The 72,089-nt window shown below is 37.5% G+C and overlaps 2 protein-coding genes across 2 annotated transcripts; one reads left to right on the top strand and one right to left on the bottom strand.

Annotated features, from left to right (window-relative positions):
• Positions 1-21,135: 21,135 nt before the first annotated feature.
• Positions 21,136-33,483, bottom strand: LOC140157294 (uncharacterized). Its single transcript, XM_072180437.1, has 4 exons — positions 33,418-33,483; positions 30,925-31,089; positions 28,501-28,652; positions 21,136-22,832 (listed from the first exon to the last, which is right to left on the bottom strand). Exons 3-4 carry the CDS (start codon positions 28,640-28,642, stop codon positions 21,136-21,138), a joined length of 1,839 nt encoding a protein of 612 aa, XP_072036538.1. The 5' UTR covers positions 28,643-28,652; positions 30,925-31,089; positions 33,418-33,483.
• Positions 33,484-33,552: 69 nt separating this feature from the next.
• LOC140156396 (kelch-like protein 38) lies at positions 33,553-57,319 on the top strand. Its single transcript, XM_072179353.1, has 4 exons — positions 33,553-33,672; positions 52,715-53,350; positions 54,567-54,854; positions 55,718-57,319. Exons 2-4 carry the CDS (start codon positions 52,727-52,729, stop codon positions 56,684-56,686), a joined length of 1,881 nt encoding a protein of 626 aa, XP_072035454.1. The 5' UTR covers positions 33,553-33,672; positions 52,715-52,726; the 3' UTR covers positions 56,687-57,319.
• The last annotated feature ends 14,770 nt before the right edge of the window (positions 57,320-72,089 follow it).

The following is a 72,089-nucleotide window of genomic DNA, read 5'->3' as shown; positions in this document are numbered from 1 at the left end:
ATTTTTCTCAAATATTAATAACACACTGGTAACGAAAGTTATGTATATTATTGGGGCAAGGAATCCATTTATTACACTGAAATTTCAGTGAATCAAGACAAGCGGTTCAGTTAATATGATAGGAAATGAGGTACATCCTAGTGGTACCTCATTTTCTATCACAAGTATCGAATTGCTTGTCTTGGGTCACTGAAATTCCAGTGTAGTAATTGGATTCCTTGCCCCTATAATATACATAACTTTTGTTACCAGGGTGTTATTAGTTTTGAGAAAAATGCAAAAATAGTCACAAATTTATTGAGGGGTGTAGTACCCCCTTAATACTTGGAAGGGACATTTCAAGTAAGTTTTAAAGAATTTGATTTTCCAAATACAAGGGTCATTCAAAAAGTTCTTCCTCTACCTTCAGTTATAATCTGTTAGCATAATCATAACCCTTGCATATCGAGCAAATCTGGTAGGAGTGATACACGTCTATTTTCATGTAACGCTCATTCTACAAAATCCGGTGCCAATCCACTAAAAAAATAGAAAAAATAAAAGTTGTTCAAAAAGACCTGCTTTTTGTGTTTTTTAAAAGTAAATGTATCACTACTTTCAGATGTAAAAGAATTGCCAACACCACTTGCATATTTTTCTTTCAGGAAGTCATGATGTTTTTTAACACTATAACTCAATGTAATTTGAGCTACGTTACCGACTATAAAATGGGCTGGTTTTACTCAATCCAAGGTCATAAAAAGCAAATTAAAGATCACTTGAGTGAAATGTAAAACAGATTTCACCATTTCATAGAAGTTTTGAAGATGCGTAAATGAGTGTGTAACGTAGATCACAGTAACGTAGTTCACTGGTTTTTAATGCTTTTAATGTGATTTGCGAACGTTAGAACGTTATGTCGGTTAATTCTAATATAAATGGGGTTCGACCACTGGTAGCTTTCACATATTATTAGGAAGTACATGTAATACAAGTGCATACTATAGAATCCTGGTAACGTAGCTCACCAATCTTAACATGGTCGGTCGAAATTTCAATGTTTACAACATTTCTATGCCAAAAATGCTACAGCATCACGATTTTTACTGTGATTTTTAAAACCTATGAGTGTTTCCTTTCAAAACCGCAAATTACATTGATACCTCTGTTTTACTTCTTTCCAATAACGTGTGTTAAAAAGGTAACGAGCTCACAGCGTTTTGGTGGAAAGTGCAATTTATTTTAGAATTACACAAAGACATTTTAATCACTAAAAAATAATGTTGATAAACAATATGATGGTGCGTTATCTAATTAAAAAACAACAAATGTGTAAAGAAATCGCATTTATTCAAAGAAAATATTTAGGGTTAGATGTGACACTTGAGCTGTGGAAACACATTTTTAGCGATTTTTGAGCCTTTGCAAGGGTTAATCAGGCTGAAGAAAGCATTTAAAGTATGGAAAACTATATATGTCCGTGTAGATCTCGTTGAGTTCTACCAGAAAAACAACATATTTGATGCTCTAAATGCTCGACAAAGTTTTTGTGGACCAAAGAACGGAAAAAAGGCTATTGGCACCAGATTTTGTAGAATGAGCGGTAAATGGTTAATCAATTTTTTACCGGACCGGTGTATCAAATCTGATTTGGCTTCTGAGGTCACCTACAAATATCTGGGAAGGGGTATCAATATACATTTGGTCTCATTTGCAGGTGACATTAGGGACTGTTCACAAACACTTGTTGTGGGGGCCTGATGCAAAAAGGGGGCCCTGAAAAAAAAAATTGTAGCTTTGACCCTCCTTATGGGGGAGGGGGGGCTGAAAAAAATTGAGTTTATATGATTTTCTATAATTTTCATGTCAAAAAAAGGGGGGCCTGAAATTTTTAAGATCTGAAAGGGGATGGGCCAAAAAATATTTTTGTGATGAATTTTTTTTGCACCAGGTCCCCTCCTAACAAGTGTTTGTGAATGGTCCCTTACAATGTATAATCTTGCTGAGTTTGAAAAAGTTGCCATTTACAGAACCCAAGTTACAAGAGAGGAGGTAGAACTTATTGAATGACCCTAGTATATGGGGTAACCTACCTTTTAATGCTTAATGTTGAGTTTGGGTCCAGGTTTAGATCCAAAGCATATCAATGTATTGAATTGCTTAATTTTCTTTCAAACTGTCATAAATTGTTTATTGTCAGGATTAAAAGCAAGTGTGTCATGTATCTCGGACCTTTTAGGAGTTAGAGATCACACCACTAAGGGGCTGTGCAATAATTATGAGCCGAGGGGGGGGGGGGTAACATTTCCAAACGGGTCACCAAAAATCGCTTGCCCCCTCTCGGCCTGCCAAAATCGCTTGTCCCCCCTATCGGCCCGCCAAAAATTCTTTGCCCCCTTGAACATGCCAAATTTTTGGGATCCCAAATTGCAAACCTTAAATAGTCTAGATGTATGTTGCGAGCACAGCGAGCAGGAAAATTTGCGTATTTAAGGGTTTCCGTACTGTTTTCTTAAGCCTTTTTAGAGCGTTTTGTTTAAAAGGCACCCCATGAATGCGCGCCAAAAATTGCTTGGCCCCCCCCTCAGCTTGCCAAAAAATTTTGCCCCCCCCCAAGTTTACCCTCCCCCAGGGCTCATAATTATTGCACAGCCCCTAAATCGGGGCCAAACCTGACTGAAGAAATAAGAACTACCGGTGTAGTGTTTAATTTGCTGACCATACATTACCAGGTACATTAAAATGGAAAAAAAAAGGTTTGAAATGAAGGCTGATATGCCAATTTGTTTGGTGATAGTTGTGCTCTGTGAATGTTTTGCAAATTATCTGAGCATAAAAAGATGAAAAATACTACAATTCTGAAATTTTATGAAGGATTTTTGGTTCCATGGACCAACTGATGTCACAACATAGCTGCGCTGAGCTGTAGAGTTTGGTATGGTTTACATCATGTTCGACGCACCACTACGAAAAATCGAGCCGCTCAACTACCAAAAAAATGCTGGTTCTAGGGTAGAATATATCATAAACTTTTGGAAAAATGGTGTTTTGAATGAACGATGATGTTATAACTATGAGAAAATGATGATTTCTATGGTACCTTTTAACACATAAAAGAATAGGAACTTGATTTAGTGGGGGTGATTCCTTAAGGTTCATGGCCTACCTCAATTTGACCCACTCATATGTTAGTCATTTTTGATAACATTTCAATCATACACCATGGGCGCCATCCTTTAATTGTTTCTATACTTTGAGGTGGCAGATCTTGGATCATGGTTAGGATGCTATAAGTGAGGTGTTCTAAAGTGACCCTAAGCTGGACTAAAATAGGAACAATTAAGGGGGTACTACACCCCAGCCCAATTGTGTGCCTATTTTTGCATTTTTCTCAAGAATTATAGCGCATTGGTGACAAGTAAGATATTAATATTATAGGGGCAAGGACTACAACTACTGCGCTGGAAATTTTATTTCAGCACAGACACACAGTTGTGGAGTTACAGTCAAAAATGAGGGAAAACCAATAGTTGATCAATAAATCAATAACTGCTTGCCTTGAGTTGCTGAATTTTCAGTATAGTACGGTAGTTGAAGTCTTTGCCCCTATTATATACCTGTCTTACCTGTTACCAATACGCTATAATTTTTGAGAAAAATGCAAAAATAGGCACAAAAGTGGCCAGGGGTGTAGTACCCCCTTAATCCAAAAGGTCTATGACATCCTATCAAAAAAGGTAATTCTGGCATTCTCATTAGTTACAAAATTCTCAATTCATTATCCAAAACCAAAAATCATGCCTACAAAGTATTGAGCATCAATTTTGAGTGGATGTATCAAAATTGCACCCCAGTATATGCATTAATTCTTGCAAAATGTGGGACCTCACTTGCCCCTCTGACATTTACCCCCTGCCCGAAAAAATGTGGGAATTGAACCAAAACTCACTGTGTGCAGATTTTGCTTGGCTTTTTTTGCGATAATCAATTTTGTTTCTCACAAACCCCATTTAAAGAATCATGAGAAAGTGACGTGTCATGTCAAAAGGAGACACTTTTATACAGGATCGTAAATGGAGAAATAGCCAAAAATCTATGTGGGGTGGTTTTTTAACAAGTTGGGTTTGTTGCGAATTTGTAATGTTATTAATGTTAAAAATATTGTCTGATAGTTTCAGACCGAAATATAATTGGCATCTTGTAATTTTTGAGACAATTTTCAAGGTAATTCCTACTCTCAACATTGTCAATAATATTTTTAAAAGGCCGATATCTCAATTTCCAATTTTTATAATACCATGACTTACAAACTTGGCTTAGGAATATCCGATTTCATTAGGAAAAATGGCGTTGTGTAGCAAAATATCTCTAGATATGTAAAAACCTCAAAATTGATAACCTACTGCCCAAAATTGTCTCCTTTTGACATTACATGTCACATATGTTCTATGAGCGGAGAATGTTTATGTTAAATTTTGTAACATTATTTTGTGTAGCTAAAAAAGTACACACATTTTGTACAGGTAACATACATGTTCAAATTTTTTATTACCTGGAAAATAAAACAAAATTGTTTGAATCATAAAAAGGTGTTTTTGATTTCTATTTTATGTTTGAATATCAAATGAGTTCAGTGAGGGATTAAAATATGGGACAGGATTCAACCTCCCTTTTTTTTTTTTTTTAATGTTATAGGCGATTAATTTTGCAAAATTTCCAAACTCTGAGGGGGGAGGGGCATTTAGACTCCCTCCAACCAGAGTGTCACATGTGGTGGAAAATTTTGGGCAAACTTAAACATTTTTCATTAGTGCCCCACCCCCATCTTTAGAAACCTAGATTCGCTACCAAGTCCTGATCCCAGTGTTCGATTTATACCAGAGAAAAGTTACTTGCATTTGTGCAGGTAACATAGAAAATCTACCTGCACAAAGTGAAAGTAATTTGCACACAATTTAACCATATAAAATAAGAAGTTTGTGCTGTGATACTTATCATCTTTTTTACAAATGAAAAGTAAAAATTGGTGTCATTTTGCTTCTTTGATTTAGTGGCACATTGAAAAGTTAACCGCACAGAATTCAGAATCAAAGTCACCTGCATATGGGTCATTCTTCGGTAAGGTGCCTAATTGCAGTCCCGCCACTTTCAGGAGCCATAACAAAAATACGAAACATGATTTCAAATGTTATTTTTTTGCAGTTGTTGACGTTCCTTTTATATCTTAAAACATCAAAATATTAAAAGAAGTTCTTATTTTCGAGAAAATTGCTTATACAGGGTGTCACAACCCCCAAAACCCTCCCGATTGGAGCCATCAAAACTTTTGATGCTGATATCTTTTAGTGGCGGATAACTTCAGCATCGTAAAAACACCGGGAATGACAAGTTATTTATTGTAGAAAATGTTATTGTAATATCTTTCATAGCCAGGAATAAAAATAATTTCACTCTATATGTCTAAAATTTCCTGTCCCGATGTTTGCGTCATCTACCGTCACAAAAATTTAGAAGCTCCTGGAGAAAAAGACTAATTTTGTAAGGTCATATATTTGACCCAGAGAGCACATCAATTAATATGCAGTAAATTCATTTAGACATTTTCCCTTCATGTTGGTGCAATAAATTCATTAAAACTATAACCATTTCTTCACTCATATACGGATGGGTACCTTTCCCCTTTTTGTACCTTTATTAATCATCATCTCCAAACGCTTCTGATATCTAAAATGTTCGCATTATTTTTTTTTTCAAAATTGCAACAGTTGTGCGTTTATTTATATTGACCTCCTTTATTGACCATGTGTATGTTATAGTTTTATCAATAGGGTTTCGTAATATACCATCACGTCATATCCGTCATAATTTTGTGACGGATATGACTATCGGAGATGATTTCACTATGAGAGAATTTCCATTCATTGACATCATCTCCGTCACTCTAAAGATAATGCCCTGCTTTGACCTTAAAACTGGTCAAATGGAAATGTAATGATATGTTGCATAATCTTGGTTATACTCCCTTCCTCTGTAGGTAAAAAACAAATGTTCAATGTGCGACACATTTTTGGTATCAGTTGAACTTCGTTGCAATTGTGACAGAGATGACGACGGTGACGGAGATTACATTTATAGCTGCAGAAAAAGCCAAAAAAATACATCAAGCTGCTAATAAAGATTGAACCAAACACTGTTTTACTACACTGGAGACATATGTCTCTTTCTTAATCTGTAAAAAAATTAACAGACAAATCATTTTGAAATGTCAATTTTCCAAACCTTCAAATATGCACCTTACCTTACCCATAGGCCTATAACATGCCTGTACGGCAAAGAAAAGACTGTAGTGAGCCCGTTGAAAAAAGCAAAGAAACATTCCACGGGCCCGTAGCCCGGGCACGTACAGAAGAAAAGAAACCTATAAAAATGGGCATGTCAAGAATGTATGACCCATGAAAAAAAGGAACCCCTTAGTGGGCCCGTAAAAAACAAAGAGAAATAAACTTAAAGGAGGATTTCTTGATCCTAGCATATCCTCTTTTTATGACATTTTTCAGTAGATATTCAAGAAAAAGCTTATTCCCAAAATTTCAATTGATTCTGATTCTGCGTTTGCGAGATATGCATGATTAGGCTATGTGTGTTACACTGCTGCTCCATAGACAATTTCGTTCTGGTACATGTATACCCCCGGGTGTACCAGAACGAAATTCAAATTTCACGATATCTTTGCTAAACAAATTAATCTGCAAGAAATATTTTGAATATAAACATTATGTAGCCAGAGATATAAAAATCTCAACTTTTAGTGAAAAGTGTGGGGATGATGCTGTGGATCACGAAATGCTCTTTTAATGGCCCGTAAGAAGAAAGGAGACTTTAGTTGGCCCGTACAATAAGGGAAAGAAAGCCATAATTATATTTATAATGTATATTTTCTTTCACTTTTCTACGGCCCCCTATAGACGAATCTATTTTCACGCATTCCTACACCTCAATGGCAGCCATAGTTTGGTCCCCCTTTTAATAGGTCTATTCCACCTGAAATGTGAAATGATGTGGCCTTGGCAGGGGGCGGGGTATTAAACTGCATTCCATCACCCGTGTTACACGTAGACAAAAGAATGATGAAAGTTTACAACACAATACAATTCTAACACAAAAACTCTTATAAAACACGAGACAAGCTAAAAACAGTAAATCTAAAAGATTACAAATTCATCATACAATATATTTTCTTTCGTTTTGGCTTCAATAATTTTGCAAAAAGGCTACTCCAAATGTATTGGTACAGCAGGAACGATTTTCACTAAAATCTACACATACCGCCGATTGCCCTTGGGGACCGATCTTTATTTACGACAGGGGGCGTTAAAGGGGCACTTCGTGATCCACAGCCTCATCCCCCCACTTTTCTCAAAAAAAGTTGAGATTTTTAAATCACTGGAAACCGCTGGCTACATAATGTTTATGTACAAAATATTTCTTGCAGATTTAAATAATTCGTTTAGCAAAGATATCGTGAAATTTGAATTTCGTTCTGGTGCACCAGATCGAAATTACAACGTAGGCCTATTGTCTATGGAGCAGTGTAATACACATAGGCCCTAATCATGCATAACTCGCAAAGCGCAATATCGGAATCAACTGAAATTTTGGGAATATGCTTTTTCGTGGATATGTACTGAAAAATGTCATAAAAAGAGGATGCTAGGATCACGAAAATACTCCTTTAATTAATGGGCGTTTTGGACAAAATATCGAGAAAAAAAACCGTTCCCCCTCGCATCCGCATAAAATGTTCGTATTCCTCCTGTTTCCCAAATGTCTCCATTTAAAATGTAACAATCTCCCCTCCTGGTTCAACCAAAAATTTCGCGTTCCCCTCAAGACCTCAAAAAAAATTCGGGCTCCCCCGTCAAAATATCCACCCCCTGTCATAAATAACGATCGCTCCCATAAACACTCATCTATTTTGAATAAATTCTGACATAGGCCTATGTGCAGTATGTGGTTAATTCCAATATTACAGAAACAATATATACCGATTGACATAATTTTATTCCGTTGAAATTACTTTTGCAGAATTATAAATCCTGTTACACTCGATTTCATAGTGATCTCCGTCAATATCATAAATCCAGGCAATTGTAAGCTGAATTTAATCACACTCAATTTCAAGAGGAAGAAAACAAAATAAGATCAGCGTTAGCAGGAATAGTAAAGCCCGGTAGTAAAGACAGTGCGGATCGGTGAAAAATCCCTCAAACAACTTATAAGCGGAATTAATGCAAGATTAAGGTGGAATCCCCCCGGTTTGGGTGATCTGGAATCAAAAGCTTGTATAGGTAAACTTAGTGAATGAAACTTCCCATAACTAGGTGGCATGTATACCTTGAATGTATACCTTCAAATCCAATACTCAGATTGTTGGTCATATCACCCGTTGCCATGGTAATGGCCGCCATATTGGATTTCGTGAATTTCAAAGGTAGAGGCCTTTGGTACATGATATCTCAAAAAGTATTTTAGCAATAGAAATGAAATTTTGGGAATGTGTTCTTCATAGGCAGGACTCGAATCTGAACTAGAATTATGATAATCATGTGATGTCTTGGGGGTCTACCGGGAGGTCAAAGGTCAAATTCAAAATTTAATAATTATTGTTGTATGCTATTTTGATGTTGCCATAGCAACAACATAGTTCCCAAGCTTGGAATTAAAAACTTCTAGTCTAATTTATAGCCCTGCATATCAGCAACACTCAGTTTAAATTTGAAGTCCATACCTCAAATACTTTTTGAGATATTGTGTTCCGTGTGGACATGCGTTTGCGAAAAAAAGTTTTCGAGATATCAGCAATTTAGTGAATTTTAGTCTAGAAACACTGTTTTTAGGATTTTCTATATTTTAGAAACACTGTTTTACTTTAATTTTGATTTGGAAAAGACACACTTGAATTATCACAAATAATAATGAAGATTTGAGGTCAAAATCTTGATTATTTTTTGAGATATGAATTTTTAAATGGAAAAACATTAAATATCGCAGCTTGAAAAAACAATAAAATACATAAGAATTAATTTTTTTTAAATTGCCTCACAAAGTTACATTTTTGAATATAACTTTTGAATGGAAGCTTCGATTGTTTCAAAACAAACAGAAAAAGAAAGGTATTTCTTTCCTTAATTCCAATTTGTAAAGTTAATTTTTTTACCACAACCGGGGATTCCACCTTAAACAACATTACCATTTTTTGAGTGTCTGGTTGTTTGATTACACAGAAAACATGCGATCCTATGGGGTAATGGGAGGGGGGGGGTAATTTGGGGGTCTTTTATTGCTTGGCAGACAACAGATTCGAGTTCAGCATACCCAAATTAACTGGTTGCCAACTTTTACGCAAACTTGCCGCTAGGAACGCGATTTTTCCAAAATAGAACCAGTCTAAATGCCTTGTTGGTTTAGATATCAAGTTAAATCGTATGCAACGTATCTTTATTAGAGTCTGGAAGCAACATTTGGACAGTATTTTTTGTGAGAAATGAGAGCACATCAGACATATCGAATTGCATTCTGAATACAAAGAATGTCCTTCTGATATCAAATAATTTTGATATTTTTGAAATTCGCGATATAATACACATTTTATGGCATATTGTTAAAAAATTCTGATATTTAAAGGTGGGTAACCTGATTGACAATCTCATCCCCCACTTTACCCCCATTAAAATGCAGATTTTGGTATCAGCTGAAAGCTCATATTTTTCTCATTAACATATTGAAATTAGGCGTTCCAAATCGGTATTTTTCCGGAGAAATCATCAAATAACTGTCGAATTAGTCTCAAATATAGTATACCACATTTGAGACTAATTCGACAGTTTTTTGATGATTTCTCCGGAAATACACCGAGTTCGAACTTCTAATTTCATGGTACTGAGAAAAATAGGGTATTTCACTTGAAATCAATATATTACGTGATCATGAGGATGATCATTAATAAAAACATTGTAGTCTAGACTACCAATATCACACTGTATAAATATCTGTAATTCCATAATTAATTAGTCATATTTACAAAAAACATTTGCATGTTCTTTCTGCATGAGCGCTTGAAAGGGATGACATTTGATGTTATACGTAAGTGTTAAAGAATTTGATTTTCCAAATTATATCAGGTCACCTTCCTTTTAAACTTTATAAATCTAATGATATGTACTTTAAGTTAAAATGTATGTAGCTGGGATGAAAAGCCAACAATCAATTGAAAATTATGACCTTTCGTATTGAAGATATGGATTTTTGTTCTCCAAAAACGCCAACAATTTTGAGGTCTTTGGGGAAAAAAATGCATATATCTTCAATATGAAAGGTCAAAATTTTCAATTTTCATCCCAGCTACATACGCTTTAAGTACATATCATTAAATTTATAAAGTTTACTTCGAGGATTGTTAAATATCAAAAATTAAAAAATAAATATCAATTTTTAATGGGATAATTTGTCATAAAATTTGTATTATATCACAAATTTCAAAAATTCTATTTGATATCATCAGGACATTCCTCGTATTCAGAATGCAATTCAATATGTCTGTTTGTACTCTTAGCTCCCACAAAAAATACTGTGCAAACGTTAATATCCGATTCCTTAAGTGTATGGATTGAAATCAACGTGTTGAAGTGTTAAAAGGTCATTTATTGATCCACAGCATCATCCCCCCACTTTTCTCATAAAAAGTTGAGACTTATTCCGGGGGGCACTCCAATTTTGTGCCCATTTTGCATTTTTTCTCTCGGGGGGGCACTCAACTTTAGAAGTGACGGGTATGTATTTACCGGCCATGAAGTAGGGGCCTATCGGGTTCAAAGCATTATTTCAAAAAGGGGTCATTGGGTACAAACAAAATAAAAAGGGGGTCATTGGGTATAAAATTTTGAAAAAAGGGGGTCATTGAGTATAAGATTTCAAAAAAAGGGACATCGGGTAGAAAAATTTGAAAAAATGGAACAAAATTTTGAAAATGTTGGCATAATTTTGAAAAAATTGAGCAAAATTTGAAAGTTTCGGCATTATTTTTTGGCATTTTGATGATGCTATTCTAGAAAATCTAGGCAGATACCGTCACTTCCAAAGTTGAGTGCCCCCTCGGATTTTTCTCAAAAATTATAGCGCAATTGGTGACAAGTTAGATATGTATAATTATAGGGGCAAGGACTACAACTACTGCACTGGAAATTTTATTTCAGCAGAGACAACAGTTGTGGAGTTACAGTCAAAAATGAGGGAAAACCAATATTTGATCAATAAATCAATATCTACTTGCCTTGAGTTGCTGAATTTTCAGTGCAGTAGTTGTAGTCTTTGCCCCTATAATATACATATCTTACCTGTCACCAATGCGCTATAATTTTGGAGAAAAATGCAAAAATTGGCACAAAATTGGCCAGGGGTGTAGTACCCCCTTAAGTCCCTCATTGAACTCATATGAAATTCAAACAAATCTTGAATAAAAGCAAAAACATCTTTGTACAATTCCAAAAATAATTTTATTTTCCAGGTAATAAAATATTAAAACATGTGTGTACCCTTACAAATTGCATGTACTTTTTCAGGTACACAAAATAATGTTACCATATACATGTACTTCACCTTATATTCACAGAACATAATTCTTGTAATGATTCTCAAAAAGGGGGTTTGTGAGAAACAAAAGTGATTCTCAAAAAGCCACACAAAATCGGCACACAGCAAGTTTTGGTTCAATTCCCACTTGTGGCAGCACCAGGACTTTTTCACACTCTCCATGTGTAGGTGATATTCTGAAAACCTTTTGATACATAGGTCATTGCAAGAACATTGCTAACAATATTTGGGTGAAATTATGTTATTTGTTTTGAACATTTTGCTTAATTATCTTGACAAAAGATACAACGTTCTTGTGCTAATACAACAATTTTATAATGACAAAAGAGTCCACAATGGTGGGTCGAAGATTTTAAAAGGTTGAATTGCCTTTATTGGAAGATTTTACACCGGAATTGTACAAGGTTCAAGGATCTGTCATTTCTTTGACTTTTATAAAATGAAGAGTAAATAATTTCAGAACCAATTATTAGTGGTTCATGACCCAAATGCACTCACAACTTGCAAGCTCAGAAGTTGGAATCAAAAATAAGGTGGGACAAACAACAATCATGAAATGGATTGAATTGTCTGATTCTCAAGACAATAGCAAAATGTGCAAAACTAAAAGTTTGAGGCTTTATGATCTATACAATAGTAGGGCCTATACCAATGCACATCCTTTGCCAATTTTATTTTATATTTTATATCATACTTTCACACAAGTATCCAAGTACTTAAAACAAAAGCCATTTTTTAAATGCACCATAATTAAACTACAAAATAAAGTAGTCAACATGAAGAATTTTGTTCTGTGTATTTTGATACCTCACTCAGCCCAATACAACTTTATTTCCCGAATTTATAGCAATTTGAATAAAAGAGTCTTTAAAAAGTCTTTCAAAAGTGACAAAAATTTACATTGACTCCAAGCATGCAGTAATGCTACATTTTCAAAGTTGTTAATATGATCAGAAACAAACAAGAAATTGAATACCTGAGTGGAAGAAGGGCCCAACTCCATTTTACAAAAGTGAGTTGATCATATTTTAAAAGACTTGTACCATTGTCATTGCAACATATATCATTTCAAATGTATGTTATAATGTATGTTCATGTACCAGTACTCAATGTCCCCTCAAGATAAAAACAGTTTGTCTCTAAAAACTTTTCCAAATAGGCCTAGTGTGTTTTTTGTTAGTATCTCAAAAAAAGTGTTGATGGAGTTGGGCCCTTCTTCCACTCAGGTATACAATTATGCGCAGCATAAATCAAATGCCCAGGAGATTAACATGTGAGACTTTTCTTCATTATCCTTGGTGTAAGAATATCAAAAACAACACCTTGCCAGCTTGTGTTTATAAACTTTTGACATTTCAACTTGTTTGATTAAAATCAAAACAACAGTGTCTGATCTTTACACAGACACTCACAATGAAGAATCTGACTGACATTTTCATCTTAGTAAGACTGGCCGCCTATATTAATTTACAAGTCAACATTTGCATAGGAACCGCATAGTCGGAGGCAAGGTTCATTATTGATTGGAGATTATATACGTATTTATTAGTAATAGACAAGTAATATATATATATTGTGTGTTTGCGATTTATTCCGTAATCAATAAGTATGATGAACAAACGCATTTCTGGCAGAAGCACTCACAGCGTAGTGGTATTCGATCTCGACTGTTAATCAAAAGGTTGTGGGTTCGAACCCTGGTAGAATTTTAATTGGAATAAATTTGTTTTTCTTTTGTTAAGTAAGAGGTAATAATTATGGCAATAAATCCACCGTATAAAACTGAACACAGCTCAATCCAGCCTCATATAGGCCTATATCATGTAAATGTATTATGTGATGCAAATGTTGACTAGGAAAAAAAAATCGCAGACTGGTCGTAGGGGGGTGTATGGGAAATTTCCTGATAGGCAGTGTTACACTTTGGACTGACTTCAATGTTAGTCAGAATGGTTAAAATGATCTATTGATTGAAATTTCCAAGGCCACAATCATAGAATTATTGTGTTGGGACATGTGGTCAATTTTACTCCTTGTTTCCATCCCCAGTCACATAAATTTTGATGGACGTTTTTCAAATAATGTTCTATGTGTAGCTTCAACCCTCCTGTAAGCTATATCCCTCCCCTTCCCCCACCAATCACGGAGTCCAACACGGAGCCTGATGATAAGACCCCGATCAACATTGTTACAAGGGGAAGGGGGATCAATTTTAGTGCATGATACCAGTGTTCGAATTTAGGAAAAATAAATGGTTGTCCCATGGACAACCAGATTACAATTTCTGGTTGTCCGTCAAAGTTTTTGGTTGTCCGTAGGCCTACAAATGTGACTTTTGGCTAGATTTATGGTTGTCCGGCGGACAACCGAATCAGTATTTTTGGTTGTCCGGCGACTTTTTTAGTTGTCCCGGGCAACCGGACAACCAAAATTTCGATTTTAGCCATTTTAAGCCAGTCTGACCCTGCCAATATTGTCAAGGATTCAAAGACCAATAAAATATCTTTAATTGAACCAAAATGCTTTTGAAATGTCTCACTATACCATATTTGACCACATCAAACCCCTAGCTTCACTCATTATTGCACCCGTCTCTCCCCACGTAACGTAACCTGTAACCATGGGGTTTTTTGTAGTTTTTTTTCAGATGGTGTTTCATTATACATTGTAGATGCAATGTTTATCACATACCAAAACAGCCCTAAAATTTTACTGGGGTAATATGAGTAAAATGTGAGCTATATTCAGATATCAACATCTTGGGGAATGAGGATGAGGTGGTAATAAGGAATGAGGCTGACCATCTGGTCCACCTTCCTGAAAGAACCTTCTTGTACTCTACTTTTTCAAATAAAATTGGGTCAAAACTCATAAAATTACAGAATAAGAATCTGGGTATCATACAAGTCTCATTGGCTGCAAAAGTCTAGCAGCTAGGGTGCTAATTGTGGTAAAATATGGAACAGTGACTTTGCTTTGCTCATTTGAAACATTTTTATCACCATAAAATAATGTTTAATAGCTACAAATAATATTTCTATACATGGGCAATTCCAAGCATCATTCCGCAACGTGAAGTTTTTTAATTACTGGAAATTAGGATGGCTTAATCTTTCACTTACCAAAAATAGTTTCCATTATGCTATTTACCTACATGTTTGGCTGCTGCATTAAAAAGAAATTCATAAGCAAACTTCGCATTGCGGAATGATGTGCTTGGAATTGCCCATATTGCTATCTTCAGTATATAGCTTCTACATCTAATCTCCCTCAGTAACTAGCCCCCCCCCCTTTTTTTTGTATTTCAGTGTATAGGAGCTTTGAGACAAAGAATAACATTTTTCTTGGTTCAATGTAGTTATACAATTCCAGTTAATTCAATTGAATATGATTGGTGACCAAGAGAATTAGTTGTCTCCAATATTGATAGTCCCTTACACTGTCCAATTTTCACCACAAGTGCTTGATTACAGCCCGCTATACTACTGCTCTGACAAGTGGGAACAATTGTTACTACACATACCAATTTTCCTTCATTTTGTTGTTCACACGTACTAATTGTCCCAGTATAATTTGCTGGGTGTTTGAATGTCAGGTAATTTTGGTTATTTATAGTGACTAGTTCTACAAAATGGTCTTTAGTTTTCTCACCCATTATAAGCGAACTTGTGACGGAAGTTTCCTCAGCAGCAAACATAATGTTACCAAGGCCTATCAATCCACCTGGTACGACTTCAAAATGTGTATTGGTAACCAATGAGTTTCTACCTTCAGTAGCAAGTGGCATGGGCTTTAAAGCTACCTTTGGATTCTCCTTAGAATTAACAGGTACATATGATGTTGAGTTTACTTCATTTCTGGTGACAGGTGTTGTTGAGTCCACATCTTTTGTGGTGGTGACAGATGGAGTTGAAATCACATCATTTCTGGTGACAGATTGTGTTGACTTCACATCGTTTCTGGTGACAGATGGTGCTGGTTGGTTTGAGGTGACAGCTAGTGCTGAATTCACTTCTTTTGAGGTGACACAGAGAGTTGGAGTTTGTATAAGTGGCATTGGTTGCACTCCAGAAGTACAAGTAGGAATCAATGTATTTATTCCTTGCACCTTGGTTGCAGTTAACTTTGCTGGAGCCTGATTTGGCTTCAAACCACTTGGTGTGACAGTTGACCCATTTGGTGTACCTGTGTGCATTGGTTCTGGTTGAGTACGCCTTACAAGCTTCAAACCTGCTGATGTAAATTCCACAGTATGCATTGCAGGAACATGTAGCTCTTTAGCCTGAATTATCTTTAACCCAGATAATTTTTCAAGTGTACCTAGTAGCATTTGCCCTTGTTGAGTAAGACGATGAGCCTCGCTTCCTCCTGGTGTTTGTGCAAGAAACAATCTTGTAATAGTTGGCTCCACATGTGCACTTCCCTGTGAAAGAGACTGTGGTTGGCTTCTCACAGTTGGCTCCACATGTACACTTCCCTGTGAAAGAGATTGCAGCTGGCTTCTCACAGTTGGCTCCACATGTGCACTTCCCTGTGATTGTGAAAGAGACTGTGGTTGGCTTCTCACAGTTGGCTCCACATGTACACTTCCCTGTGAAAGAGATTGCAGCTGGCTTCTCACAGTTGGCTCCACATGTGCACTTCCCTGTGAAAGAGACTGTGGTTGGCTTCTCACAGTTGGCTCCACATGTGCACTTCCCTGTGAAAGAGATTGCAGCTGGCTTCTCACAGTTGGCTCCACATGTGCACTTCCCTGTGAAAGAGATTGTGACTGGCTTCTCACAGTTGGCTCCACTTGTACACTTCCTTCTGAAAGAGATTGTAGCTGGTTTCTCACAGTTGGCTCCATATGTACACTTCCCTGTGAAAGAGATTGTAGCTGGTTTCTCACAGTTGGCTCCACATGTGCACTTCCATGTGAAAGTGATTGTGCCTGGCTTCTCACAGTTGGCTCCACATGTGCACTTCCCTGTGAAAGAGATTGTAGCTGGTTTCTCACAGTTGGCTCCACATGTGCACTTCCATGTGAAAGAGATTGTGGCTGGCTTCTCACAGTTGGCTCCACATGTGCACTTCCCTCTGAAAAAGATTGTGACTGGCTTCTTAGAGTTGGCTCCATATGTATACCTCCCTGTGAAAGTGATAGTGGCTGGCTTCTCACAGTTGGCTCCACATGTACACTTCCCTGTGAAAGAGATTGTAGCTGGCTTCTCACAGTTGGCTCCATATGTGCACTTTCCTGTGAAAGAGATTGTAGCTGGCTTCGCACAGTTTGCTCCACATGTATACTTCCCTGTGAAAGAGATTGTAGCTGGCTTCTCACAGTTGGCTCCACATGCACTTCCCTGTGAAAGAGATTGTAGCTGGCTTCTCACAGTTGGCTCTGTGTGTACACTTCCCTGTGAAAGAGACTGTAGCTGGCTACTCACAGTTGGCTCCATGTGTACATTTCCCTGTGAAAGAGACTGTAGATGGCTTTTCATAGTTGGCTCCATGTGTTCACTTTCTTGTGAAAGAGATTGCTCTGAAATAATGTTAGCATCAAGATCAAGAGCTATAACTTTATCTGTTCTTTGTTCAGTCTCTGATACTTGTATCTCTTTATACACTACTTTGTGCCAATTTGTCATATGCAATTCTAAATTCTCAGATTCCAAAATAATTCCACAAAGTATACACCTGCTACAGAAGTGCCCTCTTTTTGCTATGGGCGTGGTCAAATAATGCTTGTAACAAAGTTTTTTAGGACACACATATGGGTGTTTAGTATATTTAGCAAGATGATAGTTGATGTGACATTTGCTGGGCAATTCTAGGTTGCAGTGTAGACATACACATCTCATCCATTTTAGAGACTCGTCATTCCGATAACATGGGAGGTTTCCATACAGTATTTTGTTTTCATAGTACTTTGTCACCTTCAAACAGAACTCACACTTCTTTTCATTTGCCACTGCTTTCTGAGAATAACTAGCTTTTCTTGCCACTTTCCTTGCCCTATTTGATCTTCTTCCTTGATAATTTTGGTGGAACTGTACTGTTTCTTTCCTTGCTTCGATGTCCATCATTTTGACAATTTCTTCTGATGTCCTTCCACTCTCATTGTTCTTTTCAGTTGGTGTGTTATCTTTAGCTGCATTAACTTCATCTAGCCTGGAATAGACAAAAGACTGCTTCTCTTCTACTTCATGCCTAGTAATCTCAATACCTTCCATTTCACATACAGTGTCTTTTCCACCTTCTTCAACTGTCTGCATCATTTCTTCCAGTTCAACATCTTGGAATCTTGATTCTTTTCCGGATGTTACTGAAATATTTCCAACCGTTTCACTTTCTTCTGCCATCGCTTTGCATTGCTGCTCATGATCCACTTTGGTTTCCATTTTGCTAAAATGAATTCCACAATGTTTACACATATGTGCTACATGATGGACCAATCCACACACAACATCAAATGATCTATCACATTTTGTACAGGTGTACAAAAGTCCTTTGGTGTCATTCACCTCACATAAAAGATGGTCTCGGCGTAAATTTCTTTTACGAAATTGTTTTTTGCAATACACACATGGATAATTGAGTGCTTTACCTGGTATACAGTCTTCTTTCACAGATATTTCACTTCTCACTTCCTTCAGATGTGGCTGTACATCCCATGTTGTCTCAGATGTTGCAGAAGAGGTTGTCGCATCAGATAAAGGTCCATCAGGCTTTTGTGGCATCTCACTGCAACTGGACAGTGAATGTTCATCTTGAGAATCATTATCACCTTCTGTTGGGTTGTTGCTTAATACTGAATATACATCAAAACCAATTTGAAATTCCAGAGTAGATCTTTCTAAATGTTGTTCTTTATATTGTTGACTTAGTTCATCACATACAGACTGATTCCAATATACTGTCATAATGTCATCATCCTTTTGTCTTTTCTTCTTAGTACCTTTAGGATCACCCGCCTTCTTGCAATGTTTGTGTTTTCCTTTGGGCCTTGTCATGACATCATGATTCACCTCTTTGAAGTGATGAGTAGCTGCTAATGGAGTCCTGAAATGTTTCATGCATTGAGGACACTCATACTTAAGAATTGATGTGTGCTCAGTTTTGTCTCCTGGTGTGTCTCGACTTTGTCACCACATTGTAAGCAGACATAAATGGTCTCTCCTTTCCTTCAACAACATCCCATTTTGGTTTCTCTACTAAAGTCTCTGAATCTGATAATCTAGAATCATCTGAACCTTTCATAACATTAGCACTGTTGTACTTCACTAAATGCGTAATTAGGCTTTGATGTGTTTCAAAATGTCCGCCACACTTATAGCATACAAACTTATGACGAGTTTCATGGCGTTCCTTCTGACATCCAGACTGAATCTTTATTCCACAGCTGCAAAGATAAACTTTGTTCTGAAACTTCTGATGATTCTTATAATGTTGATTGGGAATGCTTTCTAGGCAATATGCACAATGTTTGCCTTTTATTTTCTCTTCAACATGTTTTCTGTGCTTAGCAACTTGACAGGGTGCAATGGTCTTGTTGCACACACTGCACCTACATATACCTTTCTTGTAATTTGCTGAAAAATATCCTCTCTCGTGGCCTAGTTTGCCTCGATAATCTTTGAATTGAGCTCCACAATGAACACATTGTGATTTTTCATACACCACATTCTTCCCCTTTTTCCCACTCTGTTCTTCTACATGCTTTTTCATGTGCATATCCATTTGACAGGAGTTCCAAAGGTTAACACCACAAGTCCTACAACCCGTCCCTTTGATTTCCCTTCCCAAATGTTTCGTCAAGCTTACTGATCCTTTTAATCTTGGGAACTCCATACGGCAAAACCGGCATGATACTATTGGCCGTTGCTTATGTCTCGTTTTATGGATATCCATCTGACATGTTGTTTCTAGCATTTCACTGCAGTCTTCACATGGTAATGGAAATTTGGTGGTTTGGTAAGCTTTCTCATATGCCATTTGGGATTCATGTTTTTTCCTATCTACTACTGTATCAAAATTGTGATCACAATACTTGCACTTTATAAACTGAGGTATGGTGCAAGTCTCCTTGCCAGCATTTTGTCGAAGAATATGTTCCTGCCGATGACAACTTAACTCAGATTTGGCTTGAAAATGCTCATGACACATGTCACATTCATACCTCCATATAGATGTATGCAGCTTGTAATCGGAAAGCTTTGAAAAAGTCATTCCACAACGTAAACAAGTTGAGTTTTTATGCCCCCATGAGCATAAAAGGCTTTCTGAAAATTCTTCTTCCAATACACTCTTCACATGGGCTGAAAGTAGGCTGGCTTTCTTAAAGAACGTATCACAATGCTTGCACCAGTACCCTGGAAGCTCTTTTGATGGTTTTTCTGTAATTACATTGTGATACAACATTCTATGTGTCTCTTGCGTGCTAAAGCAATTAAAATGCTGATAACAAATATCACACCTATTCTTGCGTACCTTACTAGCATGCTTGTCTAAAGCTTCCACACTATCAAATACTTTCCCGCATGACAAACATTTGTGGTTTAAGCGCCCTACTTCCTTTCTATTGTACTCAATATGCTGCTGGTACTCTTGCAGGCCAAAGATTCGATGACACTCAGGACATTCTTTCTTGTTTTCATAGCCATGAAATTGGTTTATATGTTTCCTCAGACCTTTATTATTCTCAAAGTGCATTCCACAAAACTGACACAGGAACTTCCATTGCTTTTTATGTTGTAAATAGGCACATGCACTTACCATCAATGGCCTACGTCTATATACACGAGGGCAAATTGGACATTCAAAAGGGTACTTTGATCCAGTCAATGACACACGTTTCTGGTGTTCCTTCAAGGCTGCTGTAGAAGTGAACTCCACATTGCAACTGCTACAGATTTTGACTGACGTCTTAATGTCAGCTGGAATGTCTTCAGCTATTTGTCCACTTTTGGCATCAAATATTGCTTTGGTGGTTTCTTCTAGACTCTCCTCCTCCATCTCTTCAGATATATCATCTATAATTTCTGTTGAATCCTGCTTTAACTTTGCTTTACTTTGATTTGCTATGACATGCACAACATGGACCATTTCATGTACACTTAAAAGTACTGAATCTTCAAATTTTGCTGAACAAATCCTGCATACATAATCATATTGACGACACCAATACTTCATGTGATGACTTAAGCGATCTTTATCCTTGTAGCGTTTAAGACACTGTGGACACTTAAACTGGCCTGTCTCAGTTTGATGAAGTTGGTCTTCTTTATGTGAGATCTGATGTTTGTTCAATGTATCTTTGGACACTTCCCTGTTGCATATTTTGCAGATAAAAACATGTCCATTGTCCATTTCTTCACAGCTTCTTTCTACATTAAGATGACATAACCACCGTGTGTGCCGACTTAAATACATTTTTTGTATCAAAGCGTTTCAAACAATGTGGACATTGAAATTGGCCAGTCTCTGTTTGCGCCTCCTGGTCAGCCTTATGCTGCGATTTCATGTCTAGTTCCCCGTAGTTTCCTTAAAATTCCTACCACATATTTTACAGACATCTGGTTGTTCAACAGGTGCTTTGTTCCTTTTGTAATAGCCAATTTCCTCTGCTATTCCAGATACACTTGGCACAATATCTCTTGGATTCTCATTTGATAATAGTTTGTACCTCTCAGGGCATTCAAGCAGTACATGCATCTCTAGTGTCTCCTCATCTGGGACAATTTCATCACAATCTTTACAAACCACCCATGTGTGCTCTGTCTCATGTGTACGTAAGTTCAGCATACTGCTGAAAACATTGTTGCATGTTTCACATGTAAAAACGTTGTTCTCTGTTTGGATCTCATCGTCAGCTTCATGACGACTATTATTGTCCATTTTGTCTGCCAGTTGACAAGTTCTCTTATGTACAACATAATTTTGTCTGTTCTCAAATGATATGCGACACTTCTTGCACTCGTAACCTTTTGGTAATGTAGAGGGCGGTGTAATTACAGATTCCACCTGTTGTACAGATTCCACCTGTTGTACAGATTCCACCTGATGGCAGTTTGATAGTGATTCAGCATTATCCCTGGTTTCCTTACTGCTAGATGCAGTAGCATCTGCAGGGAGTTTCTTCTTTGATGGCTTAGGCTTATTTTTGTTTAAACAACCTCCATTCTTATGCGCCAATCCTGAGGGCTTATGCTGCCGTACTAATTTCCCGCAGTATTCACACACATGCTTTTCCGCATGGACATCTCTTTCATGACACTTTAATAGCTTCTTTGCTGGAAAAATCTTAACACAATAATGACATTTAAATGCATTCTCTCCATGTCTGTTCTTCTTGTGGTCTGACAGTCGTTGTTTGTGAGCGAACCCTTGATGGCAAATATCGCATTTGTATACACCCAACCCTTTGTTAACATGAACAATTGTATTATGCATTTCTAGTCCTGTAAAAGTAGCAAATACTGACTTGCAGGTTGGACACTTAAAAGATTGTTTCTTTTTGTAGTACCCCGATTTGTAATGACTGTGTGCTTCCAAACTTGAGAAACTTTCAAATTGAGCATCACAGGTGTCACATTGGAACCCCATTGCGCTGTTGCTTTGCTGTACACCTTCAAAAGCTCCCTCAACTGCGATGTCGGCATCCTTTTCACCTACAGCATCAAGTGGACAATAATATTTTCGATGCCTGGACAACTTTATAATATCATTGTAGCATTTCAAGCAATTCATACACTTTAATCCACCAGTTGCAGTTTGATAGTTTTCATCTTGCGTATGGCCATCTTGATGCGCTTGAAATTGACACTCGTTGAGAACCCTCTTGCATTTGCCACAAGTCTTCTTTTTTGGTCTCCACTTTTTGTTATAATGCACAGAACTGTGGCTTCTTACATGTCCCTTTAAATTGCCCATATTTCCTTTTATTTCCTTCTGACAAATATGACAGATAAGTGCTTTCATTTTATGAGAATCACTCTCCTCCCTCTTTATTCTTACAGCAGTTTTTACCTCCTTCTTATGTTTTCTTTTCTTTTTCCTTTTCTTTTCCTTTTTCACCTTTATACCTGCTCTCTTTGTAGAACCACTGCCAATTGCTTCATTTTTGTCATCCTCATCCTCTGAAGACAAACACTTTGATTTTGTTTCTGTAATCCAATCAGGATCATTATCAGCATCATCTTGGAAGTCTGAATCACTCTCTTCTGTAGATACAACAAAATAATAAGACCATTGATTATTATGCATTTTAAATGTATTATGAACATGCTACGTTAAAGGCCCTTTCAGTGATCCCAGCGAAAGTGCAAAAAAAATGTTTATAAATTACCTAAAAGTGAAGGATAAGTCATTGAACTTTAAAGTTTGGCAAAAAATCAAGAAAATAGCAGTATGATTAAGTTCAGGCCCCATTCAAATACATGTACCAGGGAAGCTAATTAATCTACTGTATATACCGTCGGTATATATATTACAGATTTATTTGTACAATTATACGGCTTTCGACTGAACAACTAGCAAGCTATGTTAGCACTCCTATGACGATGACAAAGGTACCATACCGTACCAAATCCAAATTTGGATGATTTTTATGGTCAACCAGCTGAGCAATTCACTGAATGGGGCCTATTCAGTGATATGCTCATCCGAAAGATCGTAAAAAAATGATCAAAATTACATTTTGGTACCTTGGTTAGTTAGTGTCATAGCTATGGTAACATACATGTATATAGCTTGCTACAAGTGGTTAAACTGATATTTTTAATTTCCAAAATAATGACAATTTTAAGGGATCTAAAATGAGCGTTTATTGTGTTTCGACAGTATTTTTTGTGGGACATGAGAGCACCTCAGACCTATCGAATTGCAATACGAAGCATGTCTTTCTGATATAAAATAATTTTCATTTTTGAAAATCACAATATAATACAAATTTTATGACAAATTATAAAAATTGATATTTTCAAATTTTGATATAACAGTCCTCAAGTAAATTTTATAAATCTAATGATGTAGCAGGGAGGAAAAGCCGACGGTCAATTGAAAATTTTGACCTTTCATATTGAAGATATGGATTTTTTACCCAAAAAGACCTAATTTTTTTGGTGTTTTGGGGAAAAAAATCCATATCTTCAATACTGAAAGGTCAAAATTTTCAATTGATCGTCGGGTTTTCATCCCACCTACATACACTTTAAGTATAAATCATCAGATTTATAAAGTTTACTTCAAGTACTGTTAAATATCAAAAATATCAATTTTAATGATTTGCCATAAAATGTGCATTAAATTGCGAATTTCAAAAAATCGAAATTATTTGATATCAGAAGGACATTCTTCGTATTCAGAATTCAATTCGATATGTCTGATGTGCTCGAATGTACCACAATAAATACTGTCCAAACGCTCATATCCCAGCCCTTAATGACTTATCCTTCACTTTTAGGAAATTTAGAACACAATTTAATTATTTTACTTTTTTAATGGGATCACTGAATAAGCCTCTAAGAATATGGAGCATAGGAAAACCAATGAAATCAACAAATAGGTAGGATTAAACCCGGGGGCACTCCCTATCTGAAATGGCATGGATGTGCCTCGCCATGTTAAAAGTAGGGGCATTCAGGTCAAATGTACAATTACAAAAATATGGGGTCATTCAGTACACAACCTGAATAAAAATGGGGTCATTCGGTATGAAACTTTGAAAAAAGGATGGTCATTGGGGTAACAAAAAGTAAAATGGGAGTCATTGAGTACAGGATTGCCAAAAGAGTATCATTAAGTACACATAAATAAGTGCCAAACTGCGTAAAAACAACTTGGCCACCTTGGAAATGTGAAAAATCTCATTACTTCTGGAGGAGAACACAAATACCACCTAAATTTGGGAATTAAAAGGGGGGTCATTGGGTATAGCAGGAAATAGAAAAAGGGGGTCATTGGGTAATAGGTAGGACCATAACACAAAAAAGGGGGTCATTGGGTACAAGCCGGTTTGAAAAAGGGGATCATTCCCGAGGCACATGATGCGTATCCACTATGGAAGTGCCCCCCCCCCCCGGATTAAACATAAAATATATGATTAAAATCACACTATATAGCTTAAAGGAGTATTTCGTGATCCTAGCATCCTCTTTGTATGACATATTTCAGTAGATATCCACGAAAAAAGCTTATTCCCAAAATTTAAGTTGATTCTGATTTTGCGTTTAACATAACATAACATAACAGAACGAAATTCAAAATTCATGATATCTTTGCTAAACGAATTTATCTGCAAGAAATTTTTTGTACATAAACATGTAGCCAGAGGTTTCCAGTGATATAAAAATCTCAACTTTTTTTGAGAAAAGTGGGGGATGATACTGTGGATCACGAAATGCCCTTTTAAGTGAGGTACAAGTTTGGTTTTGGTAGGGAGGTGCCGCTGAGAATTTGAAAGTGGACCCATAAATATACCAATTTTTAAAGAAATTTGGACCCATTGATATACCAAAAGTCAAAATTTTTAGCCGAATTTAACCAAAATTGTCTTAGCTTTTACAAATTTGGAAAATGTTGGCTAGATTAAGGAAAAATTGGGCTATTTCCGGAAAAAATTGAGAAAATTTTAAAAAAAGTACCCATTCATATACCAAAATAGGCTTTGAAAAAGGGGTCATTGATATACCAAAAGGCCGAAATGCTACCCATATTTGCGGCACGTCCCAGTATGGTCATTTGTACTGAGTACCCTCCCCCCTAAAAACTTTCAACTGATTAGCTGTATTATTAATGACATTTATCATGTTTAAATAAACCAAAGTTGTTCTTGAACTAAACATGACTAGAGCACCAATATTGGTATAATTTAGATGAGATGTTGTTAGCTACCATATGTGCCCATCCACCACAAACTGGTCGTAAAGTCGGCATTTTCCATTTTGAGATACAATCAAAAACAGTAATTGGATTTCTATGTTGAATATACTAGGAATTTGACCTTTGATGAACTATAACTTCACTTCCAGCTGTTTATATCCTCCGTTTGGCTGGTCCTTTTTTATGTGTGTGTGTATTTATGGCTGGGTCGTTTTTTCTTGGTTGAGCATGTTACGCGTGTGACGCGTTAACGCGGCTGTGTACTCTAGCCATTGTTTCTTTCTCAAAATTGAGTTTTTATGATATGTTTGTACCTTGTTATGTTTTTTATAAATGCAAGGAATGAAAATCCAGATTTGTAAACTCCAACTGCAATATTTTATGGATTTTATTTCACTATTCCACTCGTGTTTGAAATTGAAAAGGAAAGAAAATCTTTGTTGTACCAGCAAGGTACACGCCACGCAACAACTCATCGCGTTGCGTGTCGCGCAATTTGTTAACGCACAAATACGCTGACGACACGCTGACGATATCTACATGCGCGGCGCATCTTATGGAAACACCACGGAAGCACTGATTTCACAAAAACCTAGTGGTCAAATGGCTCCGTTTAGCTGATAAAATGTGGGTTTTTTCAAGTTCTTTCCCCATCAAGTTATGAATGGATTTCGCTCAAACTTCTCAAGGGGCTGTGGATTTACCCGATGTTCACGTAATATAAGTTTCAAAAAGCGAAAACTGTCGCATTCTCCTGTGAGATTCGATGAAAGTGCAAAATGTGACCACTTTAAACTTCAACGGCCATTATTTCAATGTTCATTTTCTCGGTAAAATGACGATTTAGGTACACGATAACTCAATAAATACAGCATCTATAGGTAAGCAAATATGATCATCGTAAAAAGCATGATCGACTCAAGAAACGGTTTTCTCATTTTTTATATTTTGGTCTATTTCCGATTTTGGGCATCATTTTGTGCAAATAGGCGTTTTGAATTTTAAAAAGTTCATTTTGATGCCTTATATGGTCAATATCTCGTTTTTGGAATGGAGCCTCAAGATTGAGCTAAAAACAAAATAAAATATTTTGGAAAGAGTGTTTTTTTGTTATGATGTACCTAACAAATATTGCCAAAAACTCACTTTTTTGTGATTTTCTTCAAAATTGTTGTTTTTACCCCAAATCTATATTTATATTAAGATTTATTGATGTCGATCTTGCCTTCATAAAAATGTATACTTTTATATGTTTTGCGCGAATAATTACAAAGTTATTGCACTTTTACTACATGCATGTCTGAGAGTACACAGCCACCTTAAGGGGGTAAAAAACAGTGATTTTCATGAAAAGGGGTAGTTTAAAATGTGTAGCTTCCACCTTCTGCCTTTGAAATTTTCCTGACTGGCACCCTCTATTTTGCATGCATCTCACTGGAGCGAGAGAATGCAGTAAAATCATGGATGAAAGTTATCATGGGATTGTTTGATTAGCTCGGAGAAAATACCTTTTTTCTTCCGTAATTCGATTCTGTAACAATTTCAGATCGGATCTAGTGGATGAATAAGATATGTTTGTGCCAGGACTCAGGAGGAAGGAAATAAATCACTTGTATTTTGTGAAAGGACAAGAATGGATAAGTATCGTTTGTTGTTTTATAGTACAAGTACTCCTGTCATATCATCAGCTAATCTTGCGTGTAATTGGGAAATATGGGTAATCCAAACTTGTCAGGCCAAATCGATGTGATCAAGAATAGAACCAGGGTTCGCTAAATGCTTGGCGATCAACTCAAGATCGAGTCAAAATCAGACCCTATAAAATGGTTTGTAACGCATTTAGGGTACCGTTTTAATCCGCTTTTCAAATCTGCTGAAAAGGTTTATTCCAGTGCCAGAATTCCCTGTTCATAGAAATGTTTACAGCACACTCCAAACCTAAAGTGTCACTCTGTTATGCAAATATATTTCATGACGTGTTACATGTTATTTAACCATGGCCTCATACTTCTATGTAAAATACCATTTAGATTAAAAAACATGCATATTAATTAATGACGTCATATAAACATGGGTATATAGTTCAGTAAATAGACGGGAAAAAAAAAATATCATGTATTTCATAAAGATTTTCAGGACTTTATATATTCCTCACATTATAACTCCTGCTGGTAGATTTGTGAGTTTCCCTTTCTCTAGATTACTTTAGGAAATTATATTTGTGGTAGAAAGCGTGAAAAGGACATGCAATACTGGGACACGATAATCAACTTTAGGTGCCGAATTCAGAACCAAATACGATGTGAATAATGCTTGACGTTGCCTCTGGATAAATTACGCTGTATTTTACATTCTCGCAAAACTACTTTACGAGAATCCAATTAGATTCATGTAACAATCTACTAATCTGAAGGCCTCATGGTACACTCTGAATTCATCGTAAAAGTGATCCGGGGGGTGGGGGGGGGGGCAGATCCGGGGAGGGTAGACTTTTAGTGTTCAATGACAAGTTGAAAACGCCTACAAAAAGTTGTCAAAATTCATCAAAACTTGTAAAGTGGGTCAAATTTAGACAAAAATTGGTTTAGGGGGTCAAAATTAGACAAAAACTTGTTTAAGGGGTCAACTTTTGGTGTAAATCGTGCTAAAAACTTGCTTTGGGGGTTGTTTTGCTGACAGAGGAAAACTTGTTTAGGGGGTATTTCAAAAAAATTTGGTCACGCATGTGTACACTCTCATATTTGAGTGCCCCCCGAGCTAAGGGGGGAGAAGTCTTGCCCCCCACCACCACCAACCAATCATAGAATGTATACTATGCATGAGTAATTATATACAATTATATCAACTGAACTAAAATTGTCAAAATATAATCATGAAATGAAAGGCGTATTTTTCCATGGACACTTCCCGCCTCCCGCTTGTTGCGGGATCAATTTTTGTTCACTTTATGATTATATTTCAACCATTATACTCATGAGCAGATAGTATAACATACTAACAAATACTTACCACTGCTATTCTTAGTAGTTTCAAACAAACTTCTGGGTCTTTTACAGGCCTTTGAAGTCGAGATCTTCGTCTTCTTCTTTTTGGATGAGGAAGCACCTTTTTCAGGATCATTAGAACACCGCTTTCTTTTGCCAGAAGACATCTTGAAAATTCTGGAAAACATTGACACAATGTATTAGGTTCACTCAGATTATAGAGCAAACCAAAAGGTTGACGAAGTCCCTTCAACTTAAGGGTGTACTAGACCCCTGGCCAATTTTGTGCCTATTTTTGCATTTTTCTCAAAAATTATAGCGCATTGGTGACAGGTAAGATATATGTATATTATAGGGGCAAAGACTACAACCACTGCACTGAAATTTCAGCAACTCAAGGCAAATAGTTATTGATTTATTGATCAAATATTGGTTTTCCCTCATTTTTGACTGTAACTCCACAACTGTTGTCTGTGCTGAAATAAAATTTCCAGTGCAGTAGTTGTAGTCCTTGCCCCTATAATATAAATATCTTACTTGTCATCAATGCTTTATAATTTTTGAGAAAAATGCAAAAATAGGCACAAAATTGGGTAGGGGTGTAGTACCCCTTAAAGCCATAATCATAATATGAAATTGGTTAATTTTTTTCAAACCTGATTTTCTTGCATATTTGTAATGTTTACACATGTCCCAACTTGCACCTAAATGGAATCGGCCAAATTTCTTGGGTTTGTAGGTCAACAGAGCAAAGTTCGACATATTATCATAATTTAAAAATTTAAAAATTTAAAAAATGTCCTCCAATAGAACTGCATGTGGGGTTTCTTTCACTTTACATTGTTATTTCAACTTAAAATGGACAGCAACCCTTCTCGGCAGTTATTATTATTATTGTTTTATAAATAACATTCGGCCGAAGCCAGGCTAATCCCAATAGTGCTCAGAAGCTACTAAATCACTAATATTATTTCAACATTTTGAATAAAAAATAACAAAATTAAAATTTGCCGGAAATCATACATTAATTTTACAGTTCACTCATGGACTAAAGATCAAGATACAGACAAATTCCGAACAGTTAGAGTCTCAGCATCACCCGATGAGGGCCGATCGTTTCATGTAATGCAGACTGCTACACAAGTACTGTGTATTTCTATAGTGTATCACATAAGCGTGAAGACAAAATATAGCAACACTCTATAGCATATATGAGAAGGCACGCACCGCTGGCGTACGTGATTAGACACGGCACGATCGAACAATAGCACTCATGAATATGTGACAATTCACAGCATACAATATACGGGAACTTTGACTGTTGGAAAATAGCCTGTCTGTGAGTTCACTCCTCTCTCACCGTATTTTTTACTAAAAGTTAAGTGACCAGATTATGATCAAATTGTAACACATTGTGTTTTCTATCACATTGAGGGCCATCACATAAACGCTAAAATAAATCTTAAAATATGCGCATTGTTTGGGCATGTAGCACTAAGTGTGTGTTATAGCTAAACACGTTTACAAATTATGTAATATGCAGGTCACACAAACATAAAATAAAAGTAAATTAAAGTTAGGATAGGGCAAGGACAAGGAGTATATGGGCCTGCTGATCACATCACACATGTACATGTACACCCCCGCACAGTACATACACGACGTACGGGATGGTACACACACATCAAAGGCCCGTGCCGTTGAACAACCGACAAAAGTCATGCATTTGGCGACATCTGCGCTGGTAAATTCAAGTTTTCTTTGCTTTACCTCAGTTGTCCGCTTCAAAATTAAATGAGGTCATATCTGACAGTAAAAGCTAACATTTCATGGAAAAGAAATACTTATCTATTTTTTATGGAAATGTTACAACATGGCTTTAAGGGATCTGGAATGAGCGTTTTGTGCGTTTCGACAGTATTTTTTGTGGGACATGAGAGCACATCAGAAATATTGAATTGCATTCTGAATACGACAATTTTATGTCAAATTATTAAAATCTGATATTTTTCACATTTTTGATATATAAACAGTCCTTGAAGTAAATTTTCTAAATCTAATGATCTAAAAGACCTAATTTTTTCTGGTGTTTTGGGGAAAAAATCCATATCTTCAATACGAAAAGTCAAAATTTTCAATTGATCGTCAGCTTTTCATCCCACCTACATACACTTTAAGCATAATTCATCAGATTTATAAAGTTTACTTCTAGTGCTGTTAACTATCAAAAATATCAATTTTTAATAATTTGCCATAAAATGTGTATTACATTGCGAATTTAAAAAAATCAAAATTATTTGATATCGGAAGGACATTCTTCGTATTCAGAATGCAATTCGATATGTCTGATGTGCTCCAATGTCCCACAATAAATACCGGTACTGTCCAAACGTTCATACCCCTTCCCTTAATAGGCAAACAAATTAAATATATTATTTTTGATACCCACCAGGATAGTGTAGTTAGTTTCTGTCCTTTTAGAGTGAAGTAGTACATAGTACATGTATGTATAACAACTGAGTATTCAGACAAGGCTTCTTAGTTGTAAGTAGTCCTGGTCGAGTCAGTAGCATGGCAAAGTAAACTGCAGATTACTCACTGGATTAGAACTTATCTGAAATGATCAATTCAAATAGCACATGGTTAGCACATGTACATATGTAATTCGTACCATGCTTGTTGTACACACAGTCACACTGAGTAGGCCTACAGCTAATGTTCAATCTCACTCCAATAAGATGCAGACACTCGATAATACGCTGCACAAAAAGCAAAAATAGTTTTCACTCTACCAGCACCTAATTGCAACCATTCTTAGTTTCCATTATTCTGAAATGTTTTAAAAGTAATACATGAGGGAGAGAAACAGGGCTTGGGGCTACATATGGAAAAGTATATATACGTCGAACAACTGAATACATGCACAACGTGTGGACCAATATATTTTTGTAAACATTTTAGGCCTATAACAAAATGTATATTTTCGCATACAATTGTACAACTATCGCTTCTACCCTATGACCTATAAAAGTTACCTGTTATCAAAGTGTCCGCAAAAAAACTGGTCATCGCAAGTATCTTTGATGCTGAAAACTAACAATATTCACGCAGGGACATCCAGCCGATGCATGTCATAAATAATTCATTATACCATTGTGTAAATGTCAGTGATTGTGTCCATGTATTATTTGTTATTGCACCTGCGATCTCGCGCGAGAGCAGTTGTCAACCTGAATTTATACTCGATCACTGGATCATACCACGTGAATTCGCCTCTTAAAAAAAAGAAAACCTCTACGACCAGGTTGTTAAGCATCGAGCACGCTGACTGGCTTAGCAATTATCAAAGTAGTTTTGTAAACCAATCAGGTTAGACGTACTTTAGGCCTACTGGCGGGTCACATTAATTCATACCGTAAAAGGCCGTCGCGTTCATTGATTGGCTTACGATTGCGATGAATGGTTTTTGCAACCAGGCCTTATATTAAGTATGCCTGGACCAGGAGCTAAAATGAGCTCCTGGTCCCAAAGATGGCTCCTGGTCCTATAGTTTGTAGTGTAAAATATTGGATACACCAGGAGCCAAAACTGAGCAACCATGGGGTAAAAAAAGCCTGGGTGCCTGGTTAATATAAGCCTTGTTTGCAACTAATCACAAAACGGGTTATAAATACATGTAAATAAGGCGCCCGTCGGAAATTTTGTTCACGTCCATGATGACGTCATGCCCAGTGCCACAAGGTAGCCGGAGGCTTTGCTTTTCTGTGAAAGCGAGCGAGTGGTATAAAGTCAGTTTCACACCTGTGATTTATGGAGCATATCATAAAATCTCTGAGCACATCCATAGCGCATTTGACAGATAAAAATGACATTTGCAATTCTGAGCAACGGGATTCCATGAAATTGAAGATAATGCAAGTTATTCTACAGGATCGGTAATAATTAACAGCTGGTCTGCTGTATTTGAAGTTTGTGACTTCGTAGGTATGTTATGTGCAATAGATATTGTAACAGGAAGCTTAAATTGGCACGTGCGCTTTACTGCAATTTGTCTGTCGCTTACGAAAGTTATTTGGAGTTCAGGGCATGTCACACCGAGTGTGACGTGACCTCGCTGGGCATAGGAAAAGTATATAGTCTTCTGCTTCTGCTCTATACTGTGCAAAAACTAGGTATGCTAGGTGAATTCAAATTTGCCATCAAACTGCACCATTTTACATATCAAATTAAAGCCCTTGAGTAAAGAAAGCCAAAACTGAAAACATTTTTGTCATAGCACTTTCCGTAACAAAGTTACATCTTGTCAAAGATTGACTTTCATCATTTAGGGGTGTTTCTAGATCTTAGTCTCATGGCGATAGCAGCTTTTTTTAATGGAACTGCTATCAAAATCCCTCTAAAATTCCATGTGCGACTTGATTATCACCATACAAAAATCATATATTTGGGTCAAGTGAAGTATAAAAAACATATTTATGTAGGTTTCCTTCACCGACCTATTCTCGAAAAAAATTCAAATTTCTATGTAAAAATGCATTGTGTTTGGGTCCCGGTCTCGGCAAATTTCGCTGACTAGCAAATGTGTTAACTAAGGTTTGCCTGGGATACCTACATCTACAAAAACCGCCGGTACTTGGTGGTTATCACGCACAGGTCGCGTGATACGCTTTTGCTATCATGTCTAGTTGAATGCTTGCATTACTTCTCAAGCATATTGATATACCAGTCACTCGCCTTTGTTGATAAACATTGAGGTCAATTTATCTACATAGAAGGCAGTAAATATATGAATGAGTATGTTGTTGGTAAGCTTACCGGTACTACTACAATCATGACAAACAAACTACAGTGGCTACACATTGACATTGACCATGGCATGTTGACATCGACAATAATGCCATAAGCCTATATGATAACTATTAGTACTGCACCGATAACTTACAATTCGTATTTTGTGGACTTTCAGATGTGAGAACATGAGACAACACAAACAATCCATTTCTCTGTGCTTTCTGCTCAGTGCAGTGAGCCTCGAGCAGATGGATCACGAGCTGTTTTTAACAACCAGAAACGAATCCGCGAAGTTCGGGAAATTTGAGCCTGGAACTGAGGTGGATTTCTTACCTTTTTGAGAAAGTATCTGACAGAAATCAAGAATCTGTTGCTTTCAAGGCGGCGGCCATTCAACAACACATAGGTAGGTTTAGTCGTGCAGCCGCACGACGATTCTTTATACTTGTTTGCCGCGGCAACAGAAAAAAGTACCCTAGGCCTAACTTAATCCCGGGCCTAACGGTTACCCTCAACCTCAAATTGAGCATGTTCTTCTTCTTCTTCTTCTTCTACTTGGTTGAGTCGGCATATCCAGACTTAGCTGTATTAAACGCCAACTTTATCCAGGAACCTAGGACTGAGTCAGGCGGCGGATGACATGATCGAGCCGGCAACTCGTGAAACCGCCCGGCCGTATGGCATTTTCCATATACTGTTAGTTTTGTGGGGTTCATTATCGAACCCCAACGGTTTTAGCTTGTATTTATATTATTTATCAACATAGGCCTATTTGTTTGTGATATTTCAAGCGCTTTTAAAATTTCAAAAAATCCCATTCAATTACACGGTTGACGATGAAAATTTACTGAATTTAGGGACTGCACGTCATACACCACCTGGACTGAGTGCAGATATCAGAACCGGGGATGATCCCCCTTCTCTTTTCGAATAGCTCTGACACTTTAACGTCAAACGTGCACAGGGATGAATCCTCCTGAACACGGGACCGGGGACCAACGGCTTTACGTGACTTCCGAACCACGGACATCGCACACACACTATAGGTAACCTAGTCCTAGGCAAACCTTAGTTAACACATTTACTAGTCAGCGAATTACGCCGAGACCGGGCCCCAACACAATGCATATTTACATAGAAATTTGAATTTTTTGGAGAATAGGTGGGTGAAGGAAACCTACATAAATATGTTTTCTATACTTCACTTGACCCAAATATATGATTTTTATGGTGATAATCAAGTCGCACATGGAATTTTAGAGGGATTTTGATAGCAGTTCCATTAAAAAAAGCTGCTATCGCCATGAGGCTAAGATCTAGAAACACCCCGAAATGCCGCTTTTGGGGAATTTTGCTAGCTGAATCTTTTTGATGAAAGTCAATCTTTGACAAGATGTAACTTTGCTACTGAAAAGTGCTATGAAAAAAAGGTTTTCAGTTTTGGCTTAGTTTACTCAAGGGCTTTAATTTGATATATAAAACAATGCAATTTGATGGCAAATTTGAATTCACCTAGCATACCTACACACTACTTATATCTGCACGTGCTAAGCAGTGTATGGGGACGAGAAGAAATTCTACAATTAAATTCTGTGATGAAACTGAACTCAATTGAAGGATTCCCGACCATATAGGAACTTTTTGGGAGGAAGGAGAATTTTCACCTAAGGCAAGCCCAAGGCTCGAACTCTCGTCGATCGTATCTCCCGGCCGACAGCGCAATGCCTTAACCGCTCGGCCATCTCGCCCTCCTTGTTCAACAGTTATGTCTGGGTGAAGCACATGGTCCTACTTCACAGTTTTTAATCCCCTATTCATGTTGCGTGAATCACTCTAGTGTGGACCATCCTTTTGATACTTGAGTATTTGGACAAGCGGAACAGTTTTGACAAGCCTCTCCCTCTGTTTGTAAACGAGGAGGTCGAAATTGTCCTCCTCTGCGAATACGAAAGGCACAATCAAACTTGCACCATTGGCACTGTACAAATAATTAAGAGAACACACCAGGTACCACCACCATGATGATCAATTGCACAGTTGGGAAACCACCAACCAACAGTACACACACAGCTGCTCACATTACAACCCCATGCACTGAACTGACCAATCAGGTGCATGGATTTTCAAGAAAATTGGTTCTGGACCAGTGTCCGAAATAAGGAAAATATGGATGTTATCCCGAGGATAACTAAAGCATGAATTCTGCTTGTCCTCAATACATTTTGGTTGTCCCCAAAATGTGTCATACTTTTGGAGGTAAAATATATAGTGGTTGTCCAGGGGATAAGTACATAGCTCAATTTGGTTGTCCCCAGTGATTTTTGGACAAGAGGACAAGAGGATAAGTGCTTATTTCGAACACTGTTCTGGACTATGAAAAATGCTCATGCATATTACTTTTGTCCATCAACATTTGACTGTCTCCACTTGTACTTCCTACACAAGTAGCTTGAATAAACCTTAAACTTCCGTGAGAAAAACTTTGAAAACCTCTGAAAAACTTGTAATTTTTACAAAAAAGCCCTTAAAATTTGAGTAATGTTGGTTCCACTTACACCAGTTACATGTATTTCAATGGGATGTAATTTGAGCTGGTGATGTCATTGGGTTATAATGAGCTGTGGTTGATTCATTTGCATAAGTTGAATTTGTACAGAAGTTTGCTTGTGAAAGGCAGCGTAATAGTACGGCACTAATGAGGCAGTAGCGTCTATCATGGCAAAATAATAAATTCTAGATCATTGAGAGGATGTACCTTCTGCGTCGGCGGTAGCAACGACAGTGCGGTTGGTCATCTCAAAAGCTGTGTTTGCGCCGTATTAAAGCATTGGTAAGCGCTGGTATTTCATGATTTGCGTAGTACGCTTGACACAAATAACTGTGCATACCCAAGTTCGCTTTCATGATCGAGAATTAAATATTTTGGCTATAGTACAGGGAACTCATACCGTGCGTAGTAAGTAGCGTCGGGAGGGTGCCTGCATGTTCATAGGGGCAATCGGGAGGGTGCCTGTTCATGTCGGGAACTAGGTCACGCTATCGCTATTGTTCGACGTAGCTAAGCTAATCATCATTACATCATTTTTAACGCACGTGTGTTCGCCAATACAGCTTTAGTCTCCTCCACCTTCGCCAGGGGGGTGTCTGAGGGGGATGTGTCCCCCCTCAGAAGTATAAGGGGGGCACATTTTATAGTGATAAGCTGTATAAGGGTGTAGTTGCAAAAAGCTTAGGGTACCAGCTTATTTGATGCAGCTTGCTCAGAAGCGGATCCAGGGGGGCGGACGGGGTGCGTGCCCCCCGTAAAAATAACAAAAGTAGGAAAGATGGGGCGCACGCGGCACGCCCCCCGTAAAAAGGGGAAAGGAGAGAAAGAGAAAAGGAGAAAAAGAGAAGAGAAAAAGAGAAGAGAAAGGTTAAATTGCGCGTAATTGAGTAGGCCTGTGCCTAAAAACTGCACACTTGGGTCGATCGAAGGCCTAATAGGCGTAGGTTATAGGCCTACGCCTGTGATTATTTTAGGCATTGCTTGAAGGCAGGTCCTCGACCTGATATGCCTATGCAGGGCCCGTCACATGTCACCAAAGTTAATATTAACATAACATGATTAAGACAGAATCAATGCTGACATCAATCTATGCATGCTTTAGTAGGCCTATTCAGCCCTCGAATTAAGGATCTGAAGGGGCACGGCAACTTTTTTAGGGCAAGTTGATAATTGCCGTGGATTTTCACTGAAAAGGCAAGGCAGCACAGCAATTTGTAATATTTCAAAAGGGCATCAAGGCAACTGTTGAAAATTTGAGAAGGGCACCAAGGCAATTTTTCAAAAGCGAATAGATGCATTGCCGTCAGCTGAATTCGACACCAAAATAAAATTCGACTCTCAACTTTACACTAAAATAATACAAAGCAATCAAAAATCAACAGTTTAATTTACTTAAATTTTGCGATCCCTAGTTCTGAGCTGCAAAACTGACTCGAAACAGCGATGAAACAGCTGTAACTTTGGTAATAATATTGATCAAATTCGCCAGTATAAAAACTATTTCGTGCAAAAAATATCTAGAGATGGGCTTACATGTACAAGATAAGACGATACCGGAAGGGTATCGCCATCGGTTTGCAATGGGAAGTCAATGCAAGGGGGTGACACTAAATTCACGGTTGTTCTATTAGCAACGCAAAATCTATGAAAAATTCAGCTGGTTTACTAGCTAGAAAGTGAGGCCAGTTATCGATCCGTTATAGCTCGTTATGAATAATTCATGTTTGACCCCTTGCAAGGATCATGTTAATTGAGTTTGGCAAATAACAACGTTGTTAGTTTTGCGAACTTTGCCTGTTCAATGAGAGTATAGCGCGCCCCCAATACATCTGGGCACAAAACAGGCGAAAACGATCCAGTTTAATGAAATGGCGGACAGGTATTCCCATCAGGCACCAGTGATATGTTTTTTCAAAGAAAGTCTACTAATTTGATATGAAATGACATTTTGCAATAGCAAAGTCAAAATTAGGACTTGCGGTCAATAATATGAAGGAAATTATGTGACAGAGGCAAGGTGGGAAATACAAGTAGTATTTAATTGCAATTCTGGGTAAAAACCACATGTGCCTGCTAACGGTCAAAACATTTTTATTGTATGAGGTGAAAGGGCTTTGGTAGTAGGTGACAAAAAGTCACATCAAAAATTCCTCCGGAGCTTGTTGCCATAGCAACGGCAGTTTTATGATTTTCGTGATTTTTGCTTATTTTGGGGTGAAAATAAGGAAAATATGTACTTTTCTGAATTGCTCCTGACTTTAAATTTGAGGTCACATTAAAAAAGCAACCTTACCACCATAAAGTATTATCTTTGTGCTTTCCCCAGATGCAAAAAATATTTCAATAATATTTCTCCATGTGCAATTTTAGGGCTGGGCAATATTGCCAATTAAGCACTTTTGAAAAAATGCAATTTTTACCCTATCTTTGAAGTCTAAAAACTAATTTTGCTTGAGCACCCAGAATTATTTCCTCTTTGATGGTACTTGAGCAGACATTGCCCCTTCCAAATTTGGTAAAAAATCTCTGGGGCTATTTGACCTGTAAAGCCAGTGTTGCCAGAAAGTTTGATAATTTTCAAAAATGCATTTTTCAAATAATGCATTTTTCTACATGTTTACTCATGTAACCTTTAATACCACCAACTTAATTGAAATATTTGCACACTTTGCACACATGATTAGACACACACTGCAACGGAAGCAACACTTTGCGGCTGGGGACAAGTTCTGTCCTGCAAAAACCGGTATTGCCAGAAAATCTTACTTCATTATTAAATCCAAATTTCCAATTTGTGCATTTTACAATATTATGTATTCGGTTAAGTTTATACTATCAATGTTAGTTGAATATAATGTGCATTTAAACATCATCTGATACAATACATGTTCAGACACAGTTTCTCGACAGGTGGCTTAGTAAGCCTTAGGCTTAGGCGACCTTGAGGATACTATAGGCTAAAGCCTAGTTTTGACCCAAAATAGTAATTTTTACATGGACATTTTTTTGAAATATGACAAATGCATCTTGGAAAGTGTATCAGTTTATTAAGATGGATGTTAAATCAAAAAAAGTGACCTATGATTTTGACCTATGACCTCTTGTAATTCATAAGTAGGCCTAAAATGCGGTTTTCAATGATATTGTTCATTTTGGGTAAAATTGACCCTTTTACCATTTTTAGCAATTTTTGCATTACAAAAGTTTTAAATTACACTTAACTTTATTGATAAATAGGGCTTCTTTAATTTTAGGCTATTGAGAGAATTCAACAAGTATGCAGTTTCCATGGCAACGACCATTAATGCTCATTTTTAAGCAAATATCTGTGAAATAGAGCTAATTTCCCAGTAAAATTAGCAAAAAATGGGCGTAAAAGGCCGTTTCCTTGTAAACTGGCATCTCTTTGAATTCTCCTAATGTTATGCCAATCAAACAATAGTTTAGGCTTTATGATAATCCTGTTAATGAGAATACACGAAACTGCTGATTCTTGATTACGAATCCACAAGGCATAGCCGAGTGAACTTGTATCAAGGAATAACAGTTTCAAGTGTATTCGCTGATTTAAACCATTGCTTTATACTAACAATACGCTCTAAAACTGGATTCTTGCATAGAAATGTGTCAAGTGTTCATTCGTAGAAAATAATCTTCAGTAATGAATAGACGTCATAGCAATGGTTTAAGTACATTTTCCAGACATAATTTGTGTGATCTAGCCTGTAAATATATCACATATTTTGTGTAATCTATTATGAGAATGATGAGTTTTAAACCTGACTCAACAGGCTTTCGTAGCCTACATCTACACAATTTTTAGCGAAACATGGCACACAAGGCTAACAAAGAATCGAGGCTATATTGTAGATGAATCCAATTTCATGCATTCCTACACCTCAATGGCAGCCATAGCTGGCCATAGCTGCCCCCCCCATAGGTCTATCCCACCTGAAATGTGAAATGATGTGGCCTTGGCAGTGGCGGATCCAGGGCAGTCAGAGGGGGGATTTGAGAAAAAATAGAGAAAAATGTACGAAATGGAGTGGCCCTCCCGTCCCACTCGGGCCCTGCATATTAGCGGGCCCGCAGTAATTTTCTCATGCTTCTCATGCTCTTTTTCCCCTTCCCCTTTCTCTTCTCTTCTCTCCTTTTTTTTTTGGAAGGGGGGAGCGGCCGAATGAGGGGGCGGGCCCACTGCCCCTCCCCAAATCTGCGCCCGGGGTCTTGGCGGGGATATGAAACTGCTCTCCCTTCCACCCAATGATCATACCATGATACTTTTGGAATGGCAATTTTTAACCAAATTGATAGCATATAGGCCTACACATACAGATAGAAAATTATCTTGAGGATTGTGTTAGAAACAAGGGGAAATCGGGAAAACAGGGAGTGTTTTAATTGCAACAGCCTATCATGACCCACTAGCTTCTTCACCAATTGGATTATTATTTGCATTGTAAACATGGTAAATATTGTCTGCACGGTTGTTTTGATGTGATGTTACCTTTCCACCCTGGACAAGTATATCTTCAACAGGTCCTGTATCAACGTAAAAGTAGAAGTCAATTTAGGAGAGAAATTCAATAAGGGTGTCAAACAATGCAAATGTCAATATTGATGCCCCCATGGGAGTTTGAAGTTTATATTATTGTGCGTATCATTAATTTTACATGGCTACGTTTTCAAACAAATGCACGCATGTTTGACAAACTCAAAAATTACGGGTAAGCCTGTGGGTAAATTAATTGTCATATAATCTGGCAATACCATCATTGCCTAAGTTTCAAAACCTGTTTGTGATGGTGGTTAAAAAGGGTCCATTTTTGCCCAAAATGACCAAAATCATTAAAACCTGCATTTTAGGCCTACTTATGAATTCCAAGAGGTCATAGGTAAAAATAGGTCACAGAAAAATATTGTGATTTACTTTTTTTTTTTATCCAAACGTCCATCTTAGTAAGCTGATACACTTTTAAAGGTGCATATATCATTTTCCAAAATATTTTCTATGTAAAAATTACTATTGTGGGTCAAAAGTAGGCTTAGTATCCTCTAGGTCGCCAAAGCCTAAGGCTTACTAAGCCACCTGTCGAGAAACTCGCCCATGTGTCTGAACCTGTATTGTATCAGATGATGTTTAAATGCACATTATATTCAACTAACATTGATACTATAAAATTAATTGAATAAATAATTGTAAAATGCACAAATTGGAAATTTGGATTAATAAAATATGATTTTCTGGCAATACCGGTTTTTGCAGGACAGGACTTGAACCCAGCCTCAAAGTGTTGCTTCCGTTGCAGTGTGTGTCTAATCATGTATGCAAAGTGTGCAAATATTTCAATTAAGTTGGTGGTATTAAAGGTTACATGAGTAAATATGTAGAAAATGCATTATTTTGAAAAATGCATTTTTTGAAAATTATCAAACTTTCTGGCAACACTGGCTTTACAGGTCAAATAGCCCCAGAGATTTTTTACCAAATTTGGAAGGGGCAATGTCTGCCCAAGTACCAACAAAGAGGAACTAATTCTGGGTGCTCAAGCAAAATAAGTTTTTAGACTTCAAAGATAGGGTAAAAATTGCATTTTTTCAAAAGTGCTAAATTGGCAATGTTGCCCAGCCCTAAAATTGCACATGGGGAAATATTATTGAAATATTTTTTTCATCTTTGGAAAGCACAAAGACAATACTTACTTTATGGTGGTAAGGTTACTTTTTTAATGTGACCTCAAATTTAAAGTCAGGAGCAATTCAGAAAAGTACATATTTTCCCTTATTTTCACCCCCAAAATAAGCAAAAATCACGAAAATCATAAAAACTGCCGTTGCTATGGCAACAAGCTCCGGAGGATTTGTTGATGTGACTTTTTGTAACCTACTACCAAAGCCCTTTCACCTCATGCAATAAAATTTTTTTGACCGTTAGCAGGCACATGTGGTTTTTACCCAGAATTGCAATTAAGTTATAATAACCTTTGATACCCGACCTGACCTTCCATCATGGCGCCTTATTCGTCTTTATGTATTTCTATTATGCTCTCAAGTAAAATGAAATACCAATCTGCTCTGAGCAGACAATGTTACTTGGCTCCCAGCATGAATTATTGATTTTATACGAGGTAAAGAACTGCACAGTGTATGTGCATGATGTGCAAGCATACTCCAAATATTTACGGTAAATCTGAATAGTGGTCACATGTTAACATATCATGTGTTCGGGAAATCACGTGGCAACATTTTAAGATTTCAGGCTTGCATGTTTACTAGTTAATTGCCATTTGTACTCTTTATTATTTATCTTTGTTAATTAACATATATTTTAAATGCTGATAAATCGTGGTTGGCTACCCATGATATCTGTTAAATTCAATGTTTTATGAATATAATTCTACCACGCAGAGGGGGTCACACAGCAGAATTTCACATCACCTGACTTAGCTACATTTCGAAGCTCTGCTCTTCAAATTCATGTAAATTTCAAAGTTTATACATTTAATATATTTAATATGATACTAATTTTTTGTTATAACCAACTGGTACACGAAATATACTAGCTTATTTATACCTATACAGAAAGGTGATTATCAGCCTTCACTCAGCAAATTGACATGCCCGGCATATGCAGCCATTCTCCATCTGGATAACATGACTGTCGCCCTCAATACGTCTGGGCGCAAATTTAAATAACAATACGCTATTTACATATCAATGCAGCCTCATGCTAATTAAAGCTGCCCCATCCAGGAGTTCATCTATGGTCAATGTTTGCTAATCGAGAGATTAATTGATTTGCCCAGCGCTCAGATTTTGTTCATGACACGAGGTCGAGGAAGCGTAGCTGCTTAGTTACTAACAGCGTTTCTGATTGGTCGATAGTACGCTGAAGGTGTTTCTCTGACCAATCGAGAAAATGAAGTCATTTCTAGCAACCAGATAATGTATAAAAGCCGATGTGATTGGCTGAATATCTAAGCTTACGTAATACGTAGGGGTAATGAATATTAATTCACAACAAACTATTGTGTATACTGTAATTGATAGCTGGGGTACGATGCTCAAAATAGCGATCGTGTTCAATATTTTCAATCTAATTTTCCACAATTTTGCGGAGATTTAACCAGTACTTGTTAATGATTTTTATAATGAAGGGGCAGGGCTGGCCGGCTAGGGCACCCACGGCAACTTCATTTAGGGGCACGGCAAGTGACTGCCGTCGGTAAAGGACATATTTTGAGGGCATTGCGGCAATGGGGGTGGGCACCCACGGCAATATGCCGTCGGTGCCGTGGGTTAATTCGAGGGCTGGGCCAGTGGGCCTATTGTATGTTTCAAGTCTTACAAAGTAGCAAAGTGTCAGCATGGTCAGTGTACCAGTGTAACATTTAAAATTTTGGAAATTGAGTTCGGGCCCTTTTTTTTTTTGTTTAAAGCAATGATATAAATGGTGTAAAAATAATGCACCAAATATGGCTTCAATTGGACCTTCATTTTGCAAAATTTTCTGAGTTTTCAATTTCTGAGGGGGCCCCCCTCAGACACCGCCCTGCGTCGCGCAAGCAATTGAATTTATACAATAGGCCCTACTATTGAAAACTTTGTCCACGAATGGGAGATGAGCTGTGACAGCCATCATGATCATTTCACAAATATTCCGCTCTTTCAAACTCAAATTTTACACAACAATAGTGTCAAAATGGGCCACCAAATGGCTTCAATTATGTCTTCATTTTGCAAAAGTTTCTCACTTCTGGGGGCACATCCCCTTAGACACCCCTGCGTCAGCATGACGATGACCGCTTCCACGGCCATATGGTTCGTCGCCCTTGAAATCTCATGTATTTTGCGCCCCCCGTATTTTTTTCTCTCTGGATCCGCGGCTGTTGTTGTTCTGAGTAATTTTACACCAATTTTATTGAAATCGGCCAAAAATTGAGACAGTGCCGGCCAAATAACGACACACAAGGGGGGGGCAGATTTGACCTTTATTTTCTAGTTTTAGGGAATTTTATTTAAGGATTATGTAATGATTTTTTGGTATCTACTTACATAGTTTTAGGTCCAGGAAGGTCATTTATGCACTTTGTGTCAAATGAAACTTTTTAGTGTCCTTAAAATTAACAGTTTTGGGTAAAATTATGCCGTGAAGGCGCTTTACCTTTTACTAGCGACCCCTTTTGTTTTTAAGTTAATCATTAGAGATTATCATCAATCATCCATATTCTGAAATTTTCAGTCATTTATCATATTTGGTGTGGCCGCCCGTGGCGCTAATTTTTAATACAGGGGTAACCTGTCCATAGCAATATCTCTCTCTCTCTCTCTAGGTGCCATATCCTAAGATGTTGGCGATCATGTCATGCCACAATTCTCTGTTATAAGCCATCTCCAGAAGCTCCGTCGCCTTATGTTCAGCTCCCCTTTCTTTTAGCCAGTCTTTCAGATTTGATAACCACATCACTCTCTTCCTGCCTCTGCTCCTTGTTCCTTCTATTCTTCCTGTCAATACTAGGTTCTCGAAACCATCCTTTCTGAGGATATGACCAAGGAATTTGAGCTGCTTAACTCTGATTTCACGTAACAGCTTCCTGTTCACATTTGCTCTACTTAGGACATCGTCATTAGACACTTTATCAGTCCACGGGATCTTCATCATTCTTCTAAGGAACCACATCTCGCAGCTCTCCAATCTTCTTTTAATGTCTGTTGTTATTGACCATGCTTCACTTCCATACATTAATACAGGGATGACATAGCAGTTGAGTACCAATTCTGGTCTCTATACTGAGGGCACTGTTTTTTAGGATCTTGTCTAATTTTGAGAACGCAGACTTAGCCAGTGCAATCCTTCTCTTAACCTTCTTAATACATCTGGCATCTTCTGTGATTAGACTGCCAAGGTAGTTGAAGGAGGAAACTTGCTTAATTCTTTGATCTTTCACCTTCAATATGCATGTTGGGCTTTCAGTCTTTGATACCACCCATATCGAAAAAACACAACTTTGCGGATACCTATCCGCTACTCACCGGGTAAGCACCGGCTGAAATGACATGCAAATTAGGTAGATACGGGTAAGCACCGATACCTTTTAGTGGATGCCTCCATGGTATCTGGTCACTTGTGAATAGCCATCGGGTAAGTACCGGATAAGTATCGGGTGCCTATCGGGTGCCTACATGGTATTGTGAATAGCCATCGGATAAGTACCGGATAAGTATCGGGTGCCTATCAGATGCCTCCATGGTATTGTGAATAGCAATGGGATAAGCACCGGGTGCCTTTCGGGTGCCTTTTGTGGAAAACTTTTGAGAACCTTTACCGGATAACTATCCGATGGCTTTTTTGGAGACCACCGGATAAGTACCCGATGTCATTTGGCACATTACAATTGGCATCAATGGTTTTCAACAAACCGCACTCGAGTCGGCATATATTTAGGGGCTGTGCAATAATTATGAGCCCCCGGGGGGTAACATTTCCAAGCGGCTAGCCAAATGCTTGCCCCCCCTCGGCCTGCCAAAAATTGCTTGCCCCCCCCCTCTCGGTCCGCCAAAAATTCTTTGACCCCCCTTGTGCATGCCAAGTTTTTGGGATCCCAATTTACAAACCTTATATGGTCTACATACATGTTGTGAGCGCAGCGAGCAGGAAAATTTGTATAGCGTTTCCGTACTGTTTTCTTTGAAAGGTGCCCCATGAATGTGTGCCAAAAATCGTATGCCCCCCTTCTCGGATGGCCAAAATTGCTTGCCCCCCCTTCGGCTCGCCAAAAATTTCTTGCCCCCCATTTTCCCCTCCCCCATTTTCCCTCCCCCAGGCTCATAATTATTGCACAGCCCTTAGACAACATTCTTGTGGAAGTTCATTCATGTAAATGAGGTGGTAAAATTTCTGATCGGCTCGCCAAAAATTGCTTGCCCACCCCTCTCGGCCCGCTAAAAATTGTTTGCTCCCCCTCTCGGCCAGCCAAAAAATCTTTGCCCCCCCTTTACACATGCCAAATTTTTTGGATCCCAATTTGCAAACTTTAATTGGTCTAGATATACGGTATGTTGCGAGCGCAGCAAGCAAGAAAATTTGCATATTAAAGCGTTTCCGTACGGCTTTCCTAAGCCGTTTTATTTAAAAGGCGCGCTCCATGAATGTGTGCCAAAATTGCTGCCCCCCCCTCGGATGGCCAAAATTGCTTTCCCCGCCTTTCGACTCGCCAAAATTTCTTGCCCCCCCCAATTTTACCCTCCCCAATTTTACCCTCCCCAGGGCTCAGAATTATTGCACACCCCCCTAACATGGATCAACAAACTGACGAACATGTGAGCTTTATTATCGCGGTGCAGTTTTTACTGTAAATACGTACAGTAGGCCTACATTGGAATTTACTTTAACACAAAATCTGTAAAACACAATGAATTCCTGAACACTAAATGATTTTGAGTCCCAAGCATAAATTGTACATAATGACATGATAACACAAAGTAAAATGCAAAACTAAAATCCAATTAGGTCTGTACAATTTTGTTTAACAATGTTTCAGAGTCCTATAGGCCTAATAGTGCCATCACCTGGGCCCAGAGGTACGCCACATGCTATACTTTGCGGCATTGTACCATTATACCTCCGATCCCCAACCTTTTAGACATGTATCAGTAATTGCCAATGATATGAATCCAATTTGCAGTGGCTAGAAGCAAGGTTATCACAGAAAACTAATTTTGGATACTTGCAAGTGCATACCGCAAAATTCAGCAGCCTGTGCACATGCACATGCAGTTGATAAGCTTATAACATTTACTGCTTGAAATATGCAACTCTGCAAATCTTTAATTTACCTGTTCATCTACATGTATATATATATAGTCATTGTAGTCATCTGTAGTATAAAATTCTCCATAAAGAATGAATGATTTGTGTAAAGAGACCAAAACACCACCATCAAGAGAACAGCTTGTTGCATGAATCCAACAGCAAATTTGAAATGGCAGTTGGTGATCATGTGACCTTAGCGGATACCTTTTGGATGCCTCCTTTTATTGACTAAGTTAGTGGATACCTTTTGGATGCCTCCTTTTATTGACTAAGTTAGTGGATACCTTTCGGATGCCTCCTTTTTCTTGACTAAGTTAGCGGGTGCCCTTTCGGATGCCTCCCTTTTATTGACTAAGTTAGCGGGTGCCTTTTTGGATATCTTGTTAAGGTACCGGATACCTACCCGGTAGCTCCCACCTCTTACTTTGAGGCATCCGAAAACTAATCTGCTAGCGGGTGCCATCGGATGTCTTTAAAAATGACATCCACAAGGTATCGGATACCTTGCGGATCAGCACCGGGTAGGCATCCGCTACCTTATTTTTTTGATATGGGCACCATACATTCTGTCTTCTTGCAATTTAACGATAAACCTTTCCTCTCACTTTCCTGAACCACCACATCAAGAAGCCTTTGCAGATCCTCCTCAGACTCAGCTAATAGGACAGTGTCATCTGCATATCTTATGTTCGTGATGTTATGTCCACCTATACCGAGACCATTTTCCTTTTCCATAGCAATATACAGGGGTCAACAAACTTTTTATCACATGTAAGTCGATGGAAGCGTCTCTACACATTTTCAAATGGGTACCACGCACAAGTGAAATAAGGTTGAGAGTTCAAATTTGGACAGATGCTGTTATTTATCAGTACCGTACCATAACTTTGATTTGATAATAAGAAATGATAAAATTTTAGTAGGGGGGATACGTAACAGCTATTAGGCTGAACATAAAATTGCATAAATATATCCAGGGGACCCAAATCATGTAAATAATTAATTAGAATCCAACAAACAGCAAAGAAAACGCCCATAATTGTCAAAATTGTGAAAAATAGAGGGGGGTCCAAAGAACCCCCCCCCCCCATCCTGATTGGTTGTCACATGGTCATGTTATGCAAAGTTGTCAACGTCCCGGGGGTGGGGGGGGGCACTTTTTATGCTTTTATGTGTTGCCATCATCAAGCAGGCCCTCAAATTTCACACCCTACATGTAAACACTGACCTGGAGCAGGTGAAAATACCAACCCTAAATTACTGAGCAGCTTGTGAAATGGGGACCCTTTTCACTGACCAATTGCTTTAGACACCCTTTAGGTACCCTTTCCACTGATCTACTAAGAAAAAGAAGTTAAAACAGCTACTTTCATGGATTTAATTGCACTATGTTGTATGTAGAACATAATTTTATATTGTTAACATTGATTCAAATCCAATATTATTCATCTACTGCCATCTGATCCATGTGTGAAGCAATTACACTTTAAGCCCCAGCCCTAAAGGAATACTTGACCAATGTAATTTATTCATTCATCTTCATTCATTTTAACATTATACTGCTTTATTCCCTATGTTGACTATATACCGTACCCTTTTTCCCAAAGTAGCATGAAATAGGTACCGGTACCCTATTCACGGTTTGCGCAGACCGTGACTATGCGTGAAAAATTTACCCTTTCCGTGGATTTCTGCTCAGTGATGACAACACATAGTATATGTACAATGTACATGAGTGCCCCCTCGGGTCGACGTCTTATGCACAACATCTGTGTCTACTTGTATACAGCCATTCTCCGGGAACGCCTGTCTACTACAGTGGTGCTACAATTCACTAGCGAATAAAGTAGGTTTTCACCCATTGTTCAAAACGTGACATGTACACCAAATACAGCCCCCATGATCTAATTTTAGCGGACTTTAACTCTGAAACAGTTTAGTCATAGACTAGTTAAAAATGTGATCCCCAACCCTTATTTGCTTCCCTTTGGACGAATTTGTAGCAGTTTCTGTGTCGAGGAATGCCCAGTACTTGCCCGGTACATATAGAAATGGCAGAATTGCTATTTTATGAGATATTTTTAAAAGAAAAGTCATCCCAATGTTGCTCGGTCTTGTTAAAAAAAGCCACTGTTTTTCATGTTATGTTCCTCTACAGTGAGGACGGCTCTATTTACGCTTGTCAAGCCCGAGCCACATTGGGATGACTTGCACGAAGGAGCTCGAGGTAGGGTTAAGTGACCACTTTTAAAATTAAAATAGAATTCCCAGACTGCCTAAGCTCCCGTGGCCAAGTGGTAAAGGTGCTGGTCTGGAAAAGAGTCACTATTTTTCAAGTTAAGTATCTACTCAAACAGAAATTATTCCAGATGCGACAAAAATCTTTGGAAAATAAATTGAACAGAAAAAATACTATGATAGGGGTGCCGAAGAATTACACCCCTTCTAATCTGGTGATGAGGTATGATAATGCAACTGTATAAGACCAAAAAATATTAACCTTTGTGCCGTAAACAAGTTCATCAGGATTGTCAGTATAGATATCATTTATAAAATTTCATGTAAACAAATCCAATTGATTATTTGGTAAAATGATGTCAAACATACCTAACAATGACGTTTCGTGCTACATCGTAGCACTTTCTCAAATCGACTGACCAATTCTCCCAGTCCTCCTCGTCTGCTTCCTGTTGGAGAGTGACGTTGGTGGCGCTGTTTTTGGCCTTACCCCTGGTAAGGCCAAGAAAAAAAAATGTTTGCTTGCCCTCAAATGAATTTTAACAACTGGGTCGGTCGGTCGGGATTTCTTTTTTTTTTCTCCTTTTTTTATAATTACCGTACTGATGCGAGTATAGTCCCACCCCGTTTTTGGGTGAACATTTTTCAAAATTGGGGGTGGGACTATACTCGAATTAAAAAAAAAAAAAGCCAAAGCCGAAAAAATAAATAACTTAACAGTGTCCGAAATAAGGAAAATATGGAGGTTGTCCTGAGGATAACTAAAGCATGATTTCTGCTTGTCCTCAATACATTTTGGTTGTCCCCAAAATGTGCCATACTTTTGGAGGTAAAATATAGTGGTTGTCCAGGGGATAAGTACATAGCTCAATATGGTTGTCCCCAGTGATTTTTGGACAAGAGGACAAGAGGATAAGTGCTTATTTTGAACACTGACTTAAGTATAAGGCTCAAAATATGAAGAATCAGACAACTTTGATACCAAAATGAATCAACTAACATTACAGAACAACTAAAATGTTGAACACAAGCTCTAAAATACATCTTTTTTAACATCTTCAAAATGCAAAAATTAAAAAAACAAAAAACCCTTTTTCAGGAACTTCCAAAAATAGGGTCGGTATTCTTTTGTACAGTAAATAGAAAAAAACAACCTTTTTTCTGATTTCCAAAATTAGGGTCGGTCGGTTGAGGGCAAGCAAACATCTTTTTTTTTTTTGCCTAACATCAAGGAGTTATATGTAGATTGTTGAACACAACGGTGCACAGAATATACATGTAGTCATAATAGATAATTTCTGAACAAATGCAAGCAAACAGATATTGATAAAAAGAAATATCAAAGGAAGTAAAAGCACATGATTTGAAATAGATCTAAATTTATATAAAATTACTCGCATGTAAAGTGTAGCAGTAGACTTGGTATAATTTAGTATTTAAAGAACTAGAGCTTCTTCCATTATATGCCCAAAAGGGGAGGGAATAATTTTACCATTTGCATGATTTAGGGAAGAATTTTTTATTTAAAAAAATGAAAAAAAGAGAGGTAAATAGAAGAAGTTGCAAAGGAATTCAAGGAAGATGAAAATGAAATGAATTTGGATTACAAAAAAAAGTGATTTTAAGGGAAACCAGGGAGATTTACATTGTACAATGTAGCTTAAGGGATCCAAAATGAGCGTTTATTATGCGTTTTTACAGTATTTTTTGTGGGACATGAGAGCACCTCAGACCTATCGAATTGCATTCTGAATACTGAAGCATGTCTTTCTGATATCAAATAATTTTAATTTTTTTAAATCACAATATAATACAAATTTTATGACAAATTATAAAAATTTGATATTTTTCAAATTTTGATATATAACAGTCCTCGGTAAATTATATAAATCTAATGATATATTCTTAAAGTGTATGTAGCAGGAGGAAAAGCCGACGGTCAATTGAAAATTTTGACCTTTCATATTGAAGATATGGATTTTTTCCCAAAAGACCTAATTTTTTTTTTTTGGTGTTTTGGGGAAAAAAATCCATATCTTCAATACGAAAGGTCAAAATTTTCAATTGATCGTCGGCTTTCATCCTACCTACATACACTTTAAGTATAAATCATCAGATTTATAAAGTTTACTTCAAGTACTGTTAAATATCAAAAATATCAATTTTAATGATTTGCCATAAAATGTGTATTAAATTGCGAATTTCAAAAAATCAAAATTATTTGATATCGGAATGACATTCTTCATATTCAGTAGTGATGTGGTCGGCACCGTTTTTTATTGTCGACATGTCGATATAATTCGTATACCGACGTCGACAGTGTGTCGACATAAAAAAATTAAAAAAAAAAAAAAAAAAAAAAAATTTTAATTTTCAAAAAATATTTTTGGCCAGAAAATCAAGTTATAGGCCCAAACTGACTTGTTATTCAAGGTTGAAACCAGAAAATACTGCTACTCAAAAAAAAAAAAATGCCAATTTTTTTTACAAAGTTGAAAAAGTTGTACATTTTAATTACTTTGGTTTCTATTGAACAGCTAGCAATGCATACTAATTCAATGTGTCCCTGACTGTTCAATAGAAGCAAAGGTAATCAAAATGTACAAGTTCATCAACTTTGTAAAAAAAATTGGCATTTTTTTTTTTTTTTTTTAGTAGCAGTATTTCTCTCTGGTTTCAACCTGAATAACAAGTCAGTTTGGGCCTATAACTTGCTTTTTCTGGCCAAAAATATTTTTTGAAAACTAAAAAAAAAAAAAAAAAAAAAATTTTGTCGACATGATTTTTGATGTCGACATGTCGGCATACGTGCCGACGTCGACATTGTGTCGACATAAGGCATGTCGACCACATCACTAATATTCAGAATGCAATTCGATATGTCTGATGTGCTCTAATGTCCCAAAATAAATACTGTCCAAACGTTCATACCCCAGCCCTTAAAAACAGGGAATAGTTGTTGGGATCAGTAAAATAAACATGTCTAAGTTAAACCTCAGCCTCAGATCCAAATCCTTGATTGCAATGGTTCAGTATTTTATTGTATCATCTGGAGAAAAAATTGATGTCAAACTCAAAAGAGTCAAAAGTAACAGTTGCAGTGGCGCGTCCGTGGCCGCCCCAACCCGGGGGCTGAAGAAGAAACAATTTTGCCGCCTTCTTTATCAGCCCGAAAAGGTTGACCCAATTTTTTTTCACGGTCGTTTGAAAAGTGAAGAGCAAAAAAAAAAAAAAAAGGATTTTAGGCGCAAGCGCCCTAAAACCAACCTTTTTCAATTTTTTTTTTTTGCTTTTTCAATTTTTGTGCCCTTTTCTATTTGCTTATTCGTTTTGCCGCCCCCTTCGTTTTTGCCGCCCCTGTTTTTGCCGCCCCTTCTTCTTCCGCCGCCCCTTCGTTTTTGCCGCCCCACTTTGACCCGGAAACTGGCACCCCAAAGCCCCCCAAAATACGCCAAGCATGAGTTGTATGAGAACAGTTTATGGGTTTGACATCAACTTTGGATGTACAATGTATGGACAATATAATCAATATTTCATAGACATTGAACTTCTAAACACGGCATAGTAATAGTAATAATCTGAATGAAATATTTAAAATTAAAAAAGTAAATAAACATTTTTGTTTCATTCTCATTAAAAAATGGGAGATCTATTCATGTAGGTGATGCAATATGATGACATCACTAAGCCACGCCCACTTAAATAATACAACAGGTCTGCCACACATTATAATACCAGGCAATAGAGATGCAGACTCAGATATATATTGTTATTGTGTGTTTTATGCTTGTTAACAAATATTATGACATGCATATCACCACAACTTTCATTTTAATTTTTCCATCCCAGGGTTGTAAGAAGATGGCAAACAATAAAGAACAGCTTCCAGAGTGGATTCCTTATTTAAACACGGAACACAAATCTTGTCTCACACAAGTATTCAAAGTCAGTAATGGACTCCACAAACTGCAGAAGAACCAAACCTTTTGTGACATCACCATCAAAGTAGAAGACACATCATTTCCAGCACATAAAGCAGTACTAGCAGCATGCAGTGAGTTTTTCACTACAATGTTCATGTCAGATTTTCAAGAAAGTCATGCAGCAGAAGTCACCGTCACTGGCACACCAGATGCATTCCAAGTTTTATTAGACTTTGCTTATTCAGGCCAGTTGGAGCTCACCATGAAAACAGTCATTGATGTCTTGGAAATGGCGCACTATATCCAGTTTGATGATGTGGTAGACAGCTGTAAATTTTTCTTGAAGAGAGAAATGAGAGCTCTGAGGGTTGATATTAAAGTTATTGTAAGGATTCTCTCCATTGCTGATACGCTGAGTTTAACACAACTTGTCAAGAGCTGCAAACAAAACCTGGCAAATAGTTTTAGGAAATTGGAGCCATCGGAAGACTTTTTAGAATATGTGACTGCTGAATTAATGGAAGCATTTCTTGAGAGTTCTGATTTGACAGATGAAAAAGGGGTAGGTACTTCTTTCCTTGCTCAATTCAGCAGGGTTGCTGTTATGATCTGAGTGGTCTCTGAGCTTTATGGTTATGCAGCGCACACATCTTTTCAAAGATCCTTTCAGGCTAGCTAAAAACATCTCCAGTGAAAGGGCACATTTTTTCTTTGAAAATTGGTAAAGTGATGGATAGGGTGCATACGTAGCCCTCATAGTGACCAATTAACTTCTACCTACATGTAGTCTTAAAATGTTCCATTGGTGAAAAAAATATATTGCAAGTGGTAGAACAGGACAAAAGACAAATACCAAACCTTAAGAAGAGAAAATGACAATTAATGAAAAATTTGGAAGCAGTGAACGACACTTATATAGTGTGAACCACTGCAGAACCAGTTATTTAAAATAAAGCTTCCGATTGTTTTAAAGCTTGAATTAATATTATAATTCTTGTTTTAGTTTGTTCTAAACAGCATAGTTCTGACATTGTTCGCCTTTGGGTGCAAAGTTCTGTGATTTCAGCATAAATTCATGTTGCCGTTTTTCCATATAATACAGTGTACATGAAGTTCCAATGAAATATACCATAAGGCAGCTATTAGTAACTATGTAGTTTATATGTGCCCATCCACCACAAACTGGTCGTAAAGTCGGCATTATCTATTTTGAGATACAATCAAAAACAGTATGAGATTTTAGAACTCTGGAAAAGTCAAGAAACTATGAACAGGGCAGTTATGCAGAATGAATAATAAGGCAGCTATAGTTTTCTACATTAAACATATTGCATTCCAAATAGCTGCCTTTTACATTTAGTGCTACAGTAGCAAAATACATTTGAACGCCCCGTGGGGCCCCTAGACAATGATCAATTTCAACCAAATTTCACATGAGGGGTTCTTTTAGGAAGCGGAACACTATAGGGGTAGGTAGAAGTTCAATGCTAACATTTTGGAAAATTAGGGGGCCAATTAGGGGGCTACGTATGCACCATAGCGATGGGTGCACTTTCAAATTCTCAGTGGAACCTCCCAATCCAAACAAAACTGAACCCCAGCTCAAAATTTTACCACAAACGAAACTTAAGATTCTTATAACAAGAAAAACTAACTGAACACAAATCCAATTCCATTATCTTCTGTGGCAAACTTTGAGGTTTCAAGACTAGTATGCAATTCCCCTACTGTATAATGCTTCTATTTCTTTTTTAATTCCATTGTTTTATTTTTTCCAGATATTTGACATGGCAGTTGCATGGTTACGACATCACTGGGAAGATCGAAAACAGTACGCAGCATCCTTCTTTCAGAAGATCCGTCTTGGTGTAGTACCCACAAGTCACCTGTCTAAGGTGGTGTTCAAACATCCGGATCTGTACAGTATACCTGAATGTAAGGAGATGATTGACAAGGTCATGGAGATGGTTGACAAGGTCATGAAGACAGTTGATTCTAGAAAACAAACAGACCAACCTTTGAGCAACATAGATCCTAGCTTATTTGCTACCAGAACAACAGTCAATGTAAGAATCAAGTAGACACAGTAGGGCAAATAAAAAATATGTGCCCATCCACCACAGACTGGTCATAAAGTCAGCATTTTCCATTTTGAGATACAATCAAAAACAGTATATGGATTTCTATGTAAAATATATAGAAAGTTGACCTGTGATGAACCATAACCTCACTTGTCCGATGTAGCTGGTTGAGGTGTCATTTTAAAGCTGAAAGTGCATTTTTTCCAAATCTGTAATAAACTGAAAATGATCTACATATAGAGCCGACTTTACTACCACTTCGTGGTGGATGGTCACATATGTAGTTGCTCCAAACCAGTGGTGTTGCTAGTGAGGCAATGAAGGGCACAAGCCCTGGGGTGCCGTCTAGGTGGAATGAAGAGGTTCAGAATTGATCAATTTAGCGCAACTAGATCAATTCTGTGACCCCTCCAAGCAGCCATAGTTAAAGTTTTTGTGCATTAATTTAAATATTGGCCAATGTTGTACATGTAAATGGAGGATAAATTTTAAATGTTTTCCACACTACAAGAGAATTTTGTTTCCAAATAGAGTGATCATCAATAATAATTAATGAGCCAAAGTAATATTAAATAGGGATGGCAAGACCAATCATCAGGGCATTCTCTTCAGTCTTGGGCTTTCCCACAGTTGCCCATCTCCCTCTTTAAAAAAGGGCGATTGAGGCATCAAGGCATTTCCCCCCTCATTCTTGGGCTTTGCTGACAGTTGCACCCTTGGAGAAGAAAGAAAGAGAGAGAGAGAGATGGAATCCGAGCATTTGCCAAAAAGGAGTTACAAATTTAAAGCATGTGCACTGAGATAGCATACTGTAAAGTTAATCTGATTTATTTTGATTGTTTCTCCAGACGACAGTTTTTATTGGCAGTCATGGGCGTAACTCCATCTACTATGATACATGTATTACAGCTAGCTCTTACAGATGGCAGCGGATGAGGAAACTTCCTGATCTTCCATTTAAGGACTGTTTAGACACACACGATAGCTGCTGTAATGCTCAGGGGCACCTTTACGTTGCACAAGGTACGGTACGACTCCCACGTAAGTTGAAGTGCCCACAGTTTCTCAAGTTAGATGTTGCTAACAAGAAATGGTGCACATTATCACCTATGATACAGAGACGAGAGGATCGCCCTCTTGTCTATATGAATGGCAAGATCTTTGCCATTGGTGGGGGTGAGAATCCAGCATCTTGTGAGGCGTACTCCATTGAGGATAATAGGTGGGAGTCAATCAAACCAATTGCATACAGTGATATAAACATGGATTCGATATCTTGTGCTTCTCATGGGAGTAAGAACAGACTCCTTGTATATGCTGGCACGGTCGCAACAGAAGAAGGTAATGAAGTTAGACATATGCTACAGATGTACAATAATAACACCGGGCTTGATCGTTGGTCAATTCTCACAAGCTACACTCATCCTTTCTCCAGTACCACAGGTTTAGTGGTACATGATGGGAAATGTTATCGAGTTGTTGGTGGCAGCTGTAATTGCAAAGAAGAAGGATGCGATTGGCATCAAATAGTAGTTCATGAGTTGGTTATCAATATACGCAACGATTCGGCGACATTAGGTGAGAAGCAAGATCAACTCTTGATTCCTGCAGAGTTCAAGAAGAAGGCCTTCCGCATCAACCAGGATGTATTTGTGGTAGTACGCAAAAATACATATCACAAAACGGGAATCAAGATAACAAGTGATCAAGTGGAACCAGTCAATTTAGATGTGTGGGATAGTTTGCTTCCCGGTCCTCACACTGGTGGAAAGTTCCAATTCACAACTTTCATGGTGGATAAAGCATTGTGGGTGTAAGTGTATCATTGTTTTTGGATGCTGCAAAATAGGTTACACATCCAAATTCTTCCATTAGTCATGTTAGAGCTGGCCACAAAACATATTAACCTTAAAACCTATGCCAGGGGAAAAAGTTGGCATTTGCCAGGGTAGCCAGGCAATTCTGCTAAGGTCAGCTAGGGCACCAAGGCAATTACATGCTAAAGAATACATCCTGATACAAATTTACACATTTTGAAGGGTGGGCACAAAGGCCAAGGCATGGGGCACCCATGGCAATTGCCTTCAGTGTCGCAAAGTACCTGATGTGTACCTGGGGACATATATGCATAGGTGCAGAATACTGGCACACCTGTAGTGGTATTTCATTTGCACCTGTCAAATAACTTAGAGTGGCTTGTAGGCAGACTGCAGGTGGGTTGCTGCATACAGTAGCTGAGGTATTCTATGGGTACTGAGGTACAGGTACTGCTTAGTAAATGGATAGAGAAGTACTCTGCAGTATACATACCTGACAGTACGACAGCAACTTCGTGACCTCTTTTGTTCGACAGAAAATTTATACGGGTTGGTGAACACGGGTTACGTAACACAATGTTGAAATTTTAGCCGGCAAACGCTTTTTATCAAAATAGCTCCAGAAATGGAAGACACGGGTCGTATAATGCATCATTCATGTACCCTGACCACAGATAAGACATCAAACATTTGTGTAAAGGAACAAATAACGTGTAAAAGTTGAATTAAATGGAAAAAAAGAAGCTTGAATATGTCCAAAGTAGCTCGGAAAATGAGAAAAATTGCATGTCACGAACACAAAAATGTTCATATCATCAAGCAAGAAAAACCGCCGAAATCAAAAATTGGTGTCATGTTATAGAATAACTTAAGTTAGCTTGCCTGAAAATTTCGTGAATTTTGGTTGGGGTATATTCGTAGTCGTATATATATATTGAACATGTTGAAATGTTTATCTTTGTGCGTGACTACTGTCACGCCATATATTGTACGGCCGATGTTTTTCCTGCAAAGAAACTTTCATTGTCAATTGTCCATTGTTGGTTATTTAACTTGAAAATAATACTCCCAACGCTCAAACAATTTTAAAAGTCAGCATAAAGGTTTGTGTTACATTATTTGGACGGTGTTAATTCATTCCAGAAATAGAATACACGAGTGAGGCACTGAGTGGGAATAACATTGCTATTATATTATTGTCACCAAATTAATCATATCTCTGGTATGGCTTAGTGGTAAATACATGTATTTGGAAGTTCGATCTTGGTTCGAACCCCGCAAGCACCTCTCTTTGATTTTTGATTTGATTTTAACTCATATTTTTAAATCCTAGTTTTCATATTTTTATTAAAGCCATAATATACGATTTCGGGCAAATTTGAAGTTTTGTCATTTCAAAAATTATAACAATATTTATAATATTAGTAAATAACTGTCAGGAAGGTTTTCACGTTACATTTGAAGCAGAAGTAGCGAGATAAAAATGAAAGAAAACACTTAATATCTTGACCGCTTAACTGTGGTGTTCTGTGGGGGATTGGTCTAGACAACGAACTTGGCTGATTCCAATTATATTAGGTGTAATCCGAGGTGTAAGTTGAACATTGTGTAAAAATTACAAATATGCCAAAATATTAGGTTTGAAATTCGTGCATCTCATGATTTGATATGTATGCATAAAAGCTCATAAAATATGTTGCCGATATGGAAGGGGTCTAGTCCAATTAAAAAAATCGTGAAAATCTGTGTTGACGTTCCTTTATTTGATAGGCCTAGGCCTATATATATTCTTGAACTTTTAAAAATTACTTAAGTTTGACATGCTTTATTTGATTATATCATATTGAAAGCTACTGAACTTAAATGCATTTGTTTTAAAAGATATGAACTCGAATGTAGGATTAGGCTTAAACATGAACAAGAAATAAATCATGAAAAAAGTGGGCCTTCAAGCCGACATTCATTAGGCCTATATTATTAAAGACAAAAGGAGAGGAAAAAGAAAAGAAAAAAACGAACTGAAAAATTCCACATCATCGATAAGATAACATGGGAATCGAACTCTCAACCTTCAGCACTGCACACCTTCGCTTCTGTCCACTAAGCCATCGCAACTTGTTCGGGCAAAGGGTATTCTTTTGCTATCTTATTTCTCGTTCAACATGTTCAAGGATCTCACTCAACAGCAATCTTTTCAAAACTGCTTGTACTTCAGTTAAATGAGATGATACTATACCTTCTTTGACGACTACAATATTTTGTTACACAATAGAGTATTTTGCATTTATAAAATATATAACAATAGACGTTTTTAATTGCTATATTAATCAATATAACATGTATAAAATAACTATAATAGACACCGCCGGCTGGGATCCATTTCGTGAAGCATCGTGACACTTGCAACGTGCGCTTCCGGCACGAGGACTCAAAGAACGCAACTTTTCAACCTACGACTAGGTTGTTCCACCATTATTTTAATACAAGCTGTGGTTAATTAATGTTTATCACAACAGAAAAGCATTAGACCGGCGTTTCCTCAAAGCTGCAGATATAACCATTTTAGTGATCGTGACATGCATTTTCTCTCATTTTTTAGGCTACTTCGCGCACCAAAAGCATTCATTTTTTCCACAATAATTCAACTTTTACACGTTATTCTTTGCCTTATACTCATGTTTCATATCTTATCTATGGGCTCAATATGGAAATGAAGGGAGAAACGACTCGTGTATTCCATTTTTTGATGTTTTCTAAAAACCGTATTTGCCACCTGATTTTCAACATTGCGTTACGTAACAGCAGAGGTCACGCCGGTAAAAATTACCGGAAGTGAGCTAAGTTGCTGTCGTACTGCTGAGGTAGTACACGTGGAATACCTGAGCTGCTGGTTGACTGATGTAAGAAGAGGAGTTTGCCTGTGTATCACTATCCACCTTAAAGGCATAATCAGTGATCACTGCAAAGGAGTAAATATGTTTAATTTTTTAGGAATAATTTTAAAGTGAAGTATAAGTTGGCAAAAATTTTAGGTATTTTTTGTGACAAAAATTGGCAAAGAAGAACAAAATTGATTATTATATTGTTGTCAATCTTATGCTATCAGCCCTACATGATTGTGTATAATTGATGCACGCAAAAGTTTGTTCAGTTTATATAAGGCAAAAAAAAATAAGACTCATAACACTGTGTATTGATATAGAATGGCAGGTGCGGATCCAGGGGGGAGCGGAGGGGGCGCGCGCCCCCCGTAAAAATAGCAAAAGTAGGAAAGATGGGCGCGCCCCCGTAAAAAACGAGAAAAGGGAAAGGAGAGAAAGAGAAAAGGAGAAAAGAGAAGAGAAAGGCGAGAAAAGAGAAGAGAAAGGTTAAATTATGCATAATTGAGTCCTTCATTTTGCAAAATTTTCCCCTCAGACACACCTACGTGTCGTAAACAACTGGCCGTTTTTGCTTTTGTTCGGACACCCATACACTTTAGGCCTATATTGTTTTAAGTAACAACTGAATAATAATGATTAGGCCTACAGTAATAGTGAATAATGATAATGTTCCACGAATGGCTTTGATTGGGCCTTCATTTTCACACATTTCCGAACTTTATCTAACTAAAATTTTACACAATAATACTTTAATAGTGTCAAAATCGTCCACCAAATGGCTTCAACTGGACCTTCTTTTTGCACAATTTTCCAACTTAGACACCCCCCTGCGTATGTATAAAGAAGTTGTCCTTTTCTTTATGCTTTGGATACCTGGAACTTTATGTTTAAAGCAATTGAATGTATACAATAATATTGAAAACTTGTCCACAAATAGGAAATGAGCCGGCATGGTCATTCCACAAATTTTCCGCTCTTTAAAACTCAAATTTCACACAATAATAATGTCAAAATGGTCCACCAAATGGCTTCAATTAGGTCTTCATTTTGCAAAAGTTTCTCACTTCTGAGGGGGGCACATCCCCTCAGACACCCCAAGGTCGCAAGCAATTAAATTTATACAATTATAATAATTGAAAACTTGTCCACGAATAGGAAATGAGCCGTTATATTATAATATTGAAAACTTGTCCACGAATAGGAAATAGCCGTTATGGTCATTTCACAAATTTTCCGCTCTTTCAAACTCAAATTTTACACAATAATAGTGTCAAAATGGTCCACCAAATGGCTTCAATTTGGTCTTCATTTTGCAAAAATTTCTCACTTCTGAGGGGGGCACATCCCCCCTCAGACACCCCCCTGCGTCAGCAAGCGCGACGCCATGATCGCTTTCTGCGACCATAGGCCTATGGTTCGTCGCCTCTAGAAATCTCATGTATTTTGCGCCCCCCGTATTTTTTTCTCTCTGGATCCGCGGCTGAATGGCATGCACACAGTTGTGCGCAATGCTTATGAGTTGTGCATTGCGTAATGCGTGACTGGCGCACGCTTATGTGAATTTACACAAGCGTTGAGTTGGGACTTTATTGATGCTTGCAGTAACAAAAACCGAATAATTTCTGCCATATATAAGCCGAACAAACTTTACTTCTTGGTCAATATTTAGGTCACACTCCCGCTCTTTATAATGCAATGAAATACAATCTTTGATTCATGCATACCCAGCAAACACAAAACATTTTTCACCTTATTCCCAAAAGGTTTATTAAGGGTATAAAACATTTTCATATTCATAACAGTCAAAAACATTTTTTGACAACTTGCTGCTAAATACTCTATCATAATGTTGTTTAAATGTTGACAAGATATTTAGTAAAATATTTAGCATTAATGTTTGTAAGCATAAAATGTTTCTGTGTTACATGTATGTTTTCATCATACAACCTTTATATAACGGGCCGGACATTTTAATGTTATTTTACATTTTAACCAAACCAAGACCCAAAATATTACCCATTTCACAGTGTTGGATGACTCGGGACTCAGACTGGGACTCAAGTCCGGACTCGAGTCCTTTTTTCAAGGACTCGGACTTGGACTCGGAAGCTAAGGACTTGGACTCGGACTCGGACCCCAAGGACTCGGGGACTCGGCCTCGAGTCCTCCTCGGGTCCGGCAAAATAGAGTCTTTTTTGGTCTTTTATTTTTTTCATTGTAAACTTCTTCTTAATCTTAGGCTTGATTAATGATCACATCATGTGATTAATTTATGTAATTTTGCATGCAAATAAATTCAGTTTGTAAATACAAGTACAACCAAAAAGCAAGATCGCTTTCAGTTATATCTTTAATTGGTTAAATGGATTTTAATTATAATCGTTTGTTTTAACATGACTGCTTTGTTAGATGCAAGTCCTCTGGACGCAAGTCTAGAATGTACACGGATAATAAATTTTGGGAACTAAGAACTTCTTTTGGGGGCAAAATAGGGGCTTAATGAATTGAAATTTCAACATTTTTGTGGAGGCCTGTGAACTAAAATTGGGCTAAATTATAGGCTTTGGAGCTAACAAATTCAAAATGTTTCCAAATTTGAGCTAAAGAGCTACAATTTTCAGAGTGTTAGGCTCAATGAACTGGAGTATGATGCAAATGTATAGGTCTTAAGGAACTGCCGCACATACCCGTACATGTCAGTGACCCCACCCACCCCCGGAATACTACATGCATAGGCCTACAGCCAGATCCAACACCCCTTCGTTTGGCACCTGAAGTTCGGTAGTGACGTCATATTTTGATTGTCATATTGCATCTTTTGCCGCTTTAAAACACAAGCCTAATAAGTTACTGTGAGTCTTGTGATTATCTGTTTCCAAGGTATGCTACCTAAGCAGCTGAGCAAAATTATAAGCATGGGGGAGGTAAAATAGGGGGTGTAAGAATTTTTGGCTGATCGAAAGGGAGGGTGGAAGCAATTTTTGGCACATATGGGGCACCTTTCAAATAAAACGCTCTAAAAAGGCTTAGAAAACAGTACGGAAATGCTTACATATGCAAATTTCCCTGCTCGCTGCGCTCGCAACATATATCTAAACCATTTACGGTTTGTAAATTGGGATCCCCCCAAATGAAATGTGCAAAGGGGGGGTGCAAAGATTTTGGCGGGCCAGGAGGGCGTGGCAAGTGATTTTTGGCAGACCGAGAGGGGATAAGCATTTTTTGCAATTTCACCCCTCCCCAGGCTCCGCATAATTATTGCACAGCCCCAAAACAATACTATAGGCATGCTAGGTGGGACTAGTAAATTATGTATTTGCAAGAAAATAATATAGAACTAAAATTCTGGTTAAGTATAGGCCTACGTTGATAAAGTATTGGTGAAACCCCCAGGGCTTGAATTTGATACATAAGGACTCGGACTCGAACATTGAGGACTCGGACTCGGACATCAGAAATTGGCAGGGACTCGGACTCGGACTTGGACTCGGACACCAAGAACTCGGACTCGGATGACGAGGACTCGACTACAACACTGCCATTTCAAGAATGTTTTATGTGTGCTGGGTAGTCGTACATTGTTAAGAAAGATGCATATCAATAAGTCTGTGAAGAAAAACTATGGACATAAAATTGCTGTATGAGTAGAGGTAGTTGTTAGTAACTAAAAAAACTTTGATGTTTTCATAATACAAATTTTGCTTTTTTACTATATTTTCATTCAACCATTTTCCACTTTCAGTCAGAATAAGCTAAAACTAACAGTTCCAAATGTTTTACAGAGTATATTTACATGTTGTGCTGCGTTTTCAAAGTTTACATTTTCTCAATAATTGGGTGAAATTTGCAATAAGTAGGATGCAGATTTTTATCAGAATTGTTTCAAGGAGCTCAAAATTTACAGTTAAATTTCAGTAGGTTCAGTGCTTCCAAGATCAATACCTAAATATTTTGAGTCATAACTATATTAGACCTACAGCTGAAATGCTGGTTTTGACTTCCTTCCAATGTTTCCTATAAGATGCAAACTCTATTATTGCAGTTCCAAATGTTTTACGGAGTATATTTACATGTTGTGCTGCGTTTTCAAAGTTTACATTTTCTCAATAATTGGGTGAAATTTGCAATAAGTAGGATGCAGATTTTTATCAGAATTGTTTCAAGGAGCTCAAAATTTACAGTTAAATTTCAGTAGGTTCAGTGCAACTTTACTGCAACTTTTAAATTTGGTGTTTTTTTAAAAATACAATGTATTTTTAATATCTAACAAAATTGGGCGAATGGGGTACCGTATCAAAATTTGCGTACATAAACCACCTTTCTTTGTATGTTAATACTATTAATAGTTCTGAAGCTACAATGTACATGTATGCAATTAGGCATATTTGTAATGGCTGCCTTACTTTTTGTGAAGACTTTAGCTAGCAATTGTCAGATAACTCTAATTGTGTGGTATACAAAAATATGTTGCTATTTTCAGTGGGTATCATTTGTTGAATGCATTGCTATCTTCTGTAAATAGCATTATATCAGATCACCATGGGTATAACTTGAAAATTCCCTACGAAATGGGCATTGCTATGATAATACATGAATATGCTGTCTTCAGTAGATAGCATTATGTCTGAAAGCAATCATGGTATAATAATTACATGAATATGGTGCTGTCTTCAGTAGATAGCATTATACCTGAAAGCTATGGTGTGTACATGAATATGGTGCTGTCTTCAGTAGATAGCATTATGACTGATAGCGATGGTGTGTTAAATACATGAATATGGTGCTGTCTTCAGTAGATAGCATTATGCCTGATAGCTATGTTGTGTTAAATACATTAATATGATGCTGTCTTCAGTAGATAGCATTATGACTGATAGCTATGTTGTGTACATGAATATGGTGCTGTCTTCAGTAGATAGCATTATGACTGATAGCTATGTTGTGTTAAATACATTAATATGATGCTGTCTTCAGTAGATAGCATTATGTCTGATAGCTATGGTGTGTTATACATGAATATGGTGCTGTCTTCAGTAAATAGCATTATGACTGATAGCTATGGTGTGTTATACATGAATATGGTGCTGTCTTCAGTAGATAACATTATGCCTGATATTAATCGCTAGTTTATGTTGTGTTAAATACATGAATATGATGCTGTCTTTAATAGAGAGCATTATATGTCTGATAGCTATGGTGTGTTAAATACATGAATATGGTGCTGTCTTCAGTAGATGGCATTATGTCTGATGATAGCTATGTTGTGTTATACATGGATATGGTGCTGTCTTCAGTAGATGGCATTATGTCTGATAGCTATGTTGTGTTAAATACATGAATATGGTGCTGTCTTCATTAGATAGCATATGACTGATAGCTATAGTGTGCTAAATACATGGATATGGTGCTGTCTTCAGTAGATAGCATTATGAATGATAGCTATGGTGTGCTACATACATGAATATGGTGCTGTCTTCAGTAGATAGCATTATGACTGATAGCGATGGTGTGCTAAATACATGAATATGGTGCTGTCTTCAGTAGATAGCATTATGACTGATAGCTATGTTGTGTTAAAATACATGAATATGGTGATGTCTTCAGTAGATAGCATTATGACTGATAGCTATGGTGTGTTAAATACATGAATATGGTGCTGTCTTCAGTAGATAGCATTATGACTGATAGCTATGGTGTGCTAAATACATGAATATGGTGCTGTCTTCAGTAGATAGCATTATGCCTGATAGCTATGGTGTGCTAAATACATGAATATGGTGCTGTCTTCAGTAGATAGCATTATGACTGATAGCTATGGTGTGCTAAATACATGAATATGGTGCTGTCTTCAGTAGATAGCATTATGCCTGATAGCGATGGTGTGTTAAATACATGAATATGGTGCTGTCTTCAGTAGATAGCATTATGTCTGACAGCTATGGTGTGTTAAATACATGAATATGGTGCTGTCTTCAGTAGATAGCATTATGACTGATAGCTATGGTGTGCTAAATACATGAATATGGTGCTGTCTTCAGTAGATAGCATTATGCCTGATAGCGATGGTGTGTTAAATACATGAATATGGTGCTGTCTTCAGTAGATAGCATTATGACTGATAGCTATGGTGTGCTAAATACATGAATATGGTGCTGTCTTCAGTAGATAACATTATGCCTGATAGCTATGGTGTGCTAAATACATGAATATGGTGCTGTCTTCAGTAGATAGCATTATGCCTGATAGCGATGGTGTGTTAAATACATGAATATGGTGCTGTCTTCAGTAGATAGCATTATGACTGATAGCTATGGTGTGTTAAATACACTAGCGGGACACCCGCGCTACGCGCGGGTCCCCGCTAGATGAGAAATGGGAGCGTTCACTAAAACAGGAGGAATTACTGAACAGGTAGAATCATTGAAAAGGTAAATTTTATTTATCTGAACCTGACCATCTTTAAGCCTACGTTTCCATTTTAACTTCTTTCTTTCTTTTTAGTTTTTTCTACATGGGCCAATTTTGTTCCATTAAAAAAAAATTCTGCTGCTAAGCTTCCGATTTTCCGTTACCATGTTTTTTTATTTATTCAACCCCGTTCCGTTATTTTCTAAATCTGTCCTTTCTTACATTTCCATTTTAGCTTCTATTTTATTTGCTGCATAGCTTGTGATTTCCCGTTTTCATGTTATTTATTTAATTCTGTCCTCAGTTTAATAGCTTTTTATTTAAACTTCCTGATTTTATTATAGCTTTTTTTCCCTTACATTTCCTGAAGAGTTTCTTTCTTTCCTTCTTTAGCTTATTTTATTCCCGGTTTCATTTTGTGACTTAGTATAACCCACAAACTCGTACAGCCTGTTTGTCCTCATTTTGTTTTCTTTTTTATTTATAGTAGACCTACCTCTTCATGTTGTTTGTACTTTTTAACACACATCTGTTTCCCGTATTTATTACGCTACGATCGTTCACCCGTAATATCATTCATTACGTGACTCTAAATGCGTTTGCGTGCCATGGCGTAGTGCTGCGTTACCCAGCTGGTATCGCTGCCTTCTGTGAGCGGCTTGGCATTAGATACGCCCGTGCGACGCGCAGGCCTAGCTTATTAACTGACTCCTCTTTTTGTTTACCTTGGATAGCAACGTACCACATTTTCACTGATTTTGAGGCCAATTCTTGACCGTTTTCAACCAAATAAAGTTTAAACACGTTCCCGTATATTCCTCGATCTCCCGTATGAATTTGGCGACATTTGGATCGAAACTGACGGAGCCTTTATAGCGATACATACATAGATAGATACATAAAAATTCAAAGAACAGACCTTCCAGAATAGGTAGTCGTTACTCTGAGTTTCATGCCTAAAAGGCAATCGTCAGACGACACGATGAAATGCTTTGGGTGGACTACCATCACTTGGGAATGTGAAAGAATATACATTCCATGGTGTCAACACAGCCAAAGTCTATTCAGAGTCAGTCTGTCTATCGGAGATAGTCAGAAAGTGCTCAACTGCAAAACAGGAGCGTATTAACAACATTTTACTCAAGTTAGACTATCTTTTGAATAAAGTGCTCAATCCCAAAAGGGCGAGCGTATAAAAATTCAAAGAACAGACCTTCCAGAATAGGTAGTCGTTACTCTGAGTTTCATGCCTAAAAGGCAATCGTCAGACGACACGATGAAATGCTTTGGGTGGACTACCATCACTTGGGAATGTGAAAGAATATACATTCCATGGTGTCAACACAGCCAAAGTCTATTCAGAGTCAGTCTGTCTATCGGAGATAGTCAGAAAGTGCTCAACTGCAAAACAGGAGCGTATTAACAACATTTTACTCAAGTTAGACTATCTTTTGAATAGAGAGCTCAATCGCACAAGGTGGTGCGTATAAAAATTCAAAGAACAGACCTTCCAGAATAGGTAGTCGTGACTCTGGGTGTCGTGCCTAAAAGGCAATCGTCAGGCGACACGATGAAAATGCTTTGGGTGGACTACCATCACTTGGGAATGTGAAAGAATATACATTCCATGGTGTCAACACAGCCAAAGTCTATTCAGAGTCAGTCTGTCTATCGGAGATAGTCAGAAAGTGCTCAACTGCAAAACAGGAGCGTATTAACAACATTTTACTCAAGTTAGACTATCTTTTGAATAAAGTGCTCAATCCCAAAAGGGAGAGCGTATAAAAATTCAAAGAACAGACCTTCCAGAATAGGTAGTCGTTACTCTGAGTTTCATGCCTAAAAGGCAATCGTCAGACGACACGATGAAATGCTTTGGGTGGACTACCATCACTTGGGAATGTGAAAGAATATACATTCCATGGTGTCAACACAGCCAACACAGCCAAAGTCTATAGATACATACATAGATACAACATTTCCCTATTTATACTCGTACAGCCTGTTTGTCCTCATTTTGTTTTCTTTTTTATTTATAGTAGGCCTACCTCTTCATGTTGTTTGTACTTTTTAACACACATCTGTTTCCCGTATTTATTACGCTTACTGATCGTTCACCCGTAATATCATTCATTACGTGACTCTCGCCGCTTACGCGTGCCATGGCGTAGTGCTGCGTTACCAGCTGCGGTATCGCTGCGCTTCTGTGAGCGACTTGGCATTAGATACGCCCATGCGACGCCAGCAGGCCTAGCTTAGTAACTGACTCCTCTTTTGTTTACCTTGGATAGCAACGTACCACATTTTCACTGATTTTGAGGCCAATTCTTGACCGTTTTCAACCAAATAAAGTTTAAAGACGTTCCCGTATATTCCTCGATCTCCCGTATGAATTTGGCGACATTTGGATCGAAACTGACGGAGCCTTTATAGCGATACATACATAGATAGATACATACATAGATACAACATTTCCCTATTTATAGTAAGATGAATATGGTGCTGTCTTCAGTAGATAGCATTATGACTGATAGCTATGGTGTGTTAAATACATGAATATGGTGCTGTCTTCAGTAGATAGCATTATGACTGATAGCTATGGTGTGTTAAATACATGAATATGGTGCTGTCTTCAGTAGATAGGTAGATAGCATCATGACTGATAGCTATGGTGTGTTAAATACATATGGTGCTGTCTTCAGTAGATAGCATTATGTCTGATAGCTATGGTGTGCTAAATACATGAATATGGTGCTGTCTTCAGTAGATAGCATTATGCCTGATAGCTATGGTGTGCTAAATACATGAATATGGTGCTGTCTTCAGTAGATAACATTATGCCTGATAGCTATGGTGTGCTAAATACATGAATATGGTGCTGTCTTCAGTAGATAGCATTATGACTGATAGCTATGGTGTGTTAAATACATATGGTGCTGTGACTGCTGTCTTCAGTAGATAGCATTATGTCTGATAGCTATGGTGTGCTAAATACATGAATATGGTGCTGTCTTCAGTAGATAGCATTATGACTGATAGCTATGGTGTGCTAAATACATGAATATGGTGCTGTCTCCAGTAGATAGCATTATGCCTGATAGCTATGGTGTGTTAAATACATGAATATGGTGCTGTCTTCAGTAGATAGCATTATGCCTGATAGCTATGGTGTGCTAAATACATGAATATGGTGCTGTCTTCAGTAGATAGCATTATGCCTGATAGCTATGGTGTGCTAAATACATGAATATGGTGCTGTCTTCAGTAGATAGCATTATGCCTGATAGCTATGGTGTGCTAAATACATGAATATGGTGCTGTCTTCAGTAGATAACATTATGCCTGATAGCTATGGTGTGCTAAATACATGAATATGGTGCTGTCTTCAGTAGATAGCATTATGCCTGATAGCTATGGTGTGTTAAATACATGAATATGGTGCTGTCTTCAGTAGATAGCATTATGACTGATAGCTATGGTGTGCTAAATACATGAATATGGTGCTGTCTTCAGTAAATAACATTATGCCTGATAGCTATGGTGTGCTAAATACATGAATATGGTGCTGTCTTCAGTAGATAGCATTATGCCTGATAGCTATGGTGTGTTAAATACATGAATATGGTGCTGTCTTCAGTAGATAACATTATGCCTGATAGCTATGGTGTGCTAAATACATGAATATGGTGCTGTCTTCAGTAGATAGCATTATGACTGATAGCTATGTTGTGTTAAATACATGAATATGGTGCTGTCTTCAGTAGATAGCATTATGCCTGATAGCTATGGTGTGCTAAATACATGAATATGGTGCTGTCTTCAGTAGATAACATTATGCCTGATAGCTATGGTGTGCTAAATACATGAATATGGTGCTGTCTTCAGTAGATAGCATTATGACTGATAGCTATGGTGTGCTAAATACATGAATATGGTGCTGTCTTCAGTAGATAGCATTATGACTGATAGTGTTAAATACATGAATATGGTGCTGTCTCCAGTAGATAGCATTATGCCTGATAGCTATGGTGTGTTAAATACATGAATATGGTGCTGTTTTCAGTAGATAGCATTATGTCTGATAGCTATGGTGTGCTAAATACATGAATATGGTGCTGTCTCCAGTAGATAGCATTATGACTGATAGCTATGGTGTGTTAAATACATGAATATGGTGCTGTCTCCAGTAGATAGCATTATGACTGATAGCTATGGTGTGTTAAATACATGAATATGGTGCTGTCTTCAGTAGATAGGTAGATAGCATTATGACTGATAGCTATGGTGTGTTAAATACATGAATATGGTGCTGTCTTCAGTAGATAACATTATGCCTGATAGCTATGGTGTGCTAAATGCATGAATATGGTGCTGTCTTCAGTAGATAACATTATGCCTGATAGCTATGGTGTGTTAAATACATGAATATGGTGCTGTCTTCAGTAGATAACATTATGCCTGATAGCTATGGTGTGCTAAATACATGAATATGGTGCTGTCTTCAGTAGATAGCATTATGCCTGATAGCTATGGTGTGCTATATACATGAATATGGTGCTGTCTTCAGTAGATAACATTATGCCTGATAGCTATGGTGTGCTAAATACATGAATATGGTGCTGTCTTCAGTAGATAGCATTATGACTGATAGCTATGGTATGTTAAATGCATGAATATGGTGCTGTCTCCAGTGGATAGCATTATGCCTGATAGCTATGGTGTGCTAAATACATGAATATGGTGCTGTCTTCAGTAGATAGCATTATGCCTGATAGCTATGGTGTGCTAAATACATGAATATGGTGCTGTCTTCAGTATTACATTATGCCTGATAGCTATGGTGTGTTAAATGCATGAATATGGTGCTGTCTTCAGTAGATAGCATTATGTCTGATAGCTATGGTGTGCTAAATACATGAATATGGTGCTGTCTTCAGTAGATAACATGACTGATAGCTATGTTGTGTTAAATGCATGAATATGGTGCTGTCTTCAGTAGAGAGCATTATGACTGATTGATAGCTATGGTGTGCTAAATACATGAATATGGTGCTGTCTTCAGTAGATAACATTATGCCTGATAGCTATGGTGTGTTAAATGCATGAATATGGTGCTGTCTTCAGTAGATAGCATTATGTCTGATAGCTATGGTGTGCTAAATACATGAATATGGTGCTGTCTTCAGTAGATAACATTATGCCTGATAGCTATGGTGTGCTAAATACATGAATATGGTGCTGTCTTCAGTAGATAGCATTATGACTGATAGCTATGGTGTGTTAAATACATGAATATGGTGCTGTCTTCAGTAGATAGCATTATGCCTGATAGCTATGGTGTGCTAAATACATGAATATGGTGCTGTCTTCAGTAGATAGCATTATGCCTGATAGCTATGGTGTGCTAAATACATGAATATGGTGCTGTCTTCAGTAGATAGCATTATGACTGATAGCTATGGTGTGTTAAATACATGAATATGGTGCTGTCTTCAGTAGATAACATTATGCCTGATAGATATGGTGTGCTAAATGCATGAATATGGTGCTGTCTTCAGTAGATAGCATTATGCCTGATAGCTATGGTGTGCTATATACATGAATATGGTGCTGTCTTCAGTAGATAACATGACTGATAGCTATGTTGTGTTAAATGCATGAATATGGTGCTGTCTTCAGTAGAGAGCATAATTATGTCTGATAGCTATGGTGTGCTAAATACATGAATATGGTGCTGTCTTCAGTAGATAACATTATGACTGATAGCTATGTTGTGTTAAATGCATGAATATGGTGCTGTCTTCAGTAGAGAGCATAATTATGTCTGATAGCTATGGTGTGCTAAATACATGAATATGGTACTGTCTTCAGTATATAACATTATGCCTGATAGCTATGGTGTGTTAAATACATGAATATGGTGCTGTCTTCAGTAGATAGCATTATGCCTGATAGCTATGGTGTGCTATATAAATGAATAAGGTGCTGTCTTCAGTAGATAACATGACTGATAGCTATGTTGTGTTAAATGCATGAATATGGTGCTGTCTTCAGTAGAGAGCATTATGACTGATAGCTATGGTGTGCTAAATACATGAATATGGTGCTGTCTT

Source organism: Amphiura filiformis, chromosome 7 (assembly GCF_039555335.1).
Source record: "Amphiura filiformis chromosome 7, Afil_fr2py, whole genome shotgun sequence".
Lineage (NCBI taxonomy): Eukaryota > Metazoa > Echinodermata > Ophiuroidea > Amphilepidida > Amphiuridae > Amphiura > Amphiura filiformis.
This window is presented reverse-complemented; position numbering and strand designations above follow the sequence as displayed.

What these genes read in the sequence shown, in the direction of transcription:
- LOC140157294 (XM_072180437.1), bottom strand. Translation starts at nt 28,642, where the DNA reads ATGTCTTCTGGCAAAAGAAAGCGGTGTTCTAATGATCCTGAAAAAGGT. An exon ending in AACTACTAAGAATAGCAGTG is followed by an intron (nt 22,833 to 28,500) that starts GTAAGTATTTGT and finishes TTGTATCTACAG; the next exon opens with AAGAGAGTGATTCAGACTTC.
- LOC140156396 (XM_072179353.1), top strand. Translation starts at nt 52,727, where the DNA reads ATGGCAAACAATAAAGAACAGCTTCCAGAGTGGATTCCTTATTTAAAC. An exon ending in ATTTGACAGATGAAAAAGGG is followed by an intron (nt 53,351 to 54,566) that starts GTAGGTACTTCT and finishes TATTTTTTCCAG; the next exon opens with ATATTTGACATGGCAGTTGC. An exon ending in CTACCAGAACAACAGTCAAT is followed by an intron (nt 54,855 to 55,717) that starts GTAAGAATCAAG and finishes TTGTTTCTCCAG; the next exon opens with ACGACAGTTTTTATTGGCAG.